Source organism: Vigna unguiculata, chromosome 1 (genome assembly GCF_004118075.2).
Source record: "Vigna unguiculata cultivar IT97K-499-35 chromosome 1, ASM411807v1, whole genome shotgun sequence".
Taxonomy (NCBI): Eukaryota; Viridiplantae; Streptophyta; class Magnoliopsida; order Fabales; family Fabaceae; genus Vigna; species Vigna unguiculata.
Genome location: NC_040279.1, coordinates 30,989,743 through 31,061,831, shown reverse-complemented (window position 1 = coordinate 31,061,831; position 72,089 = coordinate 30,989,743). Strand labels below are relative to the sequence as shown.

At 29.7% G+C, this 72,089-nt stretch overlaps 8 protein-coding genes and 1 non-coding gene across 11 annotated transcripts; 4 read left to right on the top strand and 5 right to left on the bottom strand.

The window, feature by feature from the left end:
* Positions 1-9,804: 9,804 nt before the first annotated feature.
* LOC114164709 (aluminum-activated malate transporter 14-like) lies at positions 9,805-12,012 on the top strand. The gene is made up of 6 exons (XM_028049457.1): positions 9,805-10,156; positions 10,239-10,385; positions 10,484-10,759; positions 11,052-11,161; positions 11,243-11,386; positions 11,493-12,012. The coding sequence occupies exons 1-6, from the start codon at positions 9,838-9,840 to the stop codon at positions 11,841-11,843; spliced, it is 1,347 nt and encodes a 448-aa protein (XP_027905258.1). The 5' UTR covers positions 9,805-9,837; the 3' UTR covers positions 11,844-12,012.
* A 2,034-nt stretch (positions 12,013-14,046) lies between these two features.
* On the bottom strand, positions 14,047-18,231 carry LOC114185223 (protein trichome birefringence-like 10). Its single transcript, XM_028072838.1, has 4 exons — positions 17,383-18,231; positions 16,206-16,595; positions 15,741-15,899; positions 14,047-14,875 (listed from the first exon to the last, which is right to left on the bottom strand). Exons 1-4 carry the CDS (start codon positions 17,889-17,891, stop codon positions 14,500-14,502), a joined length of 1,434 nt encoding a protein of 477 aa, XP_027928639.1. The 5' UTR covers positions 17,892-18,231; the 3' UTR covers positions 14,047-14,499.
* A 6,731-nt stretch (positions 18,232-24,962) lies between these two features.
* On the bottom strand, positions 24,963-25,034 carry TRNAM-CAU. The gene has a single exon. It is a non-coding gene; the product is annotated as a tRNA-Met (tRNA).
* Positions 25,035-36,176: 11,142 nt separating this feature from the next.
* On the bottom strand, positions 36,177-42,701 carry LOC114182453 (F-box protein At2g27310-like). 3 transcript variants are annotated; one of them, XM_028069330.1, is made up of 3 exons: positions 42,623-42,701; positions 39,570-39,631; positions 36,177-37,438 (listed from the first exon to the last, which is right to left on the bottom strand). In XM_028069330.1, the coding sequence occupies exon 3, from the start codon at positions 37,420-37,422 to the stop codon at positions 36,301-36,303; it is 1,122 nt and encodes a 373-aa protein (XP_027925131.1). In that variant the 5' UTR covers positions 37,423-37,438; positions 39,570-39,631; positions 42,623-42,701; the 3' UTR covers positions 36,177-36,300. The 3 variants fall into 3 exon arrangements, with proteins under 3 accessions (XP_027925131.1, XP_027925140.1, XP_027925126.1); XM_028069339.1 differs by lacking the exon at positions 39,570-39,631; XM_028069325.1 differs by lacking the exons at positions 39,570-39,631; positions 42,623-42,701 and adding an exon at positions 39,383-39,560.
* Positions 42,587-43,205, bottom strand: LOC114182471 (outer envelope membrane protein 7). The gene has a single exon (XM_028069351.1). The coding sequence runs from the start codon at positions 43,025-43,027 to the stop codon at positions 42,794-42,796; it is 234 nt and encodes a 77-aa protein (XP_027925152.1). The 5' UTR covers positions 43,028-43,205; the 3' UTR covers positions 42,587-42,793.
* Positions 43,206-45,040: 1,835 nt separating this feature from the next.
* Positions 45,041-48,305, bottom strand: LOC114176034 (small nuclear ribonucleoprotein SmD1a-like). The gene is made up of 4 exons (XM_028060929.1): positions 48,132-48,305; positions 47,958-48,034; positions 45,564-45,755; positions 45,041-45,445 (listed from the first exon to the last, which is right to left on the bottom strand). The coding sequence occupies exons 1-4, from the start codon at positions 48,143-48,145 to the stop codon at positions 45,384-45,386; spliced, it is 345 nt and encodes a 114-aa protein (XP_027916730.1). The 5' UTR covers positions 48,146-48,305; the 3' UTR covers positions 45,041-45,383.
* Positions 48,306-49,836: 1,531 nt separating this feature from the next.
* Positions 49,837-60,598, top strand: LOC114183760 (mRNA-capping enzyme-like). The gene is made up of 17 exons (XM_028070891.1): positions 49,837-50,028; positions 50,730-50,847; positions 53,579-53,727; positions 54,381-54,464; positions 54,540-54,602; positions 54,798-54,929; positions 55,025-55,225; positions 55,677-55,796; positions 56,314-56,363; positions 57,437-57,599; positions 57,729-57,866; positions 58,559-58,681; positions 58,774-58,872; positions 59,192-59,281; positions 59,384-59,465; positions 59,715-59,845; positions 59,975-60,598. The coding sequence occupies exons 1-17, from the start codon at positions 49,876-49,878 to the stop codon at positions 60,116-60,118; spliced, it is 2,040 nt and encodes a 679-aa protein (XP_027926692.1). The 5' UTR covers positions 49,837-49,875; the 3' UTR covers positions 60,119-60,598.
* Positions 60,599-60,805: 207 nt separating this feature from the next.
* LOC114183771 (gamma conglutin 1-like) lies at positions 60,806-62,420 on the top strand. The gene has a single exon (XM_028070903.1). It carries the CDS (start codon positions 61,056-61,058, stop codon positions 62,337-62,339), a length of 1,284 nt encoding a protein of 427 aa, XP_027926704.1. The 5' UTR covers positions 60,806-61,055; the 3' UTR covers positions 62,340-62,420.
* Positions 62,421-69,067: 6,647 nt separating this feature from the next.
* LOC114164424 (adenylate isopentenyltransferase 3, chloroplastic-like) lies at positions 69,068-70,353 on the top strand. The gene has a single exon (XM_028049096.1). It carries the CDS (start codon positions 69,167-69,169, stop codon positions 70,082-70,084), a length of 918 nt encoding a protein of 305 aa, XP_027904897.1. The 5' UTR covers positions 69,068-69,166; the 3' UTR covers positions 70,085-70,353.
* The last annotated feature ends 1,736 nt before the right edge of the window (positions 70,354-72,089 follow it).

Genomic DNA, 72,089 nt, shown 5'->3' with positions numbered 1-72,089 from the left:
GAATATTTTTGTTAGTAATGAATTTGTCAATAAATTTTGTTAGTAATTATATATTTTAGTAATTTCATTAAAAAAATATATGTTATTATTTTCACTAGGGATGACAATGAGACGAGACGGAACGAGTTCCATTATCTGATGTCCATTTTCAAGGTAAAAATTCATCTTCATCTTTATACCCAACGAGTATAAAATTTTTGTTTTACCTCATCACATGGGGTAATGAGTACATCACGTGCCCGTGCTCATACCATCTTTCTTATTCTTTCTATATTAATTACTTTTTTTATAAAAAAGGTAAAAGTTACATGAAAAGAAATATAATATTATCAAATATTCAATATAAAAAATATATATTGTCATATTTTTAGTGTCAAATATTTAGAAAAAAATTATAACTGTACAAATTTCAAATTAGAATATCAAATAACAATTGGATAAATATCAAAGAACCATATAAAATATTTCACAATTAACATAAATACAATTTCACAACTAAAATATCTATAAATTTTACAAACATTAATGAAACAAAGTTGATAAAATTATAAAGCATTTTAAAAAAATTATAAAAAGAAAACAAATATTCATGCTTAAACATATTTCAAATACCTCTTTACTATTTTATTTTCTTTGATACCAATTAATATTTATCGAAAAAATCAAAAAAGTATTAAACTAATAATAGTTCAAATTTATACTTAAATCTTTCAATTTATATTGGATGGTGCACAATATTTATGATAATAAAATAAATAATTATATTATAATAAATGAAAGATCTTTATGCAATTGTGGTGGTAATACTACACTTATGAAGAAGAATAAGAAAATAAAAATAGTTATCTAAAAAATCATTAAAACGATATTTAGCATAAGAAAGACAAGGTTTAATTACTCGGTTGGTCCCCAGTTTGGTTGAGAAGTTTCAAGTTGGTACCTCCTTAAGTTTATGTTTCAAATACGTCGCAACTTTAAGAAATGTCTTATAGGTTCGTTTGAAAATAACAATCACTAACGATGTTAACGACATGTCATGTGTCAATCTGTGATTTTTTTTTAAAAAACTTTTTATTTCTTTTTTTTTGTAAATTTTTTTGTTATCCACGTGTTAGACCCTTGGTGTGACATATGACAATATTAGTTGGTAATGATAGTTTCACATGAGAGAGGAATGACACATGTTCATGTCAAAATATAGCAATCTAGTTGCTATATATTTTTCTTTTATTTAATTTGGTCCCAATCTTTTCTCAAAATATAGTAATATTGCCTCTCTCCAAATTGATACCAACTTTATTATTTGTATAAATGTTATTAATGAATTTATTCTTATAAAAAAGACATGGGTTAATAATATATTAGTTTTAAATACTTACTCTCTTTTTTTCAAAAAACATTTATATTTATTTAGTTTTAATCTTATACCAAAACATGAATTAACAAAATAGATTAATAAATAATATAGAATAATATAACATGTTAAAAATTTATTTTAATAAAAATATCAGTATAACATTTATAAAAATAATAAATTTAGTCTCAATTTGGACATGGACAATATTGCTCTATTTTGAAATAATATTGGAACTAAAACTAAATTAAATGAGAGAGACAAATTTAGAAAATAAATATAATTCAAGACAATGACACTTGACACTGACGCTGAAAGGCGACACTACCATGCCATGTGGTGTCACATGTCACAACAATGACTTGACAAAAAAATATTGATGTATGATATGTCATGATTAGTAATTTTGTTTTTAAAAAAATGACATAATACAAACAATTTGTTAAGAATTGAGACATAATTAAAATAAAAAGTTAAGCGTGTATTAACTTGAAATTTTCCAACCAAAATAATGATCAAACAAGTAATTAAACCTAATATAAATAACAAATAAAAATATTTAAAAAAGTAAAAATAAAGATAAAATAATTTGATACATTATTAAATAAAATTGTACAAAGGAAAAATATATAATTAAAATATGATAAGAAAAAAAATATACTTTAGAGAAATGATAAAGTTTTTCAAATATCATAACATTCAAATAAATAAAAGATAATGAAAGTTGTTTTAAGAAAACAAAAGTTTTTTAAATAAAAAAATTGAAAATAAAACAAAAAGTTTTTTAAATAAAACAAAAATTAAGAATCAAATAAAGTTTCCTTCATAAAATGTTTATCATCTATTCTATTATATTTTTAACAATATTAGTTCTCTCTTTATTTTCAGTTGTATATTCTTTGCCAAATTTTAATTTTGGACCTTTATATGATGATACCCTGCTCTTTTTTAAACTCACTTAACAATCCACAATTTTATTATTTTAAATAATTTCTTATAATATAATTTGATTATAATTTTGCCCTTTATTATATATTTCTTTTGTTAAAAAAGAGTGGGTTATATTATATGCAACTCCAGATTATCAACTGTCATCCGATCTTGTACAGATGAATAAAATTTTATTGGATTTCAAAATATAAAAAGATTAAAAATTTAAATAAAAAAATATTTTTACAAATAAATTATATAAAAAAGCAAACAAAATAAACAAAATGATTTTCAAAAAATAAAAGATAAGAAAAGAGTATAGTTGGGCTTTTTTTGTTGGGCCTAACTCTCTTAAAAGAAAAAATACTTTACTATTTGACACCCCTATGTTAGTAATCATTAAATTTTCCAGGATTAAGGCTCTGGTTAACAGACCATTTGATTCAACTCATTTTACTACCTACACCCCTGTTTTTATTTTCTCACCCTCCTAAACATTTTCCATTTGTTGCTGATACATGACAAGCCTATTACACACGTGACCCATCTTCTCTCTCTTCACCATCCATTTTAGCCTCCTATCTCATTCATTTTGGGTTTCTCTCTGCACCCCAAACCATTTCTCCTGTACCAAAAAATATTTTCTTTATTTTCAATTTTACCTACAATTAAAATTAAATAAAGAAAGAGAAAAAATAGTAAAAAAAATTCAACCGCACTGCACTCCTTGCACCCAGCAAATATGCTTTTGTTGCAGGCCTCTGCACCTCTAAAAAATCTTGTTGACTTAACCTAGCAGCAGCACAACCACAGCAGGCACATTTAAATTTAGACTTCTGTTTTTTTTCCATTCACGCCTACTCATTTTTACCTCCACGTTGCTACCTTCTTTGCCTTCATTCATTTTTTCCATTGACGTTGCTGTGTTGAGTAGATCTGACCCTCAGCCGCAGAGCACCAGCAAGCACCAACAAGAGCAGTTCCACGACGAGGCTTCTAGTTCGGCATTCACAGTCACAGCCTTCCCCTTCTGCACTTAATCCACAGTCCACGTGTCCAATTAAGTTTTCTCAATTTTTTATTGTTTTTTCGTGAATGATGATGATTGATGAACCTGTGTTGTATATATATTATAGTTCTATATGCCAAAACGGATTTTCAGCATAAAAGAGTACTACGGATCTCGAAATTCGTCTCATTTATTTTATTTTTGTACTAAACGGATAACAAAATCCGTTTTAGAATTTTAAGAAGCGGATTTTAAAATTCGTTTCTTTTTTTCTTTTCGCTTTTTATGGAACGAATATTGCGATCTATTTTACAAGTTCCTGAAATAGATTTTGACAGATTTTAACATCCGTTTCGTAATTTTTATTTTTTGTTTTCTAAACAGATGTTGAGATTCGTTTTTTGAAACGGATTTCAACGATTGTTTCTTTTTTTAATATTTTATTTTATTTTATTTCAGTTTTAATTTTTTTTTAGTTTTTGACTTCTTTTCTTGATGAGTAATATATATATATATATTAATTTAAAGTTTAACTCATTTTAAATTTATTTTTTTATTTAATTTATTTCTTAATAAATTATATAAAAGAAAAATTATAAAATAAATTAAATTAAAAATACTTAAACTTTAAATTAAAAAATTATTCATTTTATTATAACTTTTTCTAATTTATTTAAAGTATATGTTTTTTTTTGTTTTATTTATTTATTATGTTTTCATATTTTTTAATATATATCTAAAAATAAAATAATATATATACATATATTTAATTTAATTTTTAAAAAACTTTTTGAAAATATATATATATATATATATATATATATATATATATATTAAACGAGATATTAAATATGAATACGTTATTCGATAATTTTTTGATACTAAATAATAAATTTTATTAAAATAGACTTTAAATAATTTTAATGGTGAACTTGAAATTTACTAAATCTTACAAAAAATTATAAAATAAATTTTATACTCATTTATATTATATAAATTTATCAAAGTCCAAATTTAAAAAATAAAATAAAATATTAGAATAAAGTCCATGTCTTAAACCTTTGTTTTTAGGAATGTAGAATCTAAAAATCATTTTGAGAAAAAAAGAAGTTTGAAACTAAAATGCATGACTTAAACATTTTGCACTTATGTTGTGGGTGGATTCCACCATCGTATTCATCTAATGGCAATTTAATTAGGTCAAACACTTAACACATAGACCTGAACCTTACTACATCACATCAATTAAACACTGTTTTGTTTTACAACTTTTATTTGTAATTTGAAAAAGTTTGCGGCCAACAAAGGTAACGCGTGCACGTATCTCATTCTCTGTCCACTCCAGCATGCTCGTACATCTGTCGTACACCACCAACACTTATCATAATTTTACTTTTCTTTTTCATAACAAAATAAAAATATGATTACATATGATTCATCCTTGCCCTCTGTCAAGCATTCAAGGTGTTAATTCTGGTGATGCTAAGTATTTTTTTCTCTGTCTTTAAAAAGAAAAGAAAGACCAACTTTTGGTAGTGGTAAAAGCACTGCATATATGAAGTCCTAGTGGAAAATGTTGTAAAAAACTTTGAGAAATAAATTAAGAAATTAAAGAGATATTTGGCTGATATGGAGAATCAAAAACATGATATAACATTTCTGTCAATTAGAGGTAAGGTTTTTTGGTTTTTGTTTTTTTAAATATGTTTGTAATCCTTTTACTTAAATGAGATTGTAATTTGTTCTTGTTTTAAATTTGATGTATTTTAATTTTAAACTTTAAAAGTAAATGAATATAATGTTGAATTATTTTTCAAATATATGATATATGAGATAATATACCATATTCACATGTTTGTTATTTGTGTACATCAATCAATTTTATACTTATTACATAAACTTTGAAATATGTACAATTGACAATCATTTATTATGGCAATTATTCTATAAATTTCACAAGTGATACGTGTTTTGGTCATTAAATATGTTCTCTTTTACGGGATACTATACCATCATGAAAGGGTACGAAAAAACACACTAAAGGATTCTCATGAAAGTGACAATGACCGAGATTAATCTTGAATCATCTTTCGTGCATTAGTTTTACATTTGGTATCAGAGTTCTTGCCTTATTTTAAACATGTCATCGTTATTCTTTTGAATTCATATTATCGGTGTTAGAGGTGTCGTCATTGATGAGGTGATGCTAATTAATGTGAGCGTTGTTGTTATAGGTACAAAAGCTCTCAGAGCATCGGCGTTGCAACCCTTCAAGACTTTGTCGAAATCTATAAGAATTCGAGATTTGGCATCAGCATTGCAGGCCTTCGAGGTTCTGCTGTTGGAATCGTTCTATAAGTATCTGATATTTGTTTTGTGTACTCATGTAGTGTAGAACATTATCCCTTGCTCATGGCAATTATCACCATTTTTTGGAGAGTGGGTGCGGTCATTTTTAGGTTGAAGATGATTTAGAAATTCACCATTTACATTTTGTCAAAATAAAATAATGAGAAGTATATAACTTTGTTTTATAAATGATTTAAAAATTAATTTTACATATTTATATTTTTCTCATTTAAACTAATGAAAATAATTTTTTTTAACATATTAATTTTGTAAAAATTATATTTTAGTAAAACTCATTTAAATTTGTGTTGTAGAAATACAAAATTTATTTATATTAATATTTTAATGTATAATTTTATTTAAGTTGTACTTTATTTTTTATTTAAATTTATATTTTAAAAAAATGTTTAAAAATAATTTTATTTAAAATTAAAAAAATAATGGACATAGCAAGAAAATGTCTCATTAAAAGACTCCAGATAATTTGTTAGGAACGCTGATTTTTCTAGAATAATAACAAACCGTAAAAAATGCCCTTTGCTACAATTATTTTTGTAGTGACATACTTGTTCTTTATTTAATTATAAAACCAATAATCAATAAAAATAGTAATTAGAAAAGTTATTGTAAAATTTCACTCTTAAATGATTGTACTTACCTTGTTCAGCAGGTATGTTATGCGAATATATATATATATATATATGTGTTATGTTTAATTAATTGTGATTATGATTTATTTTATTATTATTAGACTAAAATTCAGCGTATGATTTTTTTTTTCTAGTTGATTATTTTTTTATTAATTATCTTTGTTGAGATTTGGCGTGTATGGAATTGTTCTCTCGTTTTAATAAATAAATGGCTTAAATATCTTTTTGGTCCTCATTTTCGTAGTGTTTGTTGCGAATGATCCTCATTTTGACAGAATATTTAAAATGGTCCTCATTTCTACCGAATGTTTAAAATGGTCCCCATTTTCGCAATTCCTGTTTTATTTGGTCCTTTTCTATAAGGCCGTTTAAATCATTAACGGAGCATTGTACAGGTGACACGGTTTGTATTAGGGTGTGTTATAAAACAAAAATTGCGAAAATGAAGATCATTTTAAACATTCGGTATAAATAAGGATCATTTTAAACATTATGTAAAGATGGTGACCATTTTAAACATTCTGTCAAAATGAGGACCATCTGCATCAAACACTACGAAAATGAGGACCAAACAGGTATTTAAGCTTAAATAAATCATCCTAAATCATAAATAATCTTTAAATCATGTATACAATCTTTTTAATCAACAATAAAAAATATATTAATAAAAATACTTAGAGTATTCCAACTCTTTTGCAAAAATATACAAAAAGAAAAATTGATTACAAAAAGATACACAAATAAAGATTCAAACATATTTTATAACTAAAGTCAAGCATAATTTTTATAACATAGCTACTCTTAAATTGAAATTATATAATATACTAATTTTCATAGATATAATTTAATTGTATATATATAGAGAGAGAGTTAATTCACCCGTGAAAATACAAATCTTTTACTATATTTTACAATTATGAAATCGTTACTAATTTTATATTTTTCTTATATTATCTAATATTTATAAAACATAAAGTTTAAATAACAATAATAAATTCATAATTTTTGTTGTTTAAAAAATAACAATAATAACTGTAGTTTAAGTTAAAGAAAAGTTCCCAATAAACCATATTTTAACTATAAATAATACTCAACCAGAATATTGAAAATCCTATTTTTTTTAAAAATAACAAAATGTTCACATTCAGATTAATTAATTGGTTACTATTTTCAATATATTACTCATAAGTAAAAGTCTAATTACAGAAATGCGTAGCTTAACCAAACTTTAACTACATTGACAAATATATCATTAAATTAGATTTAAAAATTCATTCTATTTAATCATTAAGTTATAAAATATAAACATATATAATGGAATAATAAACCATTTTGATGATGGAAAAGTTGCACAAAATGTGATAAGCTCCCACCCTAAGTTTAATTTGTAGGTAGTGTGATCACAGGTCAACCCCAAAATGAATTAAGTGGGAGTGTGATGGTTTGATGAATATTACTCTTTACGACTATAGTTGGTAACTTTATAGTCAACTAACCAAAAATTCTTAATCAATATAGTAAGATAACTTTGATCAACTTACTCAAAATATATAGAATTAACGTGTCAGCAAAGTATACCTTCGTGTCATGTGGTTGCATCAAAAACACAATTTAGGCACACATGGTAGTGCTTCACGTAGTTCATTGCATTTTTGCAAATTTCTCATCATACACATATTCTTCACCTCAACCAAACTCACCAAACTATGATAATATTTTTAACTTCGTACGTCCATATGACAAATATCTTGCACAACCACCATGTTCACAAAAACATGCAATCACATACATATATTGAAACTTGTTATGTCGGGTCGTGCTCTTTCTATCAGCAACATCTATTACACTGCATGTCTTAGTGGGGAGCATTTTAGGGCTACATCTTTTGCTATCCAATTAGGTCATTGGATAAGTATATGTCTACTATACGGAATTCCCCACCATATAAAAAGATAAGGAGCGTGACAAGGGTCTTCAACAAAGATTTTCATGCCTTCTTTGTTTCTGTTTTCATCTAATGGAAAAAACAAATATATCTCAACACAAAAAAATATTTGATCATGATATTTTTACATTAAGAAATGAACTTTAAATTTAACTCAATCTTACAAAACTGACTTGTAAATTGGAGTTTGAATTCACATATATATATTTTAAATTAGATTTTAAATCTAACTTAATCTTATAAAATCGATTTATAAAATAAAATTCATATCATCTATGTATATAATCTAAATTGATCTAACATTTTTCTCTTAGTTAAGAAAGTGTTAATTTGAGTTGAAGAAATAGTAATTTTATGTGTTTTTAAAGAACATTGTCGAGAAAGATAAAAACTAAGTGGTGTGTGTTTGCCAACGTGTTCCACTATAAGGTCACTAAATAAGGACGTCCTACCAATTCCAAAGGAAGGTAATGTGCAGAAAAGATATGACAGTACTTGTTTCATTTCATTCTCTTATAGTCATGTCTTGAGTCCACTAACTTTCTAGTAGTATCAATACTCATTCATTTTCTGACATTTCTTTCACATACCTTTTAGCCATAAAATCAACTAAGACTCAGATATAAAAGTTTAGTCAAACATTGATGGCGGAGATAAATAATTATAATTCACCATTTCCTACTAATAACAACATTCATCAATTTTTCTTACTTTAATGTTATTTAAAGATAAAATTATACAAAATTCATACCAGTAACTTTTAAGGAAAATATTTAATATTTTAAGAAAAATTCATACCAGAATAATATTTGCATGTAATATATAAATTAACTTTTTAAATTATTTTTTATTTTAAATTTTAATTAAAAAAAACAATGAGTTCACGTATCCCGACCCCTCTTCAATTCATCTTTTTGACGAAATAAGTAAAACAGACCAAAATGAATTAATAGATTACAATTTTCAACCTAACCTACTAAATTTTAACCCAGTGACAATCACTCAATGGATCATGACTCACAACACTTAAGTTTACAAACTCTAGTTCTTAATTAGTATGAATTAGAAGACTATTATTCCATAACATCAAAATAGTTTCACAACACTCAACTCTCTAATATTTATCTCATTTAGAACTCTATTATTCCACAATATCATAACCCAAACAATAACCATATCATTACTATCAGAATGTATTTGTAAGACATGTTTGGTGTGAAGTGAGATCAAATGAAACGTAAACTGTAGTTTACATCTGAGTTAAAATCAATTTAAATAATTTCCAAACTTCATATTCTAAGAGACAAACTTTGTATGATAAATATAATATTAAGTTAATGAATTAGTTTTATTTTGAACGCGACTCTTAAACTTTTGGATGAGTCAAGAACAAAAGGAATTTATATGATTTAACTAATTTAGGTAAACTAATAAAATATAGTGTTGACATTCCATGCACTGTTTAGAATTTGATCTCCCATCACCATCAGTGTCCACTTACATGCCTTAGTATAAATTGGATCTGTGTCCAAATTGAGCTTCCCCAAGAGAATATATAAGTTATAAAATTCCTAGAGAGAAAGGGGAAAGTGAAGACAAAATGGAATCGAGTCATGTAATAGCCATTACAAATAGAGAAGAAGATAATTTAGCAGACACAACCAAGGAGAAGAAAACATTCGAATTTTCCCATGTTGGGAAAAAGGAAGTCCACTGTGTTTCCATTAGTTTCAGTCCCAGAGAGAAGAAGCAGATGCAGAGAGACCAAGACACGAGGAAGATGATTCACTGCATCAAAGTGGGAATCTCCTTGGTTTTGGTTTCACTCCTGTACCTCTTGAACCCTCTCTTTAAGCAACTTGGAGAAAATGCAATGTGGGCTATCATGACAGTTGTTGTCATGTTTGAATTCTCTGCAGGTACTTTCACCAACATATTCAACTCTAACATAACATAACTCATTGCAAATATATGAATCTCTAATGCACATAAACATGTCAGGGGCCACACTAGGAAAGGGTTTCAACCGTGGACTAGGAACTATTATAGGAGGAGGACTAGGTTGCTTGGCAGCACTTTTTGCACAAAGCATTGGGATTGGCAGGGTTGGAAACTCGATCATAATCGCTGCTTCTGTATTTATATTTGGTAAGCTTTTCATATAGTTATTCTCTAACATTATGCATGCGTTGGAAGTGCATAACCTAATGAACTTCTGGTGTGGCATATATATGTGTTAATTTCAGGATCATTTGCCACATATCTTCGACTGATTCCAAGCATAAAGAAAAGATACGATTATGGAGTGATGATATTCTTGCTGACTTTCAATCTAGTTGTGGTTTCTGGCACACGCGTGAATGGGAAAGTGTGGGAATTAGCCCGCGAACGTCTCTTGAATATACTGATGGGCTTCATTGTGTGCCTCTGTGTGAGCTTGTTCGTCTTTCCTTTGTGGGCCAGTGATGAACTTCACCATTCCATCGTCTCCAGATTCCTTGACCTTGCCAATACAATTCAAGGTAATAATGGAGTTTAATCGTTTCTTCAACAGACAAACACGAATGAAACAACGTTGTTTCATTTGAACTGGTTTATTTCAGAGAAGTGGTTGTGTTTTTACTAATAATTTGGTTTCTAGAAAAGCAATTAAAAGATGGGTGGTATCATTTCAGATAAAAGGTGTTTTTTTCCTCACAGTATATACATCTTGTACAGTAACACTGTTGAATATATATTATCAAGATCAATATTAAATATGCATTTAAATAACTATATTAGGTTCATGACAGTAGATTAATCCTGTGATTGCAGGTTGTTTGGGCGAATGTACCAAGATCATTAACGAAAAGGAAAATCAACCCTGTGCTAGCTTCAACGTTTGCAAGTCAGTGTTGAACTCCAAGTCAAAGGATGAAACATTGGTAGGTAGATTTTTTGTCTTTCTTGAAATTGAATGAGAAAGTGTACAACAGAATAATGAAGTTTGTTTTTGTTTTTTTCAGGCAAATTTCGCAAAATGGGAACCCTGGCATGGAAAATTTGGATTCTCCTACCCTTGGGAGAGGTACTTAAAGATTGGAGAGATTCTTCGCGAACTGGCTGCATTTATTCTTGCAATGCGTCGTTGCCTTGAAGCATCAAAAGAGGTAGGTGCATATTTTCTTTCCTTTTTAAGGTTGTTATATTATACGGTTTGCAAAACGACAAAACCAGATTTTCGATGTGCTGAATGAAACGAGCCTTTTATGTCAGCCCATGGCCACTTTGAGAGAATCACAATGGGTCCATTTAGAAACATGCGAAGCACTTGAGTCAAAGGTTGCGTGCATTCTGAAAGAACTAGGCGACAGCATGAAGCAAATGATGAAATGTAATGCAAAGGGTTGTGTTTCGGAGCAGTTGAAAACCGTTAGAGAAGATTTAAGCTTCATAATTTCCACGTCCAAAATAGCACAACTTGAGGACGATCAAGTGCTAGCCATTGCTAGCTTCGTCTTCTTGCACAAGGAAATGATAGGGAAGGTTGAGGAATTGGTGAAAGAGATGGAAGAACTTGGAAAAATCGCAGGTTTTCGCACCCCAATAACTGCATTGTCTTCGTAGACCCCATAGTTTAACAGAGATTTATCTATCTATTTATGTATATAAACCACTCCCAATTTTAGGTCATAGATTATTACTACAAGCATGTGTTCTATTAGTGCCAAAGAAACACATGAATATATATATTTGAGTGTAACATCCAATAATTGAAGTTAGAAGATATGCTAATTAATAATAATAACCCATTTTCAAACACACTATATATATAATAGCTTTCATCTCTTATTAATAACTCTCTCCTAATGAGTGATACCCAGAAAAGAAAAACGGTATGAACAGTACTCATCAAGTTAGATAACGAAAAAGCTTATACTGTGGGCCTTTACCTAAAATAAGTTAAAAGTAAAATACTTATATTTCATCATGCTTACGCTATCACTGGCGCAATAGTTCTTGGAAAATATCTGAAAAAAATTAGCAAAATGAATGGAACGGGTTAAGGACAAATAAGCTTCTTTCATATTTGATTAAGCAAATTTGGGTTGAATGATACGTCACAGTTCGTTCATCAACGCAAAAGAACAAAATTTAAATGGCCGGCAGCAATACAGCACTTCTCCACTTGAAACCTCCGCTACACCTCTCTGTCATATCACTAGTTCATATCATTCATTTCCTTATTTTATTGAAACTTCATTTTTAAATTATAAGATATGAGTAGTTTCATTGATTTATAGTGATGTTATCATTTTAAGAGTAAAAGACTAGAAGAAGATGGGTGTAGCAACAAAAATGTGTAATAATTGGTATTGGTTTGTTGTGGCTGTTGTCGTGTGTTGCTGAGAGTGTTCCCAACACGAGCATCATCAACGTTCTCTGCAACAGTGGTGTGTACACCTCAGGGGACCCTTTTGCTATCAGTTTAAGTTATCTCTTAGAAGACTTGGAGAAGGAAACAGCAACGAAAAAGAATCATGAGTACCACAACATTTCACCATATCCTAATGCCTATGCCTATGGACATGCTACTTGTAACCTTAATCTAACATCCTCTGATTGCAAAACATGTCTTGGTGCTGCTAAAATGGCCTTGTTTACCACATGCCAGGCACCACGGATAGGGGCTCGTTCAGTGCTCCATGATTGTACTATCAGGTACGAGCAATACCCATTTGACGATTAGAGATAGAAAATTGGAGCTTTCATGTTCAACTTTCCATCATCATTTTCAACATTGCATCGCAAAGTTTTTAGACTGTTCGTAGTTGTAATGCAAATGTATATACCATATATACTTTGTTCACAGTTATGCCTTAATTAAGTATCCATTTCTACACCTTTTTTCTCAAAGTAATCCAAGATATTTCTTGTTGATGTATGGTTTATGTGTATCCTACTAAGAAACTATCTTCTTTTTTCTACCAACTATGATTTTTTTTTTCTGTGGAGAAATAGTCTGATTTCTTTCCTCTTTTGTTTGTATAAAAAAAAAAAAGAGTTTAGATTTGAGGTATGATTCTTTTCGTGCTTTTATAATTTTGTTCCCCTTTTCATGCTACATAAGATGTACGCGATTCTTCTGCATGTTGAGTAAGAGATCAGTTGCGTGATATAAAAACTTCAGAAGGGGAAAGATGATGCATTAAAAAAGGGGGAGATGGTACAAAGATATTTAAGTTTGCCTCGTTTGCCTCGATAAATTGTTGGGAATTTGAAAAAATTAATATTTTCCTAACTGTTTGCGTGGTATTATGAAAGGAAAATGGTTTTTCTTTCTGGGAAACCAATGTTTTGGTAATAATCTTACGAATCCAACCAGTCCAGATGAAATTGAATATTATTTATTTGACAACAAAACTCTCCTGAGTTTTCAAAACTTAGTATCATCGCATGTAATCACTTTTTAAGTATAATTATAAAAACTAATTCAGTTTCTGTATTTACCGATCCAAACACTTCAACACGAACTTACATAAGATCCCCGTTGTGTTAGGATCAAACGCGATTAACCAGAGGCATAGCCGAGTATAATTCACGTTTAAGTGCAGAACGCCAATTTCAAGAAAAGCTAGTCTAATTAATATGATCCGTGAGTATTATTCAAAGAAAAATTAAAATACAAATAAATCTTGAAACTTGAACCAGATTGCATGCATGAATCGGGGATTGAGCGGTAATAATACTCTGCAGAACCCTTTGAATTAAACACTTACTATTAATATATATCATTTTACAATTTTAATAGTTGTTGAATCTATATAAATTACTCTGAAGTATTTGCCTATATAAATAACAACAAACAATAAAAGGTTTGAAAATCCTGTTATATACAATGTACAACCAGCAACATCATGGATCATATGAAATTTACAAAAAGAAAAAATTTGTATGACTTCTAATCATCAGGTTTGAATCTCAGCTGTTATTTTTTCTTTTTTGTACAAGATATCCCTGAAACTCACCATCCAAAATTCAGTTCCCATCCCATCTAGATATGTTCACCTACAATGGCAGACCCTACAAAGAGGGTCAAACAATCACTTTGTAGGAAATTAAAACATATAAATTTCTTTGGTTGCCAAGAATAAAATTCTGTAACATCAAGCAAACTAACAAAAAGTTAGGTGCACCAACGCCAAACTCAACTTGCAGCTTCACCTCGCTCAAAAAGGGTTGTCACTGATTTGTGTATAACTCATAACATTGTATAGGTCAATTATAGTGGAACTTGAGAAACATTTGTGGTGTTCTGTCTCTGTTCCCGAAATTCCTCCCTCTTGAGAAGAAGAGCATAAAGAAGCTCATTCCATGAATCGGGAACACCAGGTAGGCACCAATGGCTACAATCTTGCCGCTGCATTGGCGCCGTACCATCTGGTCCGAGATAGTAAATGGATGCATGGCCATCTCTCCGGCGAGTTGACAATTGTGTCACATTAAGCAAGTCCGGATTCAAGAACTTTGATTTATTTTTGAGTTCTGACAAGACATCAACGACGGTTCTGAAATGGATGTCGGATGCTGCTGGCAAGGAACCTAAATCAGGTAATGTTTCCATGTGACAACCACCGCCAGTGTTCCAGTCACCACCCCTGCTACATCCAATGAATGTGTTAACAACTCCCTCATCTTCTTCCAGTCATAGATATAGAAAATGTTAAAATGGTTTTGACAGTTTGGTCAAAAAAGGAGCCGTACAGAAGTTAATAATAGTACGGGAAAAAATCGGATTGAGGTAGGTATGAAGCAAGAAACAAAAGTATGGAAGCAGCAATATACCTGAGAAAGAATAACACACAACTAACGTATGCAGTTTTATGATATGTTTAAAATTTTGTTTCAGCATTCAATGGATACATGCCAATAAACATATTAGATGAGGAAGAGTTGGAAAACTTCATCAATGCCACCTACCAGCAGTTAATGTTGTTAGTCAGTAAAGTATATGCATCTGTTAAAAGGACGGACCCTTAAAGAGGCTGCGAATTGTGTCCTTGAGTCTTCAAATTTTAGCCACAAGTCCAAACCAAAAATACAGTTAAAAAAATGATCGTCAAAAGTTTTTGTGAGAAGAAAATCCTGCAGAAGACTGTTGGATTTTTTCCAGAGGAGACCCTTTGGAAATTGTGACATATAAGCCATGGAAAAACCCATATAAAGAACATGACACTACCTTTAAACCAAAATTTTGAGTAAATAGGTTTGTGGATTTTTTTCTCCTTATATATATATTTCTTACATCTGAAATCGCAGTTCACACTTGATTCCTACAAACTATTCCTCGTGTATGAGTCCCTTCCACATTAGTCATATTAAATGTGGTTGCTAAAAACATTGTGAATTCATCGACCCGAATAAATTAATAGGAGAGTTCACAGTTACAAAATCATTCAAATAAATTTTGAGCAAAAAAAAAATACTGCATATAGTTCAGTAAATTTGAAAGTTAAGGCAAACCTGAAATGGACAGGAGCGTAAGTTCGGAAAAGGACGTAAGTTTTGTTTATGTTTACTTCATTTGCTATCCAATGAACTACTGTCTCCATTGATTTCCTGAATGCTTCTTCTGTAGTCATATTCATCTTCACTTTCTCCCCTATTTGGAAGTAACAGCCCCTAAGTAAAGAAATGAGCCAAAAATCAAAGTCATAATCACGCCAACATTGATAGTTTGATCACATGAAGAGCACAAAATATTGTCACAAACTATCATCAAAAGGATTTGGAATACGCTCAAGTTTTTCCATATCATGGAGATAAACAGAGCATAAATAATCAACTTTTGTGCATTGAACTATACTACAAATTCCTCACTTTTACTGCAATGACAATATTTGCCAGTAATATCACATCATTCACATAAATTCATTCTTTCTTCTTGCTTAGGAATGACAACAGAACAACAGATATAAAAGGCCTTACATTTTGACAGTCTTCTCATAGTTCCACCAATGTCCAGCATTGAGAACCAGCACATCTGCATCTCTCCACTTATGTGAAATCCAGTCCATTTGATCCAATCTCAGAGTCATTCTCACCCCATCAGGTGCACCAGAAGGAGGTCTTCCCTGCACTACAAGATACGGTGATCTATAGTATTCAATGGTGCAGTTGAAATCTTCAAACTTGAATGCCAAGAAGCCTGTGTGCTTTGTAATTGGGCTCCCATTAACCTCGTACACCCTAGCCTTGTTTGGAATTACCGAAGAGAGCATACAAAGGAGTGATTCCCATTGGTTCCTTCCAATTGAATCACCAACAAAAACCAGTCTCTTGTTCCGTAGCTTTTCCAACATCTTCCCTGCATCAAATCTGTTACAAATACACAGTCCATAATCATATTTCATTCCAGCAAGAACCCCAGAAGAAATCAAACACAAACAGAACAAGTGTTCAATTCAGAGCAGAAAATACCATAACATCTTACCCCCCAAATCAAATATATATTTTTTTCTCCTTTTTTGATAAAGAAAAACAGACTCGGAGTAATCGTTGAACTTGAGCAATACGCCAGAGATTATGGATAGGAAGTTAATGACAAATGAAACTAGCAACAGGTGACAGTGACAATTTAGGAATCATCAACAGTAACAAACCAATAACAGAAACGCTCTTCTTTGTCTATAATCTCTGGCAAAACTCTCACATCCTAACTTTACGACAGGCCAGCACCTTTTTAACTTCGTATCCAGCAATCCAAAAAAGCAAAAAAAAAAATGGAACAAACACTTCCTTCATACCGAATCATACTAGTAAAGTTAAAAGCAAAAGAACAAATGCTTCCTTCATACGAAGTTAAACAACAACAAAAAATCGAAGTTAATAAAAAAAAAAGGATAGTTCATCAAAAACAACTTATCAAATTCAGCGAGGCATGTCAAAATAGTGAATGGACGGTGGTGATCCCATAGCAATCAACTACGAGACAAAAATCCAAAATCATTTTGCGTTCAGAAACAACACGAACCAAACCAAAATCAATCTTTCCTTTTTTTTTGTCCTCATTTCTTCAGCAGTATCCAACACCAACCAACCAACACAAAATCTAAAATTAAACTCGAAAAACAACAAATTAGAAAAAAGCGGGGTTGGTTAGAACCTGGGCAAGTTGCAATCTTTGGGCTGCCATCGCCACTTAGTGTAGAAAGTGTCAGGCCTGCCATTCTCGGAGCAGCGAAAACCTTGATCCATGAAGGAACAGTTAGCGGAATTGTAAAGGGGGTAAGTCTCATCCCAAACCCAATTCCCATCAAAGACATCACAGGCATCACCCTCTGGGCTCAGAAACTGAACCGGGCGAGAGGAAGCAGAAGAAAAAGTAACAGAAGAGGAAGTAACAGAAGAAGTTGAGGATGATGAAAAATCGAAGTCAAGGATGGTGGTGGCTCGGGAGCGGAACCCTTTGTAATCCAAGTAGAAGAAGCAAGCAACGAAGAGAGAAGCGACGAAGAAGAAAACGAGAACTCCAAGAGAAGAGTCGAGAGGGGAAAAGCGTTTAAATTTCTTGAGAAAATCAAAGTGGGTCACGGAGTTGTCGCCCGAATCCTTTGGAGAAACGTTCTTGCTCATCTCGCTGGGTAGGAAGAGAGCACACACACACACATACATTCATTCGTTCATGGGTGGTGAACGTTTAAAAGATGTGGGGCTGTGTTGAACAGTGAGGGTGAGGAAGGGAGAAAGGTGGGTCCATAGAGGAAAACAAAAGGGCATTAATGGAGAGAGAAGCAAAGCAGTGTGCAGTGTTTTGCAGAGTGGTTTTTGGGAGTTATGGGTAAGAGATGAAGAAGTTGGGATTTGTGAGGAACAGAAGTAACAAATGAGGGGTTTTTGAAACGTGAAAGGTGGTGATCGGAACGTTTAAGGTAGTGGGGGGCACAAGAGTGATAGTGGTGGAATTTTGCTGGAAATTTGTTTACAATAATAATCATGTGTGTGGATGGAGTGTGAACTGCAAGAATGGATCTTTAATTTTTATATTATATTATGTAATAATCAACCATAATTTTGTACTAATTTCCAAAACCAACTATTTTTGTTGGTGCCAAATTACTTTTAAATGGGTTGCTGCAATTATTTTGAATTCTTCATGAGAGTTGAATTTTAAGCAACAGAAAAGGAAAAAATGTTGAATTTTATGGGATTGGTTGAGGAGGATAAGGCAGGGTTTCTAATGTTTGAGTCTTACTTGTCCGATTTTTGGACAAGATAAATATAAGTTTTATTGAATTTTTTTTAATTCAAAGATTTTATTTGTCTATTTCAAAATTGTGACTTTCTTTTGTCTTTAGATTACGACATCCATCATCTTTAATTTTGTTAGGAAATCTATTCATTTAATATTTTAATTTTTTCTCTCCCCCATTTCATGTTATCCTGTCCACTTCATGGATTAAATAATTATACAAAGGATGAGTGCAATGGTAATAATTACGAAATTGTGTTCTTCGGAGTCAAAATAAATTTCTTTTAACGCCTGAGATTTGAATTATACTTTATTGTTGTAATTTTTAGTTTTTTATTATTTTCAATCCTTAAGAGAAAAAAACAATACAAATTAAGGATCAAATGTAAGATAATTAGAAATGACGAGTAGACTGAAAATTTAATTTTTAATTGTAAAAAGATATTTTATTTAAATTTCAGGGAACAAATATATAAGTCTTATTATTTTGTTTTGGATTAAATATGTTTTTAGTCATTAGTCAATTTTAAAATTTTGGACTAATTTAATTCTTTATATATTGAAATACGTGAATTTAACATATTTTTTATTTTAATATTAAGCAAATACTATTATGAAACGTACTTAAAATGTCAAATAAACCTAACAAAATTTGATTAAAATAACTAAATATACGTATTTTGAAAAATAAAAGACTAAATTAGTCCAAAATTTTAAAATTGACTAATTCTAAAATTCACTTAAAGTTAAGGAACCAAAAATATATTTAACCATCTTGTTTTCATGAGAGATATCTCGCTGAGATCGAAAAATTAATTGAAGATGTATAACTTAATTAACTGAATATGTATATAGAAATAAAATCTCCATCTATCTTAGTTATAATACACTTTTAATGGGTTTTCTCTCTACCATAATTCTTTTATTCATCGCACTTAAATACAAAAATTGTTTTGAAAACATAAACTTAATTCTAGTTATGACAATTCATTACTGCATAGATTTTAATATTGTTAACTAACTAAATACATTTAGATATGATTTTAAAAAGCTTTTTAATATTTTTATCTCATTTTCTATTCATTTTTGTTTTATTTGGTTGCTATATTAGTTAAAGGTTTACCAAATCTCTTAATTTAAATATAGAAAATTATTTTTTGATAAGATAAAGTTTTCATAAATTGAACCAAAGTAGATTAATTTTTTTTAACCAAAATAAAATAATAAAGTAGTACCTATTTTACTTAAATAGATAATTTGTTAAAATTTGTAAAAAAAATTATTAAACTATTATTTTCTTTTAAATATACATTAATGTCACTCACTTACAACATTTGAATTATTTAATGTTTAAAAATATAAGAATGTGACATTTTAGTAGATTGAGATTGGATATTAAAATTGTTAATATTTTTTAACAATTTTATTGCTAATAAAGTAGAAAGTGATTATGTCGAGAGGCATTTAGCAGTTTTGATACTATAAAATTCATAAACATCACATATTTTACAGTAAAAAAACATTAAATAAAGAGGCATGTGTTTAATTATCTATAATAATTGTTGTCTTATGCATATTTTTAATGTTCTCACATGTTCTTATATGTAAACTAGTTAATCTTATAATTAAAAACTACAATACAAATTTATTATTATATTTTAGTAAATATAAATATATCGTAATTACGATACAATCATAATGTAAAATAATTTTTAAAAAATGCATTCATTTATATTTTAAATAAATTCATTTATATTTGTTTTTTTCACTTTATGGTAAATATGTTTATTTATTTTGTAATAAAATGGTTAAGTTTAAAAAATGATAAAATCGAAAAAAAAAACAGATAAATTTAGAAAATGTTACTTAAAAAAGTAAAATTGATAAATATTTTTTTAATTAAAATAAATTATTTAAAGGATAAAATTGAAAAATATTTTTGAATTGATAAATAATTTTCATTATATTCGATTAAAGGAAAGAAAAAAGCTTTAAAAGTTTAATGATATTTTTTGCATTTCAAGATGAATTTCAAAGAGTGAATTTTAGGGAGACAAAATAAAGTAAAGATATGATTGTTTGGATTAAAAAAAATAGAATGAAATTAAAGGGTTTTGAAATAAAAATTTATGAAAGTTTGTGCTGTGAGTGATATTATGGATTTAATATATTAAAAAAGTATTTTGTGATGAAATTATAATACAAAAATATAAATTAAGTTAAAATAAGTTTTAATAAAAAGTAAAAATATATTAAAACAAATTAAAATTATATATAAATTACAATTTAAAGAAATTTAAATGAAAAATAACAATTTTTTTAAATTAGTTATTACATTATAATAAGAATAAATATATTATTTTATTTTATTTCATTTTAATAAAAAATTTAGTTTACTTTATAAGTCAAAATATTAAAATAAAATTACTAAAAAACAATTCTCCTTCACTTTCTTCACATATGTCTGAGGAAATTCTGCAGCACAATTATATTTTGATTTCTATAGTTTTGTAATTGTTATTGGTAAAACAAGTGCATTTCTTCCCTCGATCACTTTCCGTTGCTGGAACCAAACCAAACGTAGCCTAAATAAAATTTGATTTTGATTGGATTTTGGGCCATTTTGTTTATTTTTTTTATATTTTTTTATATATTTTTTGAAAAGTATAATTTTAAAATAGCTTTGTGATAGGTCATAGTCATATAAACAACACCAATCCAACCCCTCCGATTGTGCCACTTAATTATCACATAATCACAAAACTTTGGCTTTTTCCCTTTCTTTTTATATTCTTTCATTTATCTTTTTCACAACAATCAAATATTTTGTAAATCATATACCACTAAATTGAGAAAAGGAACCAAAAAAAAAAAATACCAATCTTTCTTCAAGGCTCCAAATAAAAAAAAAAAAGGTTATGAAAGATTAAAAAATAGATATATATTGAGTGTACAACTCCTTTAATTATTTGTTAATTCAGCTTAATTGGGATTTATAGAAGAGGATCGTTGAACTTTCTCAAAAGATGTAACACGTCACGTTTTCAAATAGAAACTGCCTTTTTTTCTAAATGCAATTTTGGCAACTTTTTGCGTGAGAATCCATTATTATTGTCACTTTTTATTCATTCCAATTTTACATTTGAGTACAAAAAGATTGAGTCTTTTGTATTGTCATATTCTTATGTAAACGCGTAATAGCGATGAAGATGAAGAAGTTCAAATTCGTGGTCCAAAATTATTGATAAATAATTTATAAGTGATTTTTAGTCTTGAAATTTGTATGATTCTAGAGAGTTTCTAAAATCTCACTTAAGACTTTTATAAAATCCAAAATTAAATAAAAGGATAGAAAAGAGTTACGTTCAATCTCTCTAATTTCCAACCAAAACTTATCCATACCTTAAGATAAGGTAAGTGAAAAAAAAAAGAGTAGAAAATAACATTGAACTTTCACATGATGTTTTGATTAAGAAAGCTAGCCATTAAGCACTTCTTCTAATAGACATGTGAACCTTTTGAACTTGCTTATTGAATTTATTTTCCTAGAAAATAATGCATTTTTTTATTGGTTGATTCACAATTTAATTTTGGGTTAAATATGTTTTTGGTCCCTCAAATTTTAATAAATTTTGAAATTAGTCAATTTTTGAAACTTTATACCAATTTAATTATTTATTTTTAGAAATACGTGAATTTAGTCATTCTTACAAAATTTTGTTACGTTTATTTAATATTTTAAACCTATTTTATGATAATATTTGAGTTAATATTAAAATGAAAGTGTGTCAAACGGTGTAAATAATTCAAATACTATCATGAAATACACTTGAAACGTCGAATAAACTTAACAAAATTTGGTTAAAAAGATTAAATTCATGCATTTTTAAAGATGAATGACTAAATTGATCAAAAGTCTTGAAGAGAAACTAATTCTAAATTTCCTTTAAAAGTTGAGGGACTAGAAACATATTTAACCTTTTAATTTTTAGTATTTTGATGAATGAAATATGAGGTTATATAGCACAAATGAGAGGGTAAGAAGTAATTTTAGTTATGATTGTATCACTTCCATTATTGCATAATACAATTTAGATTAGGTGTTGTATTGTGTAGATGTGGTCCTCTTTCCCATCACTGCTATTTTAAATACTAGCTTGTTCATGATTCTCCTTCAACTTTTAGCCAGCTACGAACTTTTTCATCTCTCCTAAAAAACAAGGCAACTTTTTCATCTACTATTCAGGTATTTTTTGTGTGTTTTAATACAGATATATAATAGATAAATATGCAATTATTATTATTAAACAACTGTGAAAAAAAATATATACTTTTTAAGAAAGACTTTTAAAAAAAATATTATTTTTAAATATCGTTGGACCGCAAACATAGAAAGTATCATGAAAACCCAGGCAGCGAGAGAAGAAAGGTAACTCCAAAAATAAGATGTGAATTATTGGTTGGTAAGACGTAACTCCACCAAGGATTTAAAAACCCTTTTATACCGTACATAAATTGTTTACTCTGCTAATAAATTCCTAACTAATTTAATTAATGCTAATTAATTATATCTATTATAGTAAGTTTTGGGAAGTTAAAAACTATGCTCAAAATTTATATTTCTAATTATTATCATTAATACAATAAAAATTAATACATAATCTATAATAATATATAAAGACGATTTTCTCCACATTTCAAAATACCAATTTTACTCTTTAAATATAATAATTTTTTAATTTTTTAAAAATTGACCGTTACTTTTACAATTTTTTTATAAATTCGGCTATTTCTGCTTCTTCTCTTCTTCTTTATTTATCAATGATTATTTTTTCATCTGTTTTGATATATTTCACTTTATTTTTAATAAATATAATTTTAGTTTATATAACAACTTAATAATATTATAATATTATTACCTACTAATAAATATCACGTATATTTAAAAAATATATACACACAGACGCGAAAGCGCATGTGTTTATGCTAGTTTAATATAATTGTAATTACAAAACAAGTCACAAATATCTAAAGTATTATTTTTACAAATTCTTGAACTCATCAATTATTAAATTAAAACTAAAATTTTTATCTATTTTTTTAATATAAATATGAAAACCTTTCTAAAGAATTAATTCGTTGCAATTTCACATTTAATTCGTTGGACATTAAGAAAAGATCTCTAATTGAACAATATGATCATTAGTATTATGCTTCAAAATATGTAAAAAAATTGAATTTTTCTTGTTTTCATTTTCACATGTAGCTCCCCTTTTGTCACTTTAAAACAATGAATCTATTATTTTATTCTTCATCAGTATTTATCATAATCTAATGAAAAATTGAGAGTTCCTAAAAAAGATTAAAAAGATTCAAATCAAAACATAAGTGATCACAATCTAATAAAAAAATGAGAGTTCCTAAAAGAATATATGACAATGAAGTCACAATTAAAAATCAGTTATGAAAAAACACATTGTACATTATTTTTACTTATATATTAATGAAAAATAAACATAAGACTCAACAAATAATGTTAACTATTAAACAAATATTTCAGGATCAAGTAAGAGAGGAGAATTACATTTTTTTTCTTCAATAGTGGAAGAGAACAAATGCAATGAAAGAAAAAAATAATAAATTTGTGTCCAACTTTCTTTTTCAAAAACAACAAAAAAAAACAAGAGAAAATAAGAGAGGAGTCTAATACGTAAAAAACTCAAAAAAAAAATATATCTTAATAAATATTTTTAACTTTTATTGTATCTGGTTTTATGTTTTATCATTTACTATTATTAAATATTATTGTTTATAAAAAAATTAAAAAAAATACTTAATTTAATAATTATCAGTTTTTAATATAAACTACATATAATTTAAAATTTTTGAAAAAAAAATTCCTAAATTACATATAACATAAAATATTTTAAACAAAATTTGGGGAGCCATGGCCAACCCTTTCTAGTATAATATGAAAGAGGAATCTATAAAATGAGTTGCTTGAAGATGGCAAAGATATTAACTCAATCTTGTTTATATCTATTGTGTGAGATAAAGAGTATGAATTTTCATTGGATAGAAATGACTTAGCTCAATGCTCAACCAATAAAAATGCTATGTTATCTATGGAAATGATTTATGACAACTATGGATAATTGAGTATGTTGTATATTAATTTAAACATGTTATGAATAATGTTTATTATTTTTAATGTTTAAAATTTAAATGAATTGTATGTATTTATTTAGCAAAAATTATTTGTCAAAGTTGGTGACTGAGTTTATCCTTCAAGTATTGGGTTAAAGGTTTGAAGATGAACACTATTACTTTATCTCATTTAGTTAGATTTATTTTTGATTTGATACTTTGAAATAAACAATAAAATGTTTTGTAAATGTTAATTTAAATTTGATTATTTGAAAGATAAAACAACATTGTTTTTATTTCTTTATGTTTTTATAAAACAAAAAAATTAGACATCCTATCTTTTATCATATCAGAGCCAGGTTTCGATCCTGGGACCTGTGGGTTATGGGCCCACCACGCTTCCGTTGCGCCACTCTGATAGTATATTTCCAACACATAAAGTGACCATGATTAAAACAATAGAAACTACACATTTTCGTATACATGTTATGCCTTGTCTCACAAAAAACTTGCATTGATATTCTATTCGTTTTAGACCTTCCAATCGATTTCTTATCCAATACTTCTTGATGTATAGACAAATATCCAAAGTGGGGAAGGTGGAGAAATATATGGGATGAAATGTAACGGTTGTCATGTATTTCTACATAGATTGTTTTCTTGTTAAATTTGTGGTATTTTTCGGAAGGAGCTTATGAGACCCTAATTCAACTAAGATTTTATTTTAGATAGTTATGTTCTCAAACATTGTCTTTAGAAAGTTTACACTTGTTAGAAAATTAGGTAGTTTTAAGCTTGAGTAAGTTGGAAAAATTATTCCCTTATTCTTTTATGACATAATGATCCATTTACGTTCTTACTTACTACATGAAGCAAAGATTGCAACTTAAGTGCAATACCGTTGGATGTATCCAATGGAAAGCTAACTTCATATCAAGTCAGTTGTAAGAAATAATATTAGTGCAGAATGTGTATTGTTGAATCTTATATTGCATAAGATTGTGTGTACTTCATTCGAAATATTTGCATGGAGTTTAGGCAATATTAAATATATATGGAAGAAATTATGAATTCAAAGCTAAAACATGTTCTCAAACATGGAAAACCACTACATAACAAAAAAATGTTGAGTTAAATGATGTATTATTAGAGCAAGTCAGAAATTATGTTCTTCAACATTACAACGAACTCTCCCTTTATTGAGCTAGTAATCTTCTTAAATTACTCATATATATTGTCTATATTGTCGTTCTTGTTTTTTTTAGAAAAATAATAATAATTGATATTATATTTTGTTTAAATAAATTAAATATATATATATATATATATATATATATATATATCCAAATAAAATACTAATAACAATATTAATAGAAATTATAAATTTTTAAAAAAATAAAAAAATTATTACCCGTGCATATGCACAATTTTTTTTTTGTTTTTTAGAAAAATAATATAATTGATACTGTATTTTTTTAAATAAATTTAAAATATATATATTTATCCATTAAAAATAATAATAACAATATTAATAAAAATTATAATTTTTTTAAAAGTTTAAAAATTTATTCAGTAAAAGTATTTAGTAAAATAACATTTTTTATAATTAAAAGAACACTTATAGTAATAAGAACACTATCAATAATAATAATAATAATGATAACAATATTAACAAACTAATGATAAAAATATTAATGTGAATATTAATACTAATGTTAATATTAACAACAATAATTTATAACTATTCAAACAGATACAAAACAAATAAGAAATCTAAATAGTTGAGATATGATCCTGTAATAAATAAAAGTAAAATGTTTACACATAATAATAATAATAATACAACTACAATATTATCTCGTAATCTATTACATATTAAGAAAAAAAGATACTACCAAAATTACTACATTACTCACTTTCTTTTATTGACACTGTCATAAAAATTAGTTTTTTTCGTCACTTTAAAACTGTGACCAATGTTCAAATCTTACAAAAGTCAATTTGTTTTTATTTTTTCATTTATTTATGATTTCAACTATAATATTAATTATAAGTAATATTATTATTTGTAATTATTTAAATTAATAGCGTAAACACAAGCGCTATCGCGCTTGTGTGTATGCATTTCTTAAACTAAAATTGACATTATATTAGTATATGCATTTCCAAATATTGTAATGTTATTAAGTTAATATATAAACTAAAATTATATTTATTAAAAATAAAGTGAAATATATTAAAATAGATGAAAGAATAACCATTGATAAATAAAGAAGAAGAGAAGAGGCAAAGATAGCCGAAGTGATAAATAAAGTAACGGTCGATTTTAAAAATTTAATAAATTATTATATTTAAAGGGTAAAATTGGTATTTTGAAACGTAGACACAAAAAGAAAAATTCCCTTCATATATTGTTATATATATACTAGCATACACACATGCGCTATCATGTCTATATATACACATTTTATAGAATTGGTGATAATAGTATAATGTTATTAAGTTAATATATAAAATAAATTTATATTTATTAAAAATGAAGTTAAATGTTAAAAATAAAGTGAACTGAATAGAGAAATTAATTGTTGATGAATAAAAAAAAAGATAAATAATTTTATAAAGAATAGGTAAATATAATCATTAATAAAAAGAATGAATCCTCTTTTGTTATATATATATATATATATATATATATATATATATATTATATATATATATATATATTATATATATATATATATATATATATATATATATATATATATTATATATATATATATATATATATATATATATATCACATTTATATTTCACTTTACACAAATTATTTTTTATTTTATCCTTAAAATATTTTTAAGTTATAATGCAAAATTTATTATAAATAAATAAAATAAAACATAATAGAATAAATTAAGAAAACAGGTAACTTTTTTCATATAATTAAATTTATATTATTACAATATAACTTCAGTACAATATATGCTAAATAATATATTTAACATGTTATTTTTAAATAATGATAATCTTAAGTTAGATGTTGAAGTATAATAATCCATTTTGTGTGGTGGGGCTTTCTCTTTGAGTAAACTAGACCATCTCATTGTCCATTTGGTGAATGTATGCCGCATGAGGTTGGTGTTTTATATCTTCACCCTATAATTTAAATTCAATAGTGACTGGTATTTTTAATGTGAGGATTTATTATAAAGGTACAATACTAATAATAAGTTTATGGATTTACAGACAAACTTTTGGATTTCTAACAATTTTACCAAAACGTTAAAAATAAGAAGTTTATGGATTTCGATAGTTCTTTTACACATATTTTGGTGAAGATGTGAAATTTTTGCTTGGATTAAATTGAAAAACTATTAACTAAATTAGGGTTTAATCTTTTAGTGGATAATGGAGATGAAATATCTAATGAAATAAGATATGAACATGAGTTGGAATTGGAAATCAATTTGAAAATTAAAAGAAATTAACTACGATAATTTAAAAGATAATTTTACAAAAAATATTCACAAAGAAAGTTAAATAAAATGTCTGATTTTTAATTTTGCTTCAGACCTCCCAAACTCTTAAGTCACCTTGAACACAATATTAATAAGACATGAGTTCAATCCACACAAGAGACTGATACCACATCTAACTCAAAATCTTAAAAGAGATTGTATTGTTTAATTTGAAATTCAATTTTCTTATTTCTATTTAATACTATATTTAGACTTGCTTTTATATTTATAATAAAACCATGGTTATTTGAAAATATTTTAATTATGATATTTTCCATATGATAGTTGTTGATATTGAAATTTTGGTTTTAAAATTTAAAGTACAACATCTTATTTAATTTTTTAAAATTTATTTTTATAGGGTTTAATTATACAATTCAATCTAACTTTTCATATGAATTAATATTTATAAGTTGCTTAAAATTGTAATTTATATTCTATAAATATTTCAAAATATAGGAATTATTTAATTATTTTAGTCACAACGAGTAAAAAATTTAGAAAATAAATTATAAGATATTTCTAAAATGTAAATTGTAAAAGAATCATTACAAAATATGCAATTTAAACCGCCAGTGGGAATACAATGTTTTAGTTCCTTTGAAATTATTTTAGTTGAATTTTAAAGTGTAAGTATGTTTTATTTATTATAATAACTTTTTTATATGATGCATATGAAATCAATATAGAAACCTGTTTTATATTATAGGATATGACTTTCCCAAAAACCTAACAACATTCCCTAATTGCAAATTTTTCTTTCTTTGTAATTGTGTGAGTTTAGATGCTTAGATATTACAACGTCGTATTTTATATTTTTAAGTTTCAATTGTGTCTCTTAGACATTACAATGGTGTAGTTTTAGTTTTTAAATATATCATTAATGTTACATCCAAAATCTTCAATCCAAATGATTGAGAAATTTTAAGATTATGATATGTGAATACTTAATTTCATGCCATTATTAAGGGTTTTATTGTTGCTATAATTTAGATTAATGTTATTTAAAAAAAAAAATACAAAAATCGTGGTACATGTTTAATATTGATGTGGAAATTGATTTGGAATTTTTTGACAGCTGGTTACAAATATTTTTAAATTTTGAATTAAAAAATAAAAAAAAATAAACAAAGAAACTCTGAAAGTCTTTTAATTTATTATATCTAAATAAATTCATTGACTTTGGACCTTTTGGGACTATTTTATGGCTGCCACTTTCCATCCATATATAACATAAACATGAAGTTGAGTTTTTTTGTAAATAAAAAATCATAAGACCAATTCATATCTTTCATCATCAACACGCACGATGTTTCCACTTATAAAGTGTTTTTTCAATAAATTCTTTGTTAATAGAGTACGAGAACTATATGTAATTATCTTTTCAAATTAAAAAAAAAAAAAAAAACTAACATGGGAAGATATAAATAGGAATAAGAAGACAACAGAGATGAGAGAAAAAAATATAAAAAATCAAAGAAGAACCCGTAGTTTTCCAGTCAAGTTTTTCATTTATTCTTCAGACCGGTTAATTTGATATTTATTAAAAAATAACTTTATAGAATACGATAAAATTTACATAATTTATATACTTAAATTTGTTGACTTAAAATCATGAAAAAAAAATTTGTTACTGAAAAAAAGTAGGTTCTAATACCAAGTAAGAAAAAATAATTCGTCGAACTTAAACACTAATTCTAATATTGCGATTATGAAGTAAATTAGAGATTATGAAGGTTGAGGAAATTGTTGACGTAGGTAACACACGCTTTTCCTTCTATTACCGACACGTCAAACTTGTGTGTTGTCGATTCCCCACATGTGTTTTTTCTTTCCTTTCTTTTAATTACTTTTTATAATTAATACAGCCAAATTTTGCTGCTAAGTTTGAAAAACGCACAAATTTCAAGAAATAAAATAAATAATAGACACGGATATTTTAAAAGTTAAAAATCCACCGAATGTAATGATTACTAAGGGATGCGCGATGCTTAAAAAGGTTGCCCCAAATGAAATTGTTCTTTCTCCTCTCTGTAAGAATATATATATATATATATATATATATATATATATATATATATATTTGAAATTAATTTTTTTTAAATTTTATATTAATTTAGTTTTTTATCTGATTAAATTTAGTCTTTCTTACTAAAATTTGTTACATTTATTTGATATTTTAAATATATTTTATTATAATATTTAAGTTAATATTGAAACAAAAATATGTTAAACGGTATAAATAATTTAAATATTATCATAAAATATATTTAAAATATTAGATAAATTTAATAAAAATCGATTAAAATAATTAAATTCATGTATTTTTTAAAATAAAAGATTAAATTAGTCAAAAATAAAAAAAAAACTAAAACTTAAAGACAAAAATATATATATATATATATATATATATATATATATATATATATATATAACTTTATCATATTGATTAATTCACTTTGAAGATAGTTTTCATTTAATTGAGGTTTGTTACGTATGAATAGAAAAATATTCTTTAAAATAAATATGTGTCAGAAATCATATTTTGTCAGAAACGTATTACTAAAATAAAATAAAAAAACAAAATTAAAATTTTATATGGAACTATAAAGAAATTATAAGATGAAAGTTAGAAAAAGGTAAATTAAGTTTATCTCATAAGTTGAAACCCTATTTGTCACTTCAACTTCTGGAGAAAATAGATGAAAAACTATTCTGAAAAGTAAAATTCTATAAGTTGATTTTAATTTTAATTTGGGAGAGAAGTTTAATTTATTTTAACTTCATGTATTTAATATAATTAATATTTTAATTTAAAATTACGTTAAGCAATATATTTTAAAATAAACTATACTTTAATTCAAATTTAAAGTTGATAACATACTCATAATACCAATTTCAATCTCATAAGTTGTGTATGGCAGATCATTGTGAAATAAGAAAGGGAAGAGAGTATAGAGAAACGAGTTAATTTAGTAAAAGGACAAATTTCACCATCCAATTTGCTTTTTAGGGTTACTACACAGAATTAATACGGAAATTTATAAAATAAGAATAAATACATTTTATTATTGACTTTTATACATTATATTTCAATTGCGTGACATCCTATTAAAAGATGCTTGCAGAAAAAGAATTAAAAAGTTAACATTTTATTATATGAAAGTTTCCTGAATGTATTAAATGGTGACCATTCAGGCTTTGTTCACAAGAGGGGTTTAGCGAGTTACATGATTATGATTTTAGTGTTATTATAATATATTTTATTCAATGTTAAAAAAGATATTTAAAAAATAATTCAATGATCATCTTTTAAACGAAAAGTCACATGATTTTTTCCTCATTAAAGTCACTGAATGTTTTTTTTTTATCAAAATATTTTAACTATAAATTTAAATAAATATAATACATCACTACTATCATAAAGTTTGAAACAAAATTTAAATAAAATTATAAAAATAAATATGAAATGATGTTCAACATAACACATGTAATTAATGTCGGGATCGATAAATATAATTTGATTCTTAAAAATAAACAAATTAAAATCATTAAAATTGATATTATTGTTTATTTTATTAAATCATAATTTTGGAGAAGCAAATATTATCGAAGGAAAATGCATCATTTCACGATTAGTAAAAGACAAAATTTAAATAGAAAAAGACGAAAATACTAAAATAACTTTTTACAACAAACCAAACCAAAAGGGTACAATTCACAAAGTTTTCTGAAGCCCATGATACAAATATAGTAGACCCCAACACCCATAACAAAGTTGGCCCATGATTTGCCCAATTTTCAGTTTTTCATAAAAAAAAATAGGGTGGTATTACGTTGACACTCATCAAATAGAAAACATTCACTTCACAACCCTAAACAATAATATTTCATTGTATTTAGTTTTATTTTTCAGTTTAAAATCTTAATATATATTATTATATTATTAAAATGAGTTGTAAAATGGGAGTAATTTTTTTCGAGAGTGTCAAAATAATCTTTTCCTAAAAAATATTGTGTGAAACATATCCTAGAACTCCACCTCACGTCGCTTTCTATTCCATGAACACTGTCTTATCCTCTATTGTCTTATTCGGTATAGTAAAAATCATAGTTCGATCCCCACAATGAACGTAATTAAAATCCCATATTAACTTGGAAAAGAGAAAAATGGAGTAACATATAAAAAAATAAAGATCCATGGACATAATTAGACATAATTATAAAGATTAAATAAGTTAAACATTTAAAATAATTATATCTTTTTCGCCTCAATCCAGTTCCAAATTGGTGATTAATTCTCATATTTTAATTAATTTTGATACCACGCATTTTCTTGGTCATGTAGCATTTATTTCTTTTCCAACCACCAAACATATAACCCAATCCGAATAATATGGAAGTTAATATTTCACAACTTATCATAAACTACTCTCCCTGCCCATATCCCAATTAAACAAGACACGACTAAATAAGTGAAGACCATATTGAAAAGGTTAAAATACTCCGTTGGTCCTCGTTTTTGTTGCAGAATCTCGATTTGGTTATCGTATTTTTATTAGTCTCAATAAGGTCCTTATTTTTGTAAATTAGTATCAATTAGGTCCTTTCCGTTAATAGAGAAGTAACACCGTTAAGTGGGTGCCACGTGTCAGCTTCTCGTTTTTTTGAATTTTTTGAATTTTTTTTGAATTTTTTTTGAATTTTTATTTTAAAAAAAAAAAATTTATATTTTTTTAAAAAAATATTTATGCCACGTGTCAAGTTTGTAGTGTGCCACGTGTCAATCTAATATGGTGACACGTGTCAAATTATTGTATGAATCTCAATTTGGTCCTCATATTGTTAATTTGATTTGATTTCAGTCCCAAATTTTTTTAAAATAATTTTAATTTCATGTGCTCCGAATTTAGAACAAATTTAATTTTTTTATAAATATAATGATGATACTTTTATTACAAGTGATATTTTTATTACATATTTTTAACAACATTTAATTTATTTAAATTTATATTTTACGTTAAACTTTATTTAAATTTTATTTTAAAATTATAAATATATAGATTAATAAATTTATATTCGGAATATTTGTATCATATTCAATATCAACAATATTTTAGAGTTGGCTTAAAAATAACAATTTTATAAATTCAAATGTAAAATTTTAAAATAATTTTATAAAAAATTAAAATAAATATATTTAAAATTTTAATATTAAATATAATTAATATTATTAAAATATTTAATAAAAATATCAATTTTAATAAAAATAATCATCACATTATATAAAAGTAAAATTTGGTCTAAATTTGGAGTGCCTAAAATTGAAATTTTTTTTAAAAAATTGGGACTTAAATCAAATCAATTTAACAAATATGAGGACCAAATTGAGATTTATACATTAATTTGACATGTTTCACCATATTAGATTGACATGTGGCACACTACAAAAGTGACACGTGGCATAAATATTTAAAAAAAAAATTTAAAAAAATTTAAAAAAAATTAAAAAAAAATTAAAAAATTAAAAAAAATTAAAAAAAAATTAAAAAAATTCAAAAAAACGAGAAGCTGACACGTGGCACCTACTTAACGGTGTTAGTTATCTACTAACGGAAAGGACCTAATTGATACTAATTTACAAAAATGAGGACCTTATTGAGACTAATAAAAATACGATGACCAAATTGAGATTCTGCAACAAAAACGAGGACCAACGGAGTATTTTAACCTATTGAAAATTATTTGCTCCAATTCCCGTTGGAGAAATCACCAATTTTTTCCATTGGTAATGCTTAAACAGATATATGAAAGCTAGAGCTTAAAAATCTATACATAAATAGCAAGGAATGACAAATGAGAAGAAAAAGATATATTTTGACCAATATATTTTTCTAAAGAAATATATGACAACTTCTTTTTAATAATAAAATATTATGCTTAGATAAGTTATGAGAAGAATGATTTAATTATAAACTGATTGTTTCGGAGAAGAAGAGTGTTAAAATGAAAAGGTAATTTGAATATAGAGAGATAAAGAAAATGCTACCATTAATTTCAAAATACCAAAAATTGGAATACTAAAGCAATAATGGTGATAGGGTGAAGAATGGTGATAGGGTGAAAGAAAGTCGGAGAGGTGCCTTGTTTTCTGAATGTGAGGAGAACACATTCAAATGGTGACGGATAAGGGTGAAAGAATGAACTATACTGCAGTAGACTAAAAGGTAATTTGTCTGAACATAAAATTAGTTTAGGTGAACTAGTTTTTGTTTTACCAAACTATATTGCACTAAATTATATTGAATTCGGTTCATCTTGACTTTTGGTATAAGTTAGGATCGACTTGATCAAATTTAGTCGGATTCGACTCGATTGAACTAAACCAAATTTCAGCTTGAGTCGACTTGGGCAAATTTGACTAAATTTCAGTCATGACCAAATCGGTTATCGGTCGAACTCATCCAGGGACAACTCAGTCGAATTCGGTTGAATTTCGGTCAGGGTTGACTCGGTTGAATTCGACCAAATTTCAATCGAATCCGATTGAGTCAAATTCGTTTGAAGTTTGAACGAGTGGAGCGTGCGTCATTGTTTCGTGTTGTTGGTAAAAACACATTGTCTTTAATTTTAAAAATCATCCTACTAATTGAGAAATAAAAGCAAACACAAGGATACACAAACATTACAACATGGAAACTCCAAATACGGAGAAAAAACTATAACCAAGAATAACACTATTTGAACATTTGTACAACACATAAAAAACACTCTTAACCCTTTGACTCCAAGTACACACTCTCAAGAACAAGAATTTAACTACACCTCACAACATTCTATTACAAGAATATAAGAAAAGTCAAATATTAATTCAAAATGTCTTAGACTTGGAACAACTAAAATTGAACCTAGAGTGCATTATAGAGTCGTTAACACTCGCTCTCTATCTTATCCTAAAAGATGTAAAACTTTACAAAATATATATTTTCATCATACTCAATATGTGTCTATGTGCTACTATACACTTCATCAACGAAGTAGTTTTAAGTTAACGAGCAATGTGTTACTATACGCTTCATCAACGAAGTAGTTTTAAGTTAACAAAGAGTTAACTTAATTGCAAGGTTTAGTTTTTTAAAATTGAACTATAAATTTGGTTCAGTTCATTTTTTGTTGTAAATAGTTCAATATTTTAAGTATAATATGGTACCATTATTTGATAATTCAATTCAATTTGATTAATTTTGTCCATCCCTATTGACTGAGATTCATGTAAATCATATAAAAAAAACATGTTCTTATTATATATGATAATAAAAAAACATGAGATTCATTTTCTAGAATGCCGATATATATTAACTAATTAAGCTTCTGACAATGAAATTAAATTGTATTTGTATAAAACATGTGCAAATAGAGAACAGAATATAACACTATTCTTTGAGATACTCCTAATTTGGCATGGTATCAGGTACCTTTGTCTATTCCTTCTTTGTCTCGAGACTACATGATAGATCCTACCAACTTCTTACACTTTTATTAAAAAACCAAAATAAATCATTAATCCAATAGTTCTGTAATACAAGACATGCCGCCCCTGCAGTACTTTTTTTGAGTAAAAGGTAATTAATGTAAGGTATGTTTAATTTAAACCACATAAATAAATCTTTTTTATCATTTCTTAAAAGAACTTTATCTTTCTGATATTCAACTAAAACAACCTTCCCCAATAACCATTGTAACTCAATTAGAGGCATTCTTAAAAGTAAGGAAGGAATCTCTTAGCAGGAAAACAAATTCAGAAATAATAATTTCAGTGAAACAAACAATTAGTGGAAGATTAAATAAATTTAATAAAATTAATCTTTCAAGTATACTTTTGAGCTCTTGTAATGGTTCTAACATATCTTAATATAAGATATCTCCACAAAAATATTCCTACTTTGCAGGCAGAGAGGAATTAACAGAAGCATTTCTGTTATATCTTGTACTGAATTTGTAGAAATGATCATCATTCAGGGAGAATTATAACAATAAAACCAGGGGTGCTGCTATTAATTGATCTCTTTATTATGGGTAAACAAAATCATATCTTACATGGTAGTGCCAAGGTCCAACATTTGTTAGAGCTACATTAGCTTATTCCATCAAATGACTATACGCAACCATTTTACAAAACGCAGTACCAGAACGTCATAAACGCTGCAATGCCACTCAGAATACAAAGTCTATCCAACCTACTTTCGTTTCTCATCTTCTCCTCTTTCAATTCATTCTGTACTTTTGAATACATGTGGCAAGACTCAAGTACTTCACCATAGTTTTTGCTCCTTCGGCTGCTAAGTGCATCCTTAAGGATATGCAAACTATTTCTTCCATTAACATGAGCACCTTCCATGTCTTCCAACTGCATGCTCAGCTCTGTTAATTTAAGGGTTGTTTGGACCCCTTCTTCTTCGGTGTGAACCACTCTAAACTTCATAATGAGGATACACTCCACTACTTGACAAGGAAGAATGTCCTTGGCAGGCAGAACTGATCCAAAGCGGATAACAAAATCCCTATCTGTTGGCCAGTGTCGTTGTCCACCAAGAGGGCTCCAGCTAGCAAGATTTGCAGCTTGTTTCATTTTCTTGTTTACTATAATCCAACTAAGCTGGAGTCCTTCGCAGAGTTCCCGCCACAGTTTCCCATCTTTCCTTTCCCTCTCCATGGATGAAATATGTGGCAGACCATCAGATACAGAAAGGTGAACAGATCCATCATTGTTATCATCTCTATCTGCATAAGTGAGAAAATCAATCCGGAAAGGGCAGTTATAGAACCAACCATCATAGCTGTTTGCATTTGGGATTCCCCAGAGAACTTTGGAACAGACCGGTTTACCCTTGAACCTAATATCTATTATAGAAACAAAATCTGATGGACAGATGTTTTCTGATTCATTCATGTCTCCGTAATACTCAGCTTCGGTCCAATTGTCCGGGTACTCGTGATAGTTGTTCGGTTGATACTCTACAACCTCCTTGTTTACAACAATCGGGAAACAGTCTGCATAAAATTTTCGGAATCCACCAATAGAAGATATCAAACTTTTGACATCCTCTCTATTGGTTGAAGGCCACATAGATGAACATACGTTCTCCCATAAACTCTCTTCTTTAGAGATGGAACACAACGTTGCACACGTACATGCTGCACTGGCCAATGTTGCACCATCAAGTCGACGAAATATATCGTAGAAGAGATCACTGCTTAATGCGGGAATACCCTCAACTGGTGCCACTGACATGGTGAGAAACCTTTGACTGCCAAGCAAACATAACTCAAATAAAAAAACAAATGAAGAAATCTGCATTCTTTTTTAGTACAAGAAAGCAATTTTTTTTTTCAGAAAATAGTAGTTGTGATGAATATAATGTTTGGCTAATTTGGTCAACACCAAAATGTGTAGTGTCTCATAGTGCTCTCTAGGACTTGAGTCTGTGTTTGTGTGATCAGTTTTCAATAAAATTCAGAGTCCAAGACACTATTAGAATTCAATCTCAAATGGTACTATTTCTTTCCTATATTTTAAGACTATCCCAATCGGTGGAAGGAAACCTCATTTGAACAAAAAAACACTAAACAATTAGATGGTATTCCAGAACAAGCTTAACACATTGAAAGCCCTGGAATAAAAATAACCTACGGTAGATGTCAACTAGGTAATTTCTAAGACCTAATACCTATATAGTAAATCACTACTCAAAAAGAAATGTCTGGCAAGGGAAATGGGCCATAGGATGATGATCAAATGGAATAATTAATACACTAATTCGGATTTCAACAATTTCCTAAAGCAAAATGTTGAATCTACAGAACTTTCTTAAGTTATAATAAATATTAATACATAGTTTAAAAGGATCATTTGCAATCCTATGCTGAAACCAGGTAAATGTTAGCAAGTAGTGACATATATTGCAATTACAAATAATACATGTGGAGGTTACAGTCAAAAGTGCCTATTATAGACAAATAAATAAATGGACCTCTTCTAGAACTTCATCCCATACATACAGGAAACAATCAAACTATCACATTGGAATCTAACTGGAAGCATGCTATTGGACTTAAGTCCCACATTGGAATATGGGATTTTAGTGAAGGGTCTAAAACTAACTCTTGTGCTGTATTTCTTCCATCACTTTCTACTAACAGGAATCAAAATTTTCACTATGTCTCGCAACCACGAACAAGCAGGGTGGGTGACCTGAGCATTTTCATCGGAAACTATTCAAAGGGCTAGTGCAGAACCAACGGGCATGGGCAACGGGACATAGAGATTGGTGGGATGTTGGGATACAATTGCAAGAAATGAGAAATGAGTTCCATCAGATCTCTAACAGCTAACTCTAATGGTGTCATTCTCCAAAGGTTCTTATCAATTAGTAGTGAAGTTTCTCACCATGTCTTAGTTGCAAACCTTAGCATTGCAATGTTTGCAAAGGATTAGTTAAAGTGATAAGGAAAAGGTGACCTGCGTGGGCACTGTGGCTGTGGATCATGGTGTCCAATTGCAGGATAGAGGCTTGAGTTCCATATTGGAAGTGAATTTTGGTGTGAGGTTACAATGGTGTGTGATTCTCCCAATCCCAATATTCTTGTCAAATTAAATGGAACCCAATACTAGACCAGCAGCTAGCAAGACAACAATAAAGTCTCAATAAACATCCTTGGCACCACATGCCCTTTCAGTTTGAGCAAAACATTTCTTGTAACTGCATTATGCAGACCAATCCAGTAGTGTAATAATGACTAATCCACTACAGAACCTCCAGGTAAGCAACTTAGAAAGTCTCTCTACACAAGTTGCTTCATCAATAACTTACAAAGAAATCACACATGAATCATAGCACAAAACAAGAGTAAGCTCAATTAACAATAACATGATTTAAATATCCTAAGACTGTCACGGAGCTCCAATAATAGAAGGCTTTCAATTCATATTAATCAGATATGGTATCACTAATTTCAAGGAAGATGTAAGAGATCCTATTACGTAGACTTCATTAGTTTACCAATGACAAAAAAACATCAAGCCTCAACACACCATGCTAAAAATTGACACAAATAACTAGCAGCGCGGTTCACATAATTAAAGCATAAAAATACCCTTTAGCCGAAACATCGATAGAATGTATAACAAATAAAAACCCAAAAGTAAAAGAGAAAAAAATTGAGTACAGATAGAAGGAAAAGGGAGTTGTGACCTCAAACAAGAGAGAAGAACGACATGAAACAAGAAAGAGGAGGTGGAAATAAAGATTTGAAGGAAATGAGAAATAGATAGTGAAAACAGAGAGGGAGAGAGACTGTGTGAAGATTTTAATTTGGGTTTGTGAAAATTCTGAAAGCACGGGTTGTGCAGAGAAAGAGGTGAGAGAGAGGGTGGGGTACCAATTTACTATGCGTCACCAGCATTGAACTGCCTCATCACATCACCACACAAACTTTGCCACCTAATGCATCATAAATAAATAAATATATTATCCTACAATAATTTTAATTCAAACATCAAAACTTTAAATATCTCTTCTAATTTAAACAAAATTTTTTCCTCTTCTTCCTTTTTTAATATTATCATATATCCTATTATATGTATGTATGTTGTGATGTAACAACTTTCTTTTTTTCCATAAAGAAGATAAAATATGTTATACAAACTAAAACTAACAATTTCTTTTATTTACATAAATTCATTAAATTATTATTTTAATATGTGAACAGATTAATTTAAATTTATAAAATAATATTGTATTTTACTCTACTATTTCCAAACAATCCATTGCCTCTTATTTTCTCTTTTTCTATACAGAGGAGCATTGTTTTAATAAGATGAAAATATTAAAGACGATGAAATAATTTGCATGAATATGTAATAATATTTAAATTAAATGCATAACTAAGTCCTCTTACCAAAATTTGTTCACGTACTTGTATAATTACACAAGCTATTATGCATAACTTTTTCAATTGAAGACACCCATATTTTAGGCTTGTTTGGTCACGTGGTTTGGGTCCATCAACCAAACAAGAATAGATACTTGTCTTACTATAAAGAAAATATATATTCTCTTTCCCAAGTTTTGCCAACCACATCTCCAATACTTAAATCTGTAAAATTTATATTAAAATATTTTTTTTATATAAAAATAAACTCATGATAAAACTTTCATTCAAAACATTATAATTTTTATGACCATGTAATATCTCAAATAAAAAATATGAACACAATTGTTAATATTCTTTTAAAATATTTGCATAACACTAATGATTTTTTTTGGTGTTAATTAAAAAAATGAATAAATATATTTTTAACTAAAATTAATGTGAAAATGTATTGGGAGCAGTACAAAGATGTATCAATCCTAATCTATTGTTTTAAAAATAAAGGTATTCATTGACATTTTTGTTTTCTTTGTTAGTGAAATTTACTTGGAGCCATTAAACCAAACAGGTAAAACAATTTGTATACTATAAATCTCATTCGTAATGTGATAATTTTAGAAAATCCATTTGTAAAATAAAATATAAAAAAAGTGACAGTTGTTATTATTAACAATTGTTCAAATTTCATTTTTCTTGTATCCAGTGAAAAACAATAGAGAAAGAGAAAATTTACATATAATATAACAAGATTTATATTCCAATTTAATAAGAGTTTTGTTCATGAATCTGAGCGTTAAACAAACAAAAAATGAGATATCCTCAACCTCTTTTTTCAATTTTTTCGTTCATATTATCTCTTTTTCTTCCTGATGTCATGTTTCCCCCTTTATTAGGTCACATTCTCTATTGTTCCTTCTTGTCACGTGTTACTTCCCTTTATTAGGTTGCAGCTGTGAAAGACAAATGCTATATTGAGATAATAAGACAAATGAGAGGTGACACAATCTGACACGAATGTTGCTGTCTACATGCACCACCCATTCATCTAACACTCTATAATTAAAAGAGGTTACCCTTTTCCTCCAAACCACCTTAGTCATAATTTTAAAATTTTATCATGAGAAAAATAAATTAAAATTAAATTAAGGATAAATAAAAATCAGATTCTAAGTTCTAAAGAAAAAAGTTACATTGTAAAACTTATGTAAATTATGTTATGGTATCTTTTTTCTAGAAGTGTTCAAAAAGAAGCTTCTCTAACCCAGAAACTAGATAGAAGTGGTAAATATACTACGGGTAAAGGTCAAATTCTTCAAGCACAGCTCAACTTTGATTATTGACAGATTAATCAAAATTTACTCACTTCTGAATAGAGTGAAATTAGTTTAAGGCAACATTTTAGAACTCTAGTATACTGTATCTAAGAGGAAAAAATCATGAAATAAAATATAAGAACTAAAAGTGCAATTAACTGAATTTATTTTTGTAGTTTCTAAAATCCCAATATAAATTATAGTGTGACCCCACTATATGTTTGCTGAGTACCACCGATTATTGAAAATTTGTACAGAGGTTTAATTTGGGGTTCTGCCAATGATGGAAAAAAAAACATCTTTAACATATACCCGACAATGTTTGCTCACTTCGAGAACAAGGTGGTCTAGCCTTCAGAAAATTGAGATTATTGAATCTTACCAACCCAGTCTCATAAGGTCTTGTAATTTTCATCGTATGAATATAGTAAGTACTCTACAGAACATCGCAGGTATAACCAGGCAGAGAATTGGTTTATAATATAAAAATTGTCAATAGACTATTAACAATATTTAACTAGCAATATAGACAAGGGGGACTTGAGTTTGAATTTTCATGGTTAGTGTGAAGATCTTATAGATAGATAATCTATAAATACTTCTGTATATGCTCGGAGTTTGGAAGACAATTTCTCCCTAGTGAATACTTCAGATTCAATTCACCTAAACTAGTTAGAAAGAAAAGAAAAAGAAAGAAGTGATATGTGCATCTATTCCAATCCCAGGAGCTCACAAATCTCTCTGAACTAAACATAACTGTTGCGAGCTCTCAAGTCACAAATCGCAGGGGATGATAAATTGAGACTTTATGCAAGACCCATATAAACCTAGCATATATGTCCTTGAAAACAACTAAAAAGAACACCACTAATAATTGTGCCTCACCATGCTTGGACAAATTCTAGAAGCATTTTTAAAAGAGTAGACATAAATATAAATAAATAAACAAAGCATCTTCACTTCACAAACCAAATTAATTTATGAAAATTTTTGTTGTAGAATTTCTCCGATTTTTAATTTCTCGTATGAATAAATGTATTTTATTTTTCTTCTAATTTTCCTCTGCTATTACTAACAAATTTGTTTGTTCAAGCATTTCATCAAACAGTATCTATCATCCCTTCTCTCCTAAACTTTAAGTCGTTGAGTGCGGCACTGTATCCTAGTGTTCTTAAAATAGCTACAGGTAGTAGAGAGGCAGGCACAGCATGATTATTAGAGAAGCTAAAACGGGAAATACGAAAATACCAGTTGTCCGTTGTTTATACCCGAGAAGAAAGGGAACAGAAGAACCTGATAGTTTTTGGATCCTACAACAAGACAGAACACAATATACAAATTGAACAGAAAACAAGGACGTTATTCGATTTGGAGAATTTTGAGATGTGACGAAATTGAAAATACATGAATGGGAAAAGTTCAGGCGTCGGGGGCGACGTCGGAGGCGGTCTGAGAAGCAGAGACGTCCGGCAGGTCGTCGTCGTCGGGCTTAGGAACATCGGCGGCAGGAACGTCGTCGGGGTCACGAGCGGGGTCGGACTTGTCGACGGAGTCACGTGCCTTGGAGAGGAAGGGTTTGAGAGCGAGCTCAATCGCGAGCCACGCAAATGCTAGGGCTCCAGCCACCACCACCGCTTCTTTGGCCTTCCCCATCCTGATACTGTTGCTGATTCTGATAATATTTCTCTGACCTCTCTCTCCTCTCGATTGTTATTGCAAGATTGCGTGCTCACACTGTTTACTCACCACCACAATTTTCAAAACCTTAGCTTCTTCTGCACTACAGACAACTTCTTCTGCCACTTCCCCTTTCTATCTTTCTTTCACACCTAACAACCATTTTCTACCCATTTATTCTGATAAATTTTCAAGATAATGATATTTTTACATGGATAGTAATATATCGAGACATTTTCTTTATTCGATTTTAATCCATTTCTTCGATTATCTTTAAATTATCATATCGCATCATTAAAAAAAATTATATTTTAATTTTTTATATTAATTCATAACTTACACTAAATCACAAAACAAAATATACAAGTCAAAAAATTAAAATTATGATCATTATTCTAAAAAAGTTAAAATAAATAATTGCAAGATAATTCAAATGATGAATTAAAAATTGATAAAAGAATGGAACAAAATATTATTATTTTTTTGTTAATGATCTATTTTTAACTCATATCTTCAATCATTTTTAAATCATTATATCGTATCAATTAAAAAAATTAAAATAAATAATTAAAAGATAATCAAAATAATAAATTAAATATAGATTAAAATATTATTATCATATTTTTATTATTGTAATGATAGAGTAATTATATATATATATATAAAGAAATTTAATTATTGGTTAAATTTATAAAGAAATTATGAAAACAAGTGAGAATCAATAAATAAAATATGGAATTAAAAGTTTTAGTTTGTAATAACCGTTAAGGAAATTTAAAAAAATTACAATTTACAAATGCTATTAACTTTTGTAAATTATTATTGAGCTCAACTAAAGACAACTTTTCCAATAATTATTGAGTTTTTATGTTTTAGGCTTAATTAACCTTTTAAGTTTTCATACATTTCAATAATTTTAATTAAATTTTTATTATATTTTTTAATTGAATCTTAATATTTAATTTTTCTATTAAGTGAATAAAAGTGAATAACGTAATTGTTATTTTATTTTATCAGATTGTATATTCTATCCGAGTATTAAGAAAAAAGGAGATATTTTGAGTGTCAAAGTTGTCATGTTTTTTTTATAACATTCACATCATTTTTATAACTAAGATATCATCATCATACTTTAGTCAACGACAATAATCCTTTTGAAAATCAACATATCTTTAATAAAAATATTAAAATAATTTATAATTTTATATTAGATATAATATCATATAAAAAAATGATAATTATTTATTATTTTATATTAATTACAGTACCATTTTATATTAATCATAACACTTCGTTTATTTACAATCACTTAATTCAATTAAAAAAAAGTCATAACAAAAAAAAGTTTAATAAAAACTCAATTAAAAATATTTATATTACAAATAATTAAAACTTAATTAAGACTATAATTTACCATAACATCTCCTTATTATTTTCCTTTTTTAATGTTTTATTTTCTATCCGCCTCCTTTTTAAAGAAAGCTAAGATCACGCAATGTACTCTCTGCAGCCTGTAGGTGTTTCCACTAACCCTCTTTACTCTACTAGTAGGTTCTAATTATATTCACAAAGACTTTTTGATACGTCTCATAAATGTGACACGTAATTAAAAAACAATAATGCTATTTCATCCGTAAGCTGCCATACATGATAACAAGGTTATTTTCATAATACTAAGAAAGTCACATCTCAAATTAACTCTAGTTAACAAAATCCTTCACAGTGTAATTTAAGAATTAAACTATTTTAGATTCATTGGATAATAATCCATATAAGTAATACATAGAATTAATCTTGTTTAGCTTTTTAATATGGATCAAATAAGTACTATTAGTTGTCTTGGTGCGTTTTGACATGACAATTTGATAAAACGTGGACCGCTGAGAATCCAAACACACGCTCAAAATCTTTTGGAGATATTGTATTAATTGTAAAAGATTATCCGTAAAATAAAATCTCAGAGTAACATAATAGATTTCTCTCTCCCTCTTAAAAATGACTCAAGTTTAATATACTACGTATAAAGTCTTCCATTGACATAAAATCACCTCTACGAACAAGGGCTATCAACGGGAATTCCTATTGGTTCACCTTGCCCCATAAAACTACACATGTAGGCAATAAATTCTCAGTTGAAATATGACAATGATCCAACAGGGAGAATTATACAAGGGAACTTCAAAGCATTGATGCAAGAAAATGGCAACGTGAACAAAGTCTGCATGACTAACTTAACAGGTCAACAGCACTTCTACAACGTCTTTAAAACTCATTAGAAAATTTTCCTACAATAAAGGTACAACCAAAGGCCACAAATTCTGTAATTTGCAATTTAACGGCCACGACCACGGCCACGTCCACGCCCTCGTCCCCGACCACGTCCCAAAGGCTTCCCTGCATATAAAATCAGAACATTGAAAACCAGAAATCCAAAGATAACAGTCAACCAGAACATTATGGGCCTCTGAAAAAAACAATCCACTTCTAGTGTCAGTCAAATAAGATACAGTACCAGCAGTTGGCTTCTTAGGCTTGATCCTAGGAGCCTCTTCAACCAGTAATGTCTCAAGATTCAAGCTATCAGGAAGGATATAATAACGAATGTTGTTGCCTCTCACACTCAGATGATCCAAAGTAACTGGGTTTTTCCCTTTCAGAGTTAGTTTAACTGTTTTTAAATGTGTATTCATACTGATATCAACACCTGTAATATATTAACAAATCCATGGGTAAGCACAACTAAAGCTACAAAATACTTCTCATGCCATCCCAAATAAGAATTAAGGGCACCAAACGGTAAACTCGCAATTAGAAATGAGCTGATAGGTACTCATTAGTTAAAAGTAAACAGAACGAAATTCCTTGATGCTTAATTTGATTGCGTTTAGGCATATGTAGTAATGCATTGCCCTATTATAATATAAGGATTCACTATCCTCGTGAAACATGCCTGATTTCGTTTCATCATAAAAACAGGTGTAAAAGGTGGTCTTGACTTATTGCGTTGGCAACTAAAGACAAAAAACGTGATATAATTTATATAGTTTTCTATGTGTATGCGTGTGACTAAGCCAAACTAAATCCAGAAGAAGCTTGTTCAAAAGAAAATTTCACAGAACAAACTGCAGGGGACTAAATTAAATTGAAAGAACGAGGAGAACGGTATATGTCAGCTAAATTTGGTATAGGTAAGGCAATAAAGGAGTTGCGTATCATACCATCAAACAAGAGTAAAGGACAAGCCTCAGGAAGATGCAGATACAATATAACTAATCTAAATTACAGCATTATGCAAACTTACTACAGAGGCTACAAGGTTAATTACTGTTATGGTACAATATAAATAAAGTTTAAATAGATTTGCCTCAAAAGTGAGGTATCCAGAGTCCATAGTTCACGATGCTTCTTACAAGAATGTCATAAGCAATAAATATCTTCCCACTGTTTCAAGTTCCGAGTTTAAACATAAAAAAGTAATTAATTAGTTCTTTTACATCAGATACTTTAATGCAATTTATAAAGGAGAAAAGAGTGTCAGTAAAAATAAGAGGACAGGCTGGAAATCATGGATACAATACGGGACAGAAATATAATAGAGGTGGAATACGGACACAGATTTACCCACTTTTAAAAATTATAGGACACAACATGGATATAATACAAAAGAAAAACTACTTGAAATCTAATATAGATTTTTAAATTGAAGGAGGGAATTTATGTTTAAAAATGAGAATGGGTTACTATAGATGGAGTATGATGTTAAAAGTTATCTACTTAATGTATTATTTCAAACAATATTAGTATAAAAAAAAAACTTTAAAACTATAAAAATTATAAAAATAAAAGTAATAGTTTTGAATGTGTCCGCATTTACCCAACATAGAAAAATATTACATGACATGGTTACCATCTGTAAGTGTTTGAGCTTCTTATTAGCTATGCAGTAAGTTGCAACCTATCAGACTGATGACAGAGTTTCCATCTTATTGACTCAGAAAAATGACAGGTTAAATAGCCATTCACTCTGACAAGACATGAAAATGTTAACAAAGGAATCACAAGTAAAAAAAGCCATATACCAACTGTGAAATCTAACTCAAACTGAAAAAAATATGTTGAACATAAGTGAAGAAATGGATCTTAGTTTCAGCATTGCCAGTAATGCTTTGCAAGTAATACATGATTATGATTTTTTTTTTTGGCCTGGCATGAGAGATTGTCCATTATGATAAACCTCCATTAGCAACACAGCCATTTGATAACGTGTATGAAATTATTAATAACATATCATCCAACAGATTTTACTGATCAACCTAAGTATAACAAATAAGAGTCTCTGTAGTTTACATTAATATATTACATGGACAAGTGGTCTTCTATATATAAGAGAGAGAGAGAGAGCTTGGTTGGGTGTTAAATTGTAGCATCGCAAGCATAATTACAGACACTTACTGTGGAATGCGCACATGCTATCTAACCTCTCAAAACAATGCGCAATTTATTTGCATACAGAGAACCAAACTGCCTCTGCTTCACTTTTTTTCCACTAACAGAATGACATCGATGAAATTCTTTGAGCACAAGGTTTAGACATGCGAAATCTCGTCATTTGAAAGCTACTCAGAAGAAGAAAAAAAATGCAATCTAGTTCCCAAAATACACACAAAAATAAAAATCCAGGGCAACGATTAGAGAGTGCAATAAAAATCTACATTAGGTATGGGAATTGAGAAAACAAGCGAGCATCCCTGCAGAATTCCATTCGCAACTAGTATACAACACCGAAAGCTTTCAGACTAAATCTTAACATGCAGGTTTAACAGCGAAGCCAAACTAGGGTTTAACGAAGGCAGCAACAAAATCAGGCGGTGGAGAGGAAAACCAATCGAAAAGAGCGGAAGAGTACCTGTGATGGTGCCGTGAACAACAGTGCCATTCTTAAGCTCAATCGAAACGGTTTCATTGTTCAGCTTCATTAGAAACCTGTTTCAGTTTTACACGCATTTTAGTACCAAATTGAAACGAAAAAAAAGAAAAAAGAAAAAAGAGAGACATGAAAATGAGAACGAAGAGGTAAGACCTGACGAGCTTCATGATGGAAGAGAAGACGATGAATGAGTGAGGGTTTTGAAACACAAGAGTCGCGGGTAGCTGCGCTATGTGTTTCTTTCAGATTTAGAGTCTAAAAAACAAAAGTGTAAGATGTAAACAACTTTTGTAACTACTGCAGTAGTATTGCCCCTACCAATCCTCATTCAAAACAATTCAAAACAAAATGGTAAATAGCACAAATGTAAAATAAATAGTTTTTTTTAAATATAAATTGTTATATTAACATTTTAGTTTATAAATAAACAAAACAAAACAAATATTAATTAATAAAAATTAAATACTTTTAACATATAAACTAATTAAAGAAAGATGGAGAAATTTAAAAAAAATAGAGTATTATTAAATGAAGGAAAGAGAGAATAAGAAAAACAATGTTGGAGATATCCATTTCTTTTACAGTTTCTCTTGCAAACATGCTTCATTTCCTTTCTTTTATCTCCTAATTTCTTTTTCATTTCTCATTCTTTTAAAAAAAATATAATTGCATTAAACAATAGTTTGAAACGATCAATTATTTTTTTAGTGAATTTAGTTTTTTCTCTTCTTGCATGTGACATACTTTTAGTTACATGCAGCCTTTATATATGGTCATGGATATTCAGTTGGTATTTATATATTATTATTAAATATATAAATAATAATAATAATAATAATAATATATCAATTTTAACTATTAGACTAAAATAGTAATTTTATACTAATTTTTTTTAATTATCACACCAATCAAATTATTATACTTTTACAAACATCATTTTTAAATTCATCTACTTTCATCTTCAAATTTATTAAATAAAACAACAAAAACATGGACGGTTCTTATTTAAGACTGAGGGAAGTCACAATTCTTCCAAACTTTATTCATTTTATTTTTTATTTATTTTAATATTATATTTATATATTATTACATAAAATTTGAAATTATGTTTATACTTATATTCCATCTATACTTAATTTTAAAAATTGCTTCAATTACTTCGATTTATTTCATATTAAGTAGTTTTTTACAAGTAATTTTTTATGATTCATTTATGATATAATAGTAAAAGATAGTTAATTTTTTTCTTATATTATACTATTATATGTGTTTCTTTATGGTAAAGAAAATAAAAAAAATTAATTAAAAAAAACTAATTTTTGAATAAAAAATCTAATTCGATTTCTTCTTAATAAAATTGTGTTACCTCACCATTTCATTAGTTTTTTTTTTTAAATTATCTATTTTAATAAATTTGAAAAAAATTAATTACATTAATTTGGTAAAAAAACCTACATTAACCTTTTGACATGTAATCATATTATTTTCCTCTTGGTTCCTTACTTTTTTTGGAAAATAAATAGAAGATTAATGATAAAAATGTGATAGAAAAGAGAATAAGTTTTTTCAGTTATAATTATATATATTGATATTTTTTTCTTCTATCTTTTTAATGTTTATATACGTCATCCTTATTAAGCTATATGTTTTAATTTTTCTGCAAACTAAACCTCTTCATACAGTTTTTTTTTTCCGTGTTATTTTTAACTTTTATTAAATTAAATAATTTTATCATTTAGTAAATGATTTCAGTTATTATTTTTAGAAAATACAGGGGTGTGGGATGAAATTTGAAAAGAAGGCAGGAGAGGTGAGTATAAATAAATAAATAAAGTGAGAAAAAAAGAAAGATAAAAGAGGTGGTTATGTCGGTTCTCTACGGGGCGAAGACCCGGATATGTATGGTGGCGCACACCACAGCAGATCTTTAAATTCTTCTCCTTCGAAGATCAATTCTCCATTTCTTCATCCATCAAAAACCCTAACCGCATTCTCTCCTACCTCACTCTCCTACTCTTCTCAATCTGTTACTCCCATGAGCTATCACATGGTAGATTCGATTCATCCTTTCCGCAACCATAATCTTCACACTTTGCATATGTTTTCTGTTTCTACTTCTTTTCTTCTTCCCTTTCTTTCGTTACTCGCTACTTAATCTAGGTTTACCCAGCACCACGATTGTGACTAGGACCAAAAACCGGCGCTCCAGAACAATTCAACTTTTTTTTTTCTGCTTAACATCGGTCTTCATTTTCGAGAACACAAGACATAGTGTTTTCTATCTGTTTTGTTTTTGTTTTGTTCGTGGATTAATACCGGTAGATGTAATGCGTCATCTAATGTCACGTTTTCACAATTTAATATAAGTAGTTTTCCAAATTCAGTGACGCGTGAATAACTGTATCCACCTTTATCATGCTTTTCTGAATTTTGCTCTGTGAGCGTTTGTCTTAAAGTATTATGGTACCTATGGAAGTTTTTTAAGGTGACGTTTTGCTGTTTTGTCTTGTGCTAATGAATTTCAGTGTGTAAACTGCCTGCACAACGACCTTTTGGTTGTTCTGATATATACGTGTGTGTGGAAGTGTAGCTATTGGTCTTTAGTTGTACTTGTTCAACTGATTCTACTACTTGCAATTTTGTGTTCTGCATTTTCTTAGATTAGTGTTGTTGACTTGTTTATATTTTGTCGTGTTTTTCTGTTCAGATACCTCCCATTCTTTTTCTTATTGTGAGTTCTTTATGCAACAGAATAATGAGGATACACGCAGAGGTTTGAAAAGAAAGCCCCCATACATGGATCGAGGGCATGAACGGGGACCTTACAATATGAATTCTAGACCTTATGATAGGAACATGGTTCCTGATGGTAGGTTCTTGTATTGTTTGTCTTATATACAATTCAGACGGTTTTGGTTGTCAATTATAGACTATTACCTTGTGAAGATGTTGCCCGCTACTTCGATCTCATTCTAGTATATTTTCTATTTTGGTCTTAGGAACTTAACTATACAAATTATGGAGTTGCTATAAATAAATGAGCTATAAGTTACCTTTGGCTTTGGAGGGTTATTTTTTCCCTGCGCCAACTAGAGTTATCGTGTTTGGCTCAACTTATTATAGCTAGATACTCGTTTTTTTCTTCATAATGGCTCCATGAAAGAGATTTTTTTTTTTTTTTGAATAAAAGGGAACAATTATATTCCTCCAAAAAGGTTATAGCAAATGTGGGCTTATATGGAAGATGGTTGTGTATGTGAAATGTCTGTTACTTTTGCGCAATTCGGGTAGGTTATTTTTTTGAAAGTGTTAATTATAAGCTGTAGGCATTGTGACATACGGGCATATTTCATGGGCTTTATTATAGACGCAGACTTTATCTTTTGACTAATCATTATTCTTCTTGGAAAATTGAAATTGATTGCGTAGTTTGAACTCACTATTACAAGTCACTATTGCACAAAGAAGACCTGTTTCTTTAACTAATTTGCCATTTTTTTGTGTGCAACTAATAGACTATGCATGAATGGTTTTGTAATTAGTTCTTTTGTCATAGTTGGCTCCAGGTGTTAAAGATTGAGTTTGATATCAATCTTACTCTCTTCGTCACCTTTACTCATAAAACACTAGCACACAAAATTACACACTGATCTCATCAGGATCTCACTCATGAAATACACAACAATTTTATTAATGGATATCCAATTTCCATACATCAAGGTCCTATATATAACTTTTAATCAATAAACTACCTAACCTATCAATCCTTAACAAAATTAATGGTCATGCCTATTTCTACCTATTAAATGGCCCCATCTTGTGAAGGCCTTGCCCCAAGGATTTGCTCCTCCCTGCTCTACTTCCTGCCGTTTTACATTTGGAAATTGCTTTTTCAATTGGAGCAACTTGTGCTAAATAGCGTCCTTTGGGCTCGTATGATTCCAATTGACTTGTAGTTCAGTGACAACTTGATTGCCTTTTTTTTTCAACCTTTGGTCTAATATGTCTAGAGGTACCTCCAATTTTTTGATTGTGCCTTCCTACTCTAATCTCTGTCCACCTATCATGCCCTTCGATGCATGGAGAGGTATATGCACATCCTTTTGGTGCAGCAGCTTCTGCCCAATTGCCAAAGTTGCATGCACCTCACCTGAATCTGGTTCAGCATCACTGTTCATCTCCACGTCACTTTGTGAACCAAAAAATGGCACAAAGCTTATCCTATACTTTTCACTTTTGCATGTGATGTCTATCTCATTGCTGTCCACAAAATTGACAGGCCTTTTGCAATTCTGTCGTTCATGTCTTTCTTATTTGCATTAATTAGATTAGAGCTCTTCAAATCTGTCACTAAACGTGATCCCAAAGACAAAACTGACTGATGGCGTTGAATATTAGTCATAGGAGTGGATTTTTGTGTCTGGTTTGATAAGGACTACTTTCTTGTATTTTGCTCTTGTGGTCCGCTATGTAAGATTTTTGGTGTTAGGCATTTTCTTTTCCAATTCTTGAAGTATATCATCATGTGAGCGTGCTAATTTTATTGCATCTTGGATATTCTTCGGGTTATGAATCCTTACAGACTTCTCCAATAAAGTTTGTAAACCTCCCCGAAAAAAAAAAGAACCATTTCTCCGGTCACATCAAATTGAGCCAATAATTCATCAAATCGCTCAAGATAATCTAGCAAAGAACCTTGTTGTCCCAGTTTGGATAATTCCGAAATGTGATCATTGTAATAACTTGTATGAAATTGACTTGCCACATCTTGCAAGCATCCTTTCTTTGTGGCTTGGCTATATGTAAAGTATTGCCATTGCCACACAAATGCCTTACCCTCCATCGACAAAAGCAAAAGTTTGCCACGTTGATCCTCCAGAGTCATCTCAAGATCAAAGAATTGCTCAACTTTGGCATGCCATTCAAAATAATCATAGCCATTGCGAAATGGAATTTGTGCACGCTAGGTACTAGAGTGAAGTCTCCTATTGTTTCGTTTGGTGGAGTGGTCGAACTTGACTCACCCATGGAATTCATCTTGATCAACATTTGTTGAAGCAAAGCCTTCATTGAATCCATGTCCTTCCTATTGATTTGTTGTGATTCTTCTATCAACTTGTTATCTTGTTGCGAAGTCTTAAACAACTTCTTGAGTCCCTCAATACAAACCTCCAAATCTTTGATTGCTGTAGAATCTCGCATTGGTGTTCACTAAATGATACCTCTGTTAAGGATTGAGCTGGATATCAGTCTTACTCTCTTCCTCACCTTTACTCAGAAAACTCTAGCATACAAAATTACACACACATATCTCACCAGGATCTCAGTCAAGGAATTAAAACATTCCTCAACAATTTTACTAATGGACATCCCATTTCGATATCAAGGTCTTGGATATAACTTTTGATCACAACTAACTTCCTAACCCATCAATCCCTTACAAAATTAACGGTCATGCCCATTTCCACTTATTACACTAGCCTACAATTTCTTTACGAAGTTGAATTCTTTTTTACTGCTACCGCTCTTCATTCTTGTAGTGACGTTACTCTATGTTTATTTTTTATAGATTTTTATTTTTAGTTGATTTTATATTGCAGGTTGGTTTGACTGCCCAGCACATGGACAAGAATTAGGACGCATAATCCCTTCAAAGGTTCCACTCGGTGAATCCTTCAATGATAACATTCCACGTGAAAAATATACTCCTAAGCAAGCGATTCATCAACAAAGAGTCTTAGGTCGGGAAGTAAGTACATCAAATGCACAGTAATAAACAATTTCCTCTGATTAATATATTCAGCTTGGAAATAAGTATGTGTTTAAGTATAATAAGGGAGACAACAGTATATTGACGTGCAAAAGTTGCAATATAAATAGATAAGTCATAGGGTGGATTTGTTTGAATCTACTGATGTGTCTTTTTCATCATCTTTTTTTGTGTGATTGAACTTTTTGTTTTGCAATGTTAAACAATTTTCATTTTATAGCTTCACAACATCTAAAGGAACTTGCTATTGTTCACATATATATGACACGGGACAACTTAGATTACAGTATAGGATTTGAGGAGAAAGAGGTAGAAACTTGAAGAGTTGAGGATAGTAGTATTTATATTTTGTTTTGCGCTAACAGAGAAAGATTAGTAATCATGGAAAGAGGAAAATTTGAAACGTTGTGGGGTCTTTTAAATGTTCTATCTGTTACCTGAACAGCTGTACCAATGGTTGGGGGAATAAGAAAACAACTTCAAGCAATTTAAGAGTATCCTTAAAACAAGGAGTATCTTTCATTGTTGTGATTTTACGTTGTGTCCCATGAATGGACGCATGTTTTCTTTGTAGTGTTGTATACAATGTGTTGCAACCAGCTTCCTAGTCCTTAACTATATGTTTTTTGCAGCTTGGTTTAGTGATTGATCTGACAAATACTACTCGTTATTATCCTCTATCAGATTGGACAAAAGAAGGAATTTCTCATGTCAAGGTAACTATATCTTCATTCTATTGTTTATGAAATGTTAATTGCAATTGACTTTAGATTTTCTGTTTGTTTGTGCAGATAAGATGCAAAGGAAGAGATGCTGTACCTGATGATGAATCTGTACAAAAATTCTGTGATGAGGTAGCTCCTTTTTTCAGTGTTGATAGTATTCACTGTTAGAATTGACGAGCATTACTTTTACTGCTTTTTTGAATTAATGCTCACAATTTGATAGTCAAGTATTGTCTTCTTGTTAGTGTTCCTAACAATGGTGGTACAGTGCTTGATATCTTACTTGAGGTTTTATGATTTATACTTGTTAGATATTCATTTTAGGTTCAAGATTTTTTCTCCCAAAGGACAAATGACAAGAAATATATACTTGTACATTGTACCCATGGGCATAATCGCACAGGCTATATGATTGTTCACTTTCTTGTGCGTACGGAATCTATATCTGTTACCGAGGTGAGTAAATTTATTGGACAATTCATTGGTTTGTTTTCAATACATGCATGAATTGAGTAATTAACGTGTAATGCAATTTTGTGCTTATCTTCCAGGCGATAAATAAATTTGCTTTGGCACGTCACCCAGGAATTTACAAGCAGGACTATATTGACGCCCTGTACATGTTTTATCGTGAAAAGAAACCTGAAGATCTTGTTTGTCCTCAAACTCCTGAATGGAAGAGAACTCCGGATCCTGATTACCGTGGCACAACTGCCCCGGCTGTGGACAATTATGTGCACATTCCAGAACAGGTATGTCCACTTTGTTGACTCTGTTTACTCAGCTTCTTAATTATATGATTTGCTCTTCTTCCACTCCACTGGGTTGAAGGAACACCTTACTTGGATGGATTCTTGAAGTGTTTGTATGAACACGAGTTTTCCATTTAATTTGTTTTATTTTTGTTGAAAAATATCTGATATGGCATAAAAATAGAATTTGTTTCATCTTTTGCATCTTTCTATTTTCGTTGTCGAGACTTAGTTGTATATGCTGATAACAGAACTTTTTTTTTTTTTAATAAGTGGCTATTAGATCAATATGTGGCCACTTTAATATTGAATTTTTTTCCTTATATAATTCCATTTTTTTTCTCATTTATGTACTCGGTTGAAATAGAAAATATATCATAGTTTTTACGAACCTTCAGTCTGTTCACAATTTTTTTCTGGGATTATTCTTGTGTTTGGTTCTATCTTCTAGGAGAATATAGTCAGAAATGAAGTATTGACAACTGATGATGTTTTGGGAGATCCAATTCCTCCAAACCAGCTGCGAGAGATGCAAGAAGTTTGTTATCAACTGCTCAAGTTGAACCCAGGGGTGGGTTTCTGAATTGGCTTTTTGTTGAATTATATACATTTTCTTGAAAATGATTTAAACTCAACGTAGTTGAGATAATCAAGAATGCCTTTTTTTTTGTATCACATGTTAACAAGATTCATGCATAACGTATATGATTTAATTTTCATAGGAAGTAGTGTTTTGCAAGTAACACCCGTTCACTCTTTTGCTACACAGTATTTGTCTATGAAGAGTCTAAATGTATATAATATAACTACTGTAATGTCTAGGAAATAAATTTCAATTAAGCAATATTTCTCTGTCTCTCTATTTCTCCTGTCATCTCCCCCTTAAAGTTAAGATAGCTCTATCAATTTTACACAAAGTTATGCTATCTAGAGCAATGTGTTGTATATGATGCATCTCATTAAAATTTCAGGAGAACTTTGAAGCCAAATAGTTATTTATTTGGAAACATTAGTTTCTTGTGATTACACTTTTTCCATGAATTAATTGCATTATTTTTGGTTTTCATATTTATATTATCTCTTTTTAGGGAAGAGGACGATCGCAGTTTCCTGGGTCACACCCTGTTTCTCTGAACAGGTCCACTCTTAATACATTTGATCGTTTTGGTTTTTGTTACTTTGAGATTTATACGGAACTTTAGAATGGACTTCACTGTTTTACTGATATGGACATTAATGATTTTTCTTATCTAATAGGTCTTAGGAATTAACAGTACCTAAAGTATGTGTTCTTTATCGTCACTCGTCTTTCAGTTGTTTAACTGGAAGTTTGCACTATTCATTGACATTTCATCTTGTGCTTTTTGCAAATTTTGTTTAGCATACTTATTTTTTTTTTTCAGAAATTTTGAAATTGGCTGACATTTCTTTCACTACATTAAAAAAAATCTTTTCTATTTTTTAGTAGAGCTGATGGAGAAGAATAACTGAAAGCAACATAACAGGATCTTTATGATATATTAGTTCTTATACAGAGATGTCAATAGAGAAGTCATGATTCCATACTTTCTATTGGTTTAATTTGGGTTGGATCATTTGTCAAAACCTTTGTGACTAATTTCCAAACATTTTGGAACTTCAAATTCCAGATTTCCACCCTGTATATATTATAATTTAACTTCTGTCAATTAAACAAATTTTTGACCCATTTGCATCTACATAGACAATTTTTTTGGTTTTTGTTATTACATCGACTAAAGATTTAGTCAAATTATAGTACAGTGAGGTTGAGTTAGATTTAAAGTCTATTTTTAATTTTTTTTATGAATATTTAAGATTTTATTTTAATATTATTTTGTATTTACAGAATATTCTACAAATTTCCATAGGGACCTGACTAAGTTGTTATAAACTCCTTGACATGTGTTCAATTCCTACCTATAAAAAAAATGCAAATATTAACTTCAAATTGCCGTTTGGCCTACCAAACAAATTTGGCTGAGTTAATGGATGTTCTGTGATCAAAGACATTTCTTAGTTCTATCCTTTTTCTGTTTTTATGAGAAGTGAACAAAATATTCATTTTATGCAGTTGAGTTTGAGAGAGGAGATTAATTTTAAAACTTGATTGTAAATCTAAGTCTTCACTTTTGTTAATCATCTTCCTTGGTTTTAACAACTTAGTTTATATCGTTGTTTTTTCTTTTGCAGGGACAACCTGCAACTCTTGAGACAACGATATTACTATGCCACATGGAAAGCTGATGGGACACGCTATATGATGCTGATTACTTGTGATGGATGTTATTTGATTGACAGAAAATTTCTTTTCCACAGGATCAATATGCGATTTCCTTGCAGATATTCAAATGGGGTATATATGTTTATTCAATTTACTTTGTTGTCAAGTGAGTTTTATCTGTCTTGGGTATTTGGAAACTGTGTCTCGTCTTTTATAAATTTTGTTTTAGGTTATCTAAATGCTAACTCAATTGCTTTCAAGGGTACACCTGAGAGGAATCACCACTACACACTACTTGATGGGGAGATGATTATTGACAGGGATCCACATACACATAAGCAAGAGAGAAGATACCTCATCTATGATTTGATGGCAATCAATCAGGTCTCTTTGACAGAGGTACACATTCATTGACAACTACAATGCTGAGATATTATTGACTTCTTTGATGGTTTGTCTTACTCCTATTATATTATTATATTATATAAAATAAAGAAATTTAAACTGGTTAACTCTTGTTTACGCTTGCTATTTTGAGTTGTATTTCGGGGTCAATTAAAACCAGATGTATTCCTAACAAAATATTTGTATTTCAGTTAATTAAAGTGTCTACAAACAATCATGAAGTAAAAAGAGCACATGTAAGCTTCTAGTTGGATTTTGAAACTACCTCTGAATTGTGTCCTTTTCTTAGGAAGTTTGAAAATACCTGATCACAAGTAATCCTTATTTTTTGGATCAGGCTAGACAATGCAAATAGTGAAATAATTGAAGGCATCATCATCATCATCATCATTATCATCTGAGAAGAGTGTCTAGTTTTTTAACCTGTAATTAACTACTGGTACCATAAAATATCAGATACTATTCAATATTTCTGGGAGTGGGTTTCTAATTTCCAATAAAGTCTGGCTGCTAATGTGGACTATGTAATCATTCCAATGAGAGTATTTGGAAAGTTGGTTAAACATTAAAAAGGACATAATATACTACATAACGTACGCCTGGAACCCTGTAAGTCCTTGGATTGATGATGTTCACATTTGTGATTGGCTAACTTTTGACATGCCCATTTGGTCTAATACATGCAGCTGCCGTTTTATGAAAGGTGGAAATTGCTGGAGAAAGAAGTAATTGAACCTCGTAACATGGAACGTGAGGGCCTTTCAAAAAATACGAATCCTTATTATAGATATGACTTGGAACCATTTAGTGTATGTATAATGATTATTTTGGTATTCCATTTTCAGAAACATTTTCCAGTGGGATAAGCTATTTTGTTTATATTTTCGTATTTTTGTTTTAGGTGAGGAGGAAGGGATTTTGGTTACTATCCACTGTATCAAAGCTCCTACATAAATTCATTCCACAACTATCGCATTCATCAGACGGTCTTGTACTCCAGGTAGTAATTAGTGTCTCTAGAGGACTGAACCTCCCAAATTAAGCTTGGATGTGTAGGATAGTTGGACGAACACTTTGGCTTGTAGGAAACACCCGCTGTTTAAGGATGATGTACTGAAAAAATGCTTCGCTGAGGAAGTTCATATTTCTTAGTTATTTTTTTGCCGCATGAGTCAATATTGGATTTTGAGAAATTTTAATACTGATGTAGTTTTGGTTTTTAACGAATACTAACTGGATGAGAATATATCATCACAAATGTGTGTATAGGCTTTTTGGTTTATCTACTTGTCCATTGTTAATAGTAATGGTTCTGTCAGGGTTGGGATGATCCATATGTCCCTCGCACACATGAAGGTCTTCTGAAGTGGAAATATCCTGAGATGAACTCTGTTGATTTCCTTTGTGAGGTTGTCCAAGTATTCCTTCCTAAGTTCAAAATTTAAATTAGTTTATTTGGTGTTATATTCTTTTCTAATATGACAATTTGTTTACGATGTCTTTGTTGACAGGTGGGAGCTGATGATCGTCCCATGCTTTTTCTGTTTGAACGTGGACGGAAGAAGTTCATGGAAGAGAATGTTATTTTTAAAGGTTGTACAACTTGTAGACCATCATTATTACTTTATGCGATCATAATGTCATTATTATTTGTCCAGATGACAGTTATTTGCATGAACTAACCTATTTTGGTCATATTTGAATTCCGATTGAAATGTATTCATTCCATTGGCAAGACTCCCTTTACAATTGAATCCGTCTAAGCTAGCTATAACATAAATTAATATCTGGAAAGGTGAAGCCATAATTTGTTTTTAATTTTTGGCTCCAAATGATTTTCAGATGCATTAGACATTTCTTCCTATTCCGGAAAGATCATTGAATGCTACTGGGATTCCGGGGAGCATCATTGGGTCTGTATGCGGATAAGAATAGACAAAGCAACTCCGAATGATATCAATACCTATAGAAAGGTTATAAAACATACTGTACTTTTCAATTAATTCTGTTACGCAATCATCTTTTGATTGTCTATGGTTTTTTTGTATTATTAATTCATGTAAAAGGCCTGTTGAACAGTTTTTGTAAATTTTTTAATACAGGTAATGCGAAGCATAAAGGATAACATCACTGAAGAAGTGTTATTGAATGAGATCAATAAGACAATTTGCCTACCCTTGTATGCAGACAGAATACAAAAGGATATCAAGGCTCATCAGCATATGGTATCCTCAAGGCGCAAGTGAGTTATATAATAAAAACTAAGAATGCCGAATGTCGTATCTTTACTGAAAGAGCAAGCAAGACTTCTGAAGTACCAGCACAGAAGCTGTACATTTTTCTTGCCAAGAGATTGTATTTGTTCTGCGCCGTCATCAACCTCGTGCATAACATAGGAAATAAGTCTAGCTTCTATGATTTTGTTTGGGTTACAAGATTTTGGCTTTGGTCACTGTTGTATATTATCAATTTTGCCTATTATTTCCTTTATTTTCATTTCTTATTTACAGCATATCACAAGATCATATTGGACAAAGCTCAACAGAAACGGCAACAGGATACTATAACTCAAGATTTCACTAGTTTATATATTCTTTTTCAAGCAACTTGTATTATATTTGACACTTGATAGATGTGCTACAGATAACACACATTTGTGATACAGATACTGATGCTGTTGTTTAGATCTTAAGCACGCAATGGAATTCTTTAACTGGGGTTGACGTGACTAATCCAGCTTAATTTTCCTTGCTTCAAGTAAGTAGACTTGTAGTCTGTAAAGTGCTACCTTATAGATAGGAAGTGACTTATGGCCATCATAATATATGAGATACTGCGATCACTTGTGAGACATTCATTTAGTTTTTCCTGTTCTGTTTCTTTTATGCAGTTGTAATTTTACTAAATCAATATTTTTATTTATTTATCTATAAAGACGTCAAATATGATAGGGTGTGTATACATCTTTATACTAATTGATAAGGTAGTTTAGCGCCACACTCTACAAGTGTACTTTATACATGCAGCATATGAAAATATAACAATAATAATTGCACTGCACCGACAACACTTGCCATGGGTGGACGTAAGTAGCACAGTTCTCCACGAATTCCATGGCATTTATGTTCTCAACGTTCCATCACCAACCACAGCGTCTTCATCACCCTCCCGGAACCTTCGAAAATGCCTCTTCCATCTCTCTGCTGCAGGTTCTCGTTCTTGGCTTTCTCCTTCTTCTTGTCTCTAACACCAACACTCCAAATCCCCTTGGTAGCCCCAATCACAAAAGACCCTTCCACCCAACTCTACACACTCTCCCTCTTCCTCAAAACCCCACTCCAACACACCACACTCCACCTCGACCTCGGTTCCTCCCTTACCTGGCTCCTCTGTGACTCCACCTACACCTCATCCTCCTCCCATCAAATCCCCTGTAACACCTCCCCATGCGACTCCTTCCCCTCCAACGCCTGCTCCAACGACACATGCGCCCTCTTCCCTGAAAACCCTCTCACAAGAACCACCCTTCTCGACACCGCCCTCATCGATTCTCTCGCCCTTCCCACCTACGACACCACCTCTGAGACCCCACTCGTTCTCATTTCCGATTTCATCTTCTCCTGCGCCGTCGCCCATTTGCTCCAAGGCCTCGCTACCAATGTGACCGGACTAGCCGCTTTGGGCCGGTCCAATTACTCCCTCCCGGCCCAAATAAGCACCGCATTGAGTTCCCCTCATTCTTTCTCCCTCTGCTTGCCTGCGTCATCCAACACAGGCGCAGCTATCTTCGCCTCCACCTCCATCTCTTACTTTTTCTCTTCCAAAATTGACCTCACTTACACCCCCCTCATTCTTAACCCCGTCGCCGACACTGTCGTCACCCACAACTCACAACCCTCCGATGAGTATTTCATAAACCTCACCTCCATCAAGATCAACGGCAAGGCTCTTCCCATCAACGCCTCCATCTTAACCCTTGATCAAACCGGCTTCGGTGGGACCAAGATCAGCACTGCGGAGCCCTACACCGTTTTGGAAAGTTCCATTTACAAACTCTTCGTCCAGTTTTTCGTCAACGAGTCCTCAGCTTTTAACTTATCGGTGACGGAGGCCGTTGAGCCCTTTGGGGTATGCTACTCTGCGGGAGACCTCGCGGAAACAAGAGTGGGACCCGCGGTTCCGACCGTTGATCTGGTGATGCACAGCGAGGAAGTGTTCTGGAGAATCTTCGGGGGTAATTCGATGGTGAGGATTGAGAAGGGAGGAGTGGATGTGTGGTGTTTGGGTTTCGTGGATGGTGGGAAGCGTAGGAGAACGGCGGTTGTGATTGGAGGATATCAAATGGAGGATAATGTAGTGCAGTTTGATGTTGACTCAAATAGATTTGGTTTCAGTTCATCTCTGTTGCTCCAGGGTGCCAAGTGTGCTAATCTCAATCTCACTGATCTTTCCAATCCCATTAATTAGTTCCTTTTCAAAAAATGTACATAATAAGCTCTTCATTAGTTGTTAGTGAAATATTCCAAGCATTGCTTATTAGTTCTAAAAATGGAACTCTGCTCTTTGTCTTCTCTCTTTAATTATTGCAACATTTACAACTTCTTAACACATTTCTTCTGCCTGAAGAATCATCTACAGACTCAAATCCCTGAAATAGTTTAATCATCTACCTGTTGCCTCACGCTGTGGCTGTGTTCTTGCTACCAGCATGTTTTTCTCAAAAACCAAGTCATATTGATTACCATACTTACCTAGCTTCCAAAACAAAAAATGATAATATTTCTTGGAAGTAATTAATCTGAAGCTAAGTGCATGGCGAGAACGGTTTAGGATTTATGATTAACTCCTTTTATACTGTCTCTTCGATCGATCATAGAAACAACATTCACCTTACATTCACCTTCAGCGCATTAATATTGGGGAAGTAGTGGGCTTGTTTCCACAAAAGAGTGTTTCTTCCTGCACCCACACCCATCAATATTTTTTTTTTCGGGGTGGGATGAGTGAGTATTCTCCCAAAAAAATTTTCAAAACATACCGGAAATAAAAATCCATTTGATTGGGGTGCATGAAGAAATTCGACGGGTGCAGGAAGAGGGATGCATGAAGAAATTTGACAGGTGCAGGAAGAAACATCCATCTATTGATCACATTCTCTCCCATGGACTAAGGGGGCTTAACTACATTTTTAAAGTAAAATTTTAAGATTTTTTTTTAATCTTGTTAGTATGACATATTTTCAATTTCTTCTCTCTTCTCAATGTTTTTAATCTAGTTTTCATTTTTAAAAGATTAAGTTAATATAATTTTCTTCTGTTTAATCTATGATAGTGACGTTATTTTTGTAACATTATTAGGGACGGACTTTTTTAAAAATTATATAATTAAAACATTCAAAATAATGAGATGAAATTGAAAAATCATCATTGAAATAAAAGAAAACTTATTTAAACTAAAATTTTATATTTATTTATTTATTTATTAACATTTTATAAATGTTAAATTTATGTTTTACTTTAAAAGTTTATATTTGTTCATTTTTAATATTTTTATAAGTATGAAATTTGTGTTTCATTTCATTAAGTGAATAATGAATATTAATAATTATTAATTTATTTACAAAACAATAAACAGAAAGAAAGTAAGTTCCTACTAAAATTTTCTTACAATTTCGTGTGGATTCAATTTAAAAAGTGTGATACAACTTATACCTATGTGTAAACACTTCTACATATACACATACAAACACATATTTCTACTGACACAAACACAAACTTTCATCTACACAGATGTACATATAAAATTTCTTTTATATATTTAAATATTTACTATAAATTGAATTGGTGATACGATTTATGGTTTAGAATCCAACTAATCATATTAAAATAAGTTTTGATATAATCTTATAAAGTAAAATCAACTGTGTTAACCCTATGAATTGGATTTAGTGGATAACATTTGCACTCATTATCTTACTATTTGACTATCTTAACCTTGTAAAATACATTTATTAGACAATATTTGTACGCACCTACTCACTTGTGTTACTATTTTACATGATTTTAATTCGTACAAATACGTCTTTTAAATTTTTGTCTCTCTTTTTTTCATTCCTTATTTTTATCTGTTATTTTAAATTTAAAAATAGAAAATATTAACAAATATAATTAAATATAATTAAGCTAATAAAAAAAATTTAATGCAAATTATGTTACTCAAGATATTACTATTTGATGTAATGGATTTAATAGAGTTATGTCATTGATTAAATATATAGTAAAATTATAATTCACTTTAAAAATAAATCTAACTCACGTTTGGTTTGAGTTGAGTTAGACTTACATCCATTTTTTACATATTTATATAATAAAAGTTAATTAGTTATTGTTGAATATATAGGATGGTGAGAAATTGTAGGGATCTCATAGTGAAAAGTTTTTTTTTTCAGAAAAAATATATTTAACATCATATTAAAAGACTCAACAAAACTATTTTAACATGGAATCTTTAGTAAGAGAAAATAGCAAAGTCTTTTTATACAATATTTACAATCATAAAATAATAAACCTTCTCACGACAAATATTCAAATATCTCCTATAACTAAGAAATTAATTAAATTGTAATGATAACATTCAAATTAACTTATTTTAATAGTAATTTTTTTATTTTCTCTTTCTTTATATTAATCAATGCATAACTTTGATGAATATCCATCACAAATATTGTCAACTTTTAGACCATCCCTATAAATATGATATTATAGTGACTGAGTAGTCATGTAAACAAATATGATAACCAGTGGTATGGTATGTTTTTATTTGTGAAACACATGTAGTCCATTGAGTTGTGTATGTAACATGAAAAATAATATTTTGACATGTAGATGAGTTATTTGACAACCTATTTTTAGAAATAAAATAGTCATTTTAAAAAGTGAATTTTTATTTTTGTAAAAAGAAAATTAAAAATGACCTAGATGTTAAAAATATCATTTTTCATGTAATATTTTGTAGTTGGTTTCCAAAATCGTGCATTTTCGAATGGGTCTGATCTCAAGACACACTATCTCTGTTTTTCCCCTGTTCCGGCGACAAACCATGTAACAGTTACAGTTTCAGAGTCAAATTCAGAATATGTTGAGGTGAGAAAACGAGTCAAAAAGAATGTTGAAGCAAACCATGTTGTTGTGTTGTTATAAACAAAACTTCTGTCACTTGGAATTCTGGGGCCATCCTGAAACAATTGTGGGAAACCACGTATAGTGATTTAACATGAAGGCTATTGTCCCAATATAACTATTTCGGTGCCATCATGCAAAAGTTCACATCCTCACTTCGAGGCTTACAAAATATAATTGTACACATGTGATCATGTTCCAATGTAATGTCAAGTAGATACCAGATTCTTTATCCTTTTTTTATGCTGTTGTGTCTTCAAACTACAGTAAGGTTAAATATATTTTTATCCTTTAATTTTAAGTGAATTTTAAAATTAGTCTATTTTAAAATTTTGGACCAATTTAATACTTCATTTTTTGAAATGCGTGTATTTAGTCTTTTTAATCAAATTTTATTAGGTTTATTTGATGTTTCGTAGGTATTTCACTATAGTTGAGTTGTTTATACAGTTTGACACATTTTTACTTTAATGTGAAGTAAATACTATTATGAAATGCGTTTAAAATGTCAAATAAACTTAACAAAATTTGATTAAAAGAACTAAATCTTTATATTTTAAAAGATAAAAAACTAAATTTGTTCAAAGTTTCAAAATGGACTAATTCTAGAATTCACTGAAAGTTAACGAACCAGAACATATTTAATCCAATATATTATTAATGTTAGTACTTTAATTTTTTTTTAATATATTTTAAAACTTTAATATAAGTGTCTATCAATATATTTTGAAGACACGCTATAAAATTAGTACAGAAAAAATAGAAAAATAGAAATTATAATAGAGAATCTAAATTCTATATCTTTACTGAATCTTCTGGACATGTATAAGATATAAGCAAGCACACATGTTAGAAGAAGGACTCCATAAAAGGTAATGGTTGATGCACTTGTGTTTTCCTTGACAAGCAAAGTGCATCTCCCCAAAACAGAAAACATGTTCCACTCACCTTGTCTTATTTATCTGTTACTTCTTATATGTAGGAAAGTAATGAAATCAAACTTGCAAGTGCAGAGTCAAAATGGATGTATATACATGATGACATGTGGGTCTACCATGTTTTCCAAAATAGATCTTAAAATAAATATCATAAAATAAAAATAAGAGAAAGTGATGAGTGGAAGACCTGATTTAACGACTTTGTTTTTAACATTTTGATGACTATCTTACTTTGATCAGAACAAAGGCTTGCAAAGGCCATTGTTTTGTTTTAGAGGATCATTCATTATATAGTCATGAAAAAATGGACTCACATTGATCAATTGATTCAGTCATTTGTATATTAAAAGATGGTGCTTAATTAACTTGCATAAGCAATTTCCTGCTGAAGACTCATTAGGGTTTTCAACTCATTTTTATGGAGGCAATTCTAATTGGAAAAACCCAGGACCACATATGTTTATATGTGAAGAGAATTTTCATTTAGCAACCAGTGTGGTAGAATTGAGTTAAACCTTTCCTTTTAAAATAATATTAGAGTTTATTTTAAGTTTATTATAGTCACTCCAAACACAATAATACAATTTGTTAAAAGTTGCATTGAAAAAAAAAGAAAAATATTAAAATATGAAAAACTTATATAAAATTTTGTCTCAAAATATATTAGATGATCTCTTTCTAATTTATGTATTAATTATTGCCATGCACTCATGTGTAGTGCTGCACTAGTAAATATATATATATATATATATATATATATATATATATATATATATATATATAAAGAAAAGCGATTAAAAAAATATTGATATAAATGTTTGTTTTGTAAATAGTTAAATAAATAAGATGAGTTATCTTCATAAAGATAAAAAGGTAACTTAATATATATACTAAAAAACAGTTATAAAAAGAATTTTATTTAGTAATAGTTACAAATAAAGTCCTAAATTTTTTAGAACACAAGTAATGCAATAAAAATGAAAATAATTATAATGAATCATGTTTTAAAAATTCAAGTAATAAGAAACATCGTTCAATAACTTATAATCAGATCAGTTTTGTTTTTTTCAAAAACTCATTTTTAAAATCAAAGTTTCATATATTATCGTCAAAAAGTATTTAATGACGGTTAAAGAAAACTTTTAACGACAATTATATAATCATAGTTAATTAAATTGTCGTTGCAAGTAAAGAATCAACAACACATACGTTCAAATAATCAATGATGATTAGAGGTGAGAATTGTAATTATAAATACTGAAAAAACAATGACGGGTGAAAATAACTGTCGTAGAAACAAATAGAAAATTGAGTGAGAGAAACAAAGATAGTTTTGGCCAGAATCGTCGTAAAAAATAACTTACAAAACTAGTTTTGGCTAGAACTATAGTTAAAAGTGATTTTAATAAATGTGCTATGAAATTTTGTACAATTCACAATCGTGAAAATATTTCAAAAACAAATTCATTTTGCAACTCAAAACGCATTTGAACCAATCAAATATTTCTAATTTTTGATAACATAATCTAAATCACTAAATAAAATTTAATTTAAAATATTATAGTTTAAAAATAATGAATTCTATAATCAAAATTTTAAAATGAATATTCAAAATAAAAAAAAATTTAACCCATATCATTAGTAACAATAGTGCAAGCATGGAGGAATGGAGAACCATGAGAAAGGAAAGTGGCATCGGAGAGGAAGAACAACAAGGATGGAGGCTCTACCATAAGGAGAATCAAAAGCCACAACATTGAAATGATCAAACCTGACGATGGCATCATATGTTCCTTAAAATTTTTTATTAGAGATGATTTGTCATTTTCTTTAGACTTCAACCGGAGGACTTGTATTCCTATCGCGCCTAATAGTCCCACCTTGTTAAGAAGTCAAGGTCAAAAGTGATTTAAATACTCCTTCTTCCTTCCATCCTCAAATACGTCTTTTAAAGATAAAACCGTAACGGAATTCTATGCTCAAAAACGAACAATACCTTATATGTATGGTAATCGATCCTAATGATATTAGTTAGACAGATTTGGGATTACAACACAAATATATATTTTTAACATATAAATCAAGCAGAGGAAATGTTTCATATTTCTAGTAATTAAACTATTTGACATGTGAAAATTAGAGTTAGCATGTTGATCCAAGTGATAACAGCAACACCAATTGAATTAATCTGGTTTACACAATTCAATAACATGTTTGATTAAGTAGCTCAATAGTTGACTGGATCATTGTTCCTAATCGATCAAAACTTATTGAAAAGGTATAAATATCAACGTCGTCAATATATCATAAAAGATATGAATGTCCTTAGATAAATATTCCATCCGTACTATTGAATTTTACTTGAAATCACTTGAGCTAGCTAGGTTTGTTCCGACATATTCACCCCAAAAAAGTGGTAACTAAAGTATTTCTGATTTATACAAACGCACAGTGTTTCGAAGTCTATCTTGGATTGATCGAATCGGTGTCGTGATCGAGTAAAAGGCCATATATTTGGTATGATCTTGTGAGATAGGAGCAAGATGCCACCCAAGCTCAAACTTCTCAACGTGTATAAGAGACAAAATCTCCAGATAATAAAAGAAACGAATAACATCTTATCACAACAATTTTATGCTCTAATACTTACACAGCCCCACCATACAAAGAAAGAAAAAGAACCTTGTGCTCTCACGGTCCACTCATGTTGTTTTGCAGACACCTTAATTAGCTAGCTTCCTCTTCAGAGCACAAACACAAACTTTTCCCAACACAGATGTTTTTGTTTCACCACAAATCAATGTCTCTCCCTGTTTTTCAAAAACAGGAAATAAACACTTTTCCCTAATAATAATAATATCAGGCTTGAAAATCTCTGACCTGATAACAACATGCAGTTGAAAAGGGAAGATGGGTTTGACCAGAGACTACCGCGCCACGAATTTTAAACCATAGGAATATATTGTGATGACCACCATATCTTCACTGATAATTATTCCTAGACCTTCTTTTACGATCTTCAAAAAAACTATAAATACCAACAACAACAACCATGGTTAATAGTCAATCTCACATTTCACCACTAAAGTTCCTTTCAAAAACTTTCAACATACGTGATATATGCATTGTTTTCTCACTCTCACTTAGTTTAATTTTCTGACCCTTTTATTCTACGAGCATGACGATGTCAGTGATGTGTAGACCAACGCATCAGGCTCTGAAAAACGTTCCTTCCGGTGGACAAACCCAGATGATGAGGCCAAAAGAGAAGGTGGTGCTGGTGATGGGAGCAACAGGGAGCGGGAAAACGAGGTTGTCGGTGGACTTAGCGACATGTTTTCCCTCAGAAATCATAAACTCCGACAAAATGCAAGTGTACCAAGGGCTTGAGATTGTCACAAACAAAGCCACCAAAGAGGAACAGCGTGGGATCCCACATCACCTGCTGGGGACGCAGAACCCCGACACGGAGTTCACCGCCTCCGACTTCTGCGACGCCGCTTCACGCGCCATCGAGTCCATCACGCGCCGCGACAAGGTTCCGATAGTGGTGGGGGGATCCAACTCCTACATGAAGGCGCTGGTGGATAGGTTCGGACCGCGGTTCGAGTGGTGCTTTCTGTGGGTGGACGTGTCCGTGCCGGTGCTCCATTCCTACGTGGGGCAGCGCGTGGACCACATGCTCCGCTGTGGAATGGTGAACGAGTTGAGACCGTTTTTCAGCGTGAACGGCGATTACGCGCGTGGGATAAGAAAGGCCATTGGGGTTTCTGAATTCCACCCGTACTTCCGGCGGGAGGCGGCGGCGAGCGGTGAGACGAGGATGAGGCTGCTGCAGGAGGCGGTGAGGGACGTGAAGGGGAACACGTGCAACTTGGCATGCAAGCAACTTAGGAGAATCGACATGCTCCGAAGTGAGGGGTGGAAGATCCACCGCATTTGCGCCACGCCCGTGTTTCAGAAACGTGGCCGCGACGCCAATGAGGCCTGGAACAACATGGTGGCGCAACCCTGTGCCTCCATTGTTTCTCAGTTTCTCTACAGTTCTGCAAATTCTGCTTCTGGGAGAATCGCACCTTCTATGCAACCAAACTAATCAATATTAAACCTAATACATCATTTTCTTTCGTCAACGTTTCAATCTTTATATTTGTGTGTACCAAGAGTATCATCGAAATTATTTTATAGTCTAAGATTGTCACATGTTCATGTTCTTGGTTGATCTCAACTTGACACGTAACCAAATTCATAGCACTTGATTATGTGTTTTGTTGAGATTTTCTATGGATCATTTTATAGTCATTTTTGTCTTTGGTTCTGCAGTGAATCTCAGAAAAAAGAAAAAAAAAATACCAGTTCTGTTATTTATACTCCAGATATTGTGTTTGAATACTCTCATAAAACATGTCAATCGATTATATAAAACGGATTGAATGGAAATTTTTATCTGTTGATGTTAGAATTCCAGATTTTTTTTTATATTTTTAAGATAATAATTAATATATTTATTTTTCTTTTAGTTTCATAAATATAATTGTACTTTTGGTCTATATCACGCATGCCATTTTAGAATCTAAGGGTGTTTGATGAAGGTCAAATCTATTTCCAGGAATATAATAAATTTGAGAATGCTGAGTACTCTTTGATTTGTTAGCAGTTTTAAGAAAATATTCTTGAGTGATTGCTCCTCGAGAAAGTGAGATTATAACCCGATTTATTTTGATTTTGTTCTCATGGTGATACTTCATAAATTTCATTCTAGTAACTCTAATTATATTTTCAATGTTTTAAAATTACAAAACATTTCTATTATATATAATGTTAAAATCTAACCAAGTAATTTCTAAAATTTAGCTAAAACAAAATTTTAAATAATAACATTTTGAAAACACAAACATTCTTTCTCCAAGGGATAAAACTAGTCATGAGGGTATCAAAATTAAGAAAATAGTAAATATATATCCATTGAGAATGAAGAAATCAAAGAAAAGAGATGATAGTACAAGATACCGAAACATGATTAACATAGGAGTGGAAATTATGATATGATTGAAAACTCAAAGTGTATACAAAAATGGGGATTCATGAGAAAAAATTTGAAGAAGTTACACGAAGTTCAAAAGAAACTTTAAGTAAAAGCATCCATGGTAAGAGTGGGCCTAGCAAGCATAACTGATGCAATATGGTGGTTTCTAAACGGTTTATTCCAATTATTATGTAATTTTTTTAAAACTTAATTGTTAAAACAAGGTAGAAAAGTGTAAATAGATTAGTTATGATAAAAAGGTGTAACAAATTATATTTACAACTAAAATTCTTTTGAGCATGCCACATATAATGACAATTCTAATGATGATTATAGTAACAATTTAAGTTATCAATTTCTTTTACCAGTCATTATTTTAGTAAAAAATAGAATTAGTTTCTCTTCGAAACTTTAGACTAATTTATTCTCTCATTTTTAATAAATGGGTGAATTTAATCCTTTTAACCACCAGATTTTGTTAAGTTTATTTCACGTTTTAAACGCGTTTCTAAGTAAACATTGAAGTGAAAATGAGTTAAACAATATAAACAACTCAAATACTATCATGAAATGCATTTAAAACGTCAAAGAAACTTAAACTTAAAAAAAAAAGTTAAAAGAACTAAATACACGCATTTTCAAAATTAAGAGATTAAATTAGTTTAAAGTTTTGATGAGAGACTATTTTCAATTTTTACAAATTAAGGGACAAAAACATATTTAACCATTATTTTATCTTTGTAATTTATTTTCTGCATTTTACGTTTCTTGCATTTATCTTTTTGATTTATTTAGTTTCTCCTTAAACATATTCTACTTTAATTTATTTTTATCTTCAATACTTCCATTCACATCATTTTGAAGAGAAATACATGAATTCTTAATTATATTGATATAAGTAAACTTTACACATAAATTTTGTATTAATTATGAAATCTTGAATTAAAATAGATTGAAAATGAATTTATTAACTAGTTCTATTATCGCAAGAATCTGCGTCCAAGTTATTTGATTCACTAAAAACACACTAACAAGAATCAAACTAAATCCTTGAAAAACAATTACACATTCGGAT

Bases quoted from the DNA above. Each gene is read 5' to 3' on its own strand.
- LOC114183771 (XM_028070903.1), top strand. From the start codon at position 61,056: ATGCCTCTTCCATCTCTCTGCTGCAGGTTCTCGTTCTTGGCTTTCTCC.
- LOC114176034 (XM_028060929.1), bottom strand. The intron at 45,756-47,957 runs GTACTCTTCCGC...AATATATTACAG, and splicing joins TGTTCACGGCACCATCACAG to GTGTTGATATCAGTATGAAT. The intron at 45,446-45,563 runs GTACTGTATCTT...TTTTATATGCAG, and splicing joins GCCTAAGAAGCCAACTGCTG to GGAAGCCTTTGGGACGTGGT.
- LOC114183760 (XM_028070891.1), top strand. From the start codon at position 49,876: ATGTATGGTGGCGCACACCACAGCAGATCTTTAAATTCTTCTCCTTCG. The intron at 50,029-50,729 runs GTAGATTCGATT...TTTATGCAACAG, and splicing joins CTCCCATGAGCTATCACATG to AATAATGAGGATACACGCAG. The intron at 59,466-59,714 runs GTTGTACAACTT...AATGATTTTCAG, and splicing joins AGAGAATGTTATTTTTAAAG to ATGCATTAGACATTTCTTCC.
- LOC114185223 (XM_028072838.1), bottom strand. From the start codon at position 17,891: ATGTATGTGTGTGTGTGTGCTCTCTTCCTACCCAGCGAGATGAGCAAG. The intron at 16,596-17,382 runs GTTCTAACCAAC...TATTTGTAACAG, and splicing joins AAAGATTGCAACTTGCCCAG to ATTTGATGCAGGGAAGATGT. The intron at 15,900-16,205 runs GTAAGGCCTTTT...TTCTTTACTTAG, and splicing joins TATGAGAAGACTGTCAAAAT to GGGCTGTTACTTCCAAATAG.
- LOC114164424 (XM_028049096.1), top strand. From the start codon at position 69,167: ATGACGATGTCAGTGATGTGTAGACCAACGCATCAGGCTCTGAAAAAC.
- LOC114182453 (XM_028069330.1), bottom strand. From the start codon at position 37,422: ATGTCAGTGGCACCAGTTGAGGGTATTCCCGCATTAAGCAGTGATCTC.
- LOC114182471 (XM_028069351.1), bottom strand. From the start codon at position 43,027: ATGGGGAAGGCCAAAGAAGCGGTGGTGGTGGCTGGAGCCCTAGCATTT.
- LOC114164709 (XM_028049457.1), top strand. From the start codon at position 9,838: ATGGAATCGAGTCATGTAATAGCCATTACAAATAGAGAAGAAGATAAT. The intron at 10,386-10,483 runs GTAAGCTTTTCA...TGTTAATTTCAG, and splicing joins TGCTTCTGTATTTATATTTG to GATCATTTGCCACATATCTT. The intron at 11,162-11,242 runs GTAGGTAGATTT...TGTTTTTTTCAG, and splicing joins AGTCAAAGGATGAAACATTG to GCAAATTTCGCAAAATGGGA.